General features: G+C 34.6%; 2 protein-coding genes and 1 pseudogene across 3 annotated transcripts; 2 read left to right on the top strand and 1 right to left on the bottom strand.

Annotated features, from left to right (window-relative positions):
- The first annotated feature begins 23,782 nt into the window (after window positions 1-23,782).
- Window positions 23,783-28,517, top strand: LOC147410502 (zinc transporter). Its single transcript, XM_086436159.1, has 4 exons — window positions 23,783-24,060; window positions 24,153-24,210; window positions 24,372-25,090; window positions 27,842-28,517. The coding sequence occupies exons 1-4, from the start codon at window positions 24,046-24,048 to the stop codon at window positions 28,295-28,297; spliced, it is 1,248 nt and encodes a 415-aa protein (XP_086292285.1). The 5' UTR covers window positions 23,783-24,045; the 3' UTR covers window positions 28,298-28,517.
- A 2,112-nt stretch (window positions 28,518-30,629) lies between these two features.
- On the bottom strand, window positions 30,630-47,630 carry LOC147410501 (protein ROOT HAIR DEFECTIVE 3-like; annotated as a pseudogene). Its single transcript, XR_015176815.1, has 23 exons — window positions 47,444-47,630; window positions 46,205-46,354; window positions 45,116-45,182; window positions 44,919-45,021; window positions 43,371-43,441; window positions 43,202-43,265; window positions 42,669-42,734; window positions 42,476-42,523; window positions 42,329-42,391; window positions 42,123-42,179; window positions 41,504-41,662; window positions 41,348-41,416; window positions 41,128-41,219; window positions 38,824-38,902; window positions 35,671-35,836; window positions 34,940-35,064; window positions 34,551-34,812; window positions 33,984-34,080; window positions 33,726-33,887; window positions 32,599-32,703; window positions 31,525-31,619; window positions 31,332-31,428; window positions 30,630-31,226 (listed from the first exon to the last, which is right to left on the bottom strand). The product of XR_015176815.1 is annotated as a protein ROOT HAIR DEFECTIVE 3-like (transcript).
- A 6,481-nt stretch (window positions 47,631-54,111) lies between these two features.
- On the top strand, window positions 54,112-66,121 carry LOC147410500 (uncharacterized). Its single transcript, XM_086436135.1, has 4 exons — window positions 54,112-54,264; window positions 54,356-54,462; window positions 65,779-65,857; window positions 65,930-66,121. Exons 1-4 carry the CDS (start codon window positions 54,262-54,264, stop codon window positions 65,975-65,977), a joined length of 237 nt encoding a protein of 78 aa, XP_086292261.1. The 5' UTR covers window positions 54,112-54,261; the 3' UTR covers window positions 65,978-66,121.
- Window positions 66,122-72,089: the final 5,968 nt, after the last annotated feature.

Below are 72,089 nucleotides of genomic sequence, written 5' to 3'. Positions count from 1 at the left end.
TCAGTTCAAAATAATTAGAGCAGATAGGATTTATCCTATTTGAGTAGATTATATTGACAAGCTTAAAGCAAATGCAATTGGTATCGATCTATATGATAAAATACAATTGTTAGACTCTATTATTATTTATTTATTTATAATTATTATTTATTTTATTGTGTGTGTGGGGGGGGGGGGGGGGGGGGGAGAGTGAGAAAACTGAAAATTTTGACAAGAAAATTCAACGGCCAAGACCCACAAATTTTATTAGCCGAATTTCGATGGCCCAAGGCGTTGAAATTGCTGATATTCCCCAAACTCAATGGCTCTAAGCTGTCGAATTTTTTCCATCCTCAATTAATTTGATGATTTCAGCCCATAAAAAAATAAAAAATCGACATTGAAAATGCCTTGATGATGCCTTAGACCGTTGAATATGTGTTGTGTTCCATCCAACTAAGATAAACAACCCATCCACCAACAATTCTTGTGTGACCCACCTTATTACTTTTTGAATTTTTATCTCTTAAATAACCTTTAAAAAAAATTAATAATACTCCCCAGATTTATTTATTTTTCCTTCTTACCCCTAAATCCCAAAGAGAATGCAAGAGTTGCAGGCATGTATGAACTCTACTCCAATTCTTAAATTTTAGTGGTGGAGAAAATGCTCAAATCTAGTGGTTAAGAGTCACCTATGGCTATTAGGCTAATCTTGGTTACTTATAAGTATCATCGACAATACTAGTCATTTTCCTCGCCTTTGGCTGGGCAAGAGTTCTCGATGCATTACATCATAGAAAGAAAAAGTGTTTTTGAGCTTTTCATCGATCAAGCACATCAAATTTGAACTAGGGAAAAGGATTTGTAGTCGTCCCCCAACCCCTATAATAACCCCTCATTAATTTTTTTTTTTTTAAGACATTTGATTGTATAATATACAAGTCCTACAAATTTTTTGATATTCATGAAATATTATACCATGTCTAGCTAACTCTCCGAAGCGATGAAATCCTTCAAAAGTAAGTCAAATATGAAGAGAATGTCATTTAATCAACCACATCATAAATTCCAATTCTAATAAAATAAAATAAAATTCTTCTATGTACCTCAAACCAATTACCATAACATAGAAAATTATCAAAACTCTAGACTTGCAAGAGTTCATCCAGATTAACTAAGGAGCATTCAAAGAAGAGTTGTGATTTTCTGACACCCCCTTAGATGCACGTCCCTTGACATGGCATGGGCTAGAACCACAATTTTTCCTCGGGAAACAAACTTACACATCCCCATAATTATTTGCAGTTGTTTATCCCGGCCACGTCAGGGGGTGTGGGTGGGTTAGAAAATCATTATTCTTCGAAGAATGGGTCATCAACTCATAAAAATAAAACAATTAAATGCATTAATTTTCCTTCTCATACCAAATTGGTTAATCTCAAAAGAACGGTACTAGGTTTATGTTATTTGCAAAAAAATATAAAATATCTAAATTTTTGGATGTATAGAAAGAGTTGTTGGAGTCTAAGAGCTTTAAACAAGTAAATGGAGAAGATCAAGTATTTGCAATATAACATGAATGGGAATGTTCACCTTCTAATTACTGTCCTCAAACCGGTTTGCTTATAAAAACTAAAAATATTAAGTTCACAATTTCAAATTTACTTATAATGTGAGCATGAAGTTTCACCCTTAAAACTATTATGATCCAAATCCACTATTATCAATATTTTGTTTTTCTTGAAAGAAAATTAGGTACTCACATGGTATATCCCCAACAATTAATAAAGGCATCAATGGTCTTGAGCAGGGACGGTTGCCCCCACAAGAATTTTCGAAGTTCATGAGTATACATGAGTTATTGTGACAGATAGTAAAGACGGATAAAAAAATCCACCGCTATTACCCCCACAAAAATATTTTTTGCTTTTGGTTGCCTCCACCAGAGCAAAATCATGGCTCTGCCCCTGATCTTGAGAATTGTTCCGCGAATGTCACACCCCCTCCCTCCCGTCTTTCATTCATCTTGAAAGGTACTCTTTAAAGGGGATGGTGATCACTTTGCAGTCTGATGGTCTATCTTAATTGGGATCGGCGTTCCTAAGGTCTACTGGAATTTGTAGTACTTTTTTTTCCTTTTTTGTTTTTGAATTTTTTTTTTTTTTTACTAATCAAGCACTATATTTTATAAAAGTAAAGATACAAGCAATATGTGAAAACTGCTAAATTCGATCGACAAAGGCCCACAAATTTTTTTTTTTTTTTTTTTTTTATGTTCCCCAGATTAGACGGCTCTTCTCCCATCCTCCATTAATTTGATGGTTTCGGTCCATTAAAAAAAAATCGACACTTTGATCCTTTGAATTTTAAGAAATTTAACAGCCCTCAGCCATCAACTGGGTTTTTTTCACACGTTGTGAATATTAGATTGAGTGAACATAGGAAAGATTCAACAAATCCCTACACATCGCTTTTCTCACACCAGGAAGTATCAAATTCTTTGGCTCGAGCGAACCTTACGTTTAATCTAGAGCTTGAAGCGTATTCTACCAATGCATCCTTTCTCTAAATACATGAGAAATATTCTAAGACGTATTGCAAATGTGATCAATACAAACTCTTACCCATTCGGTATCAGTTATCAGTTATGATAAGGTGCCTCAAGATGCACCAAATCATATTATTTAGGATAAGATCATGTAGATAGGTAGTTATGTAGCTATGCAGTTATGTAACTTATTTATTCTTCTATTGAATGTAATCCTACCGTATCTGGGCTTTACCCAGTCCATAGTCCATGGCCTTGTCCAAGACTAGTCTCGGGGGCACGTGCAACCCCACACATCACACGCACCGAGGTAAGTGAGGGTGTGCCCTCGCGGGTGGCTCCTAAGGATATAATGCTCATACTAGGTATCAAACTCACAACCTACATATATTAACCACTTATTCGTCCGAAATTGCCATTGAGCCAACCCCTCAGGGTTCAATCTCTTTATGCCAGATCGTGACCATAGTAATTTCCATTGTATTCTTCCTCATAACTTTCTTTATGCCATATCCAACATCCTTATATTCATCAATTTATTCCCAAACAAGGGGTTCATTTGAATCGACGCCCAATTCTTAAACGTACCTCATCCAAGTCATTATCCCTAACCTAAATCTCAAGACCAACTCAATCCAACAGTTAAAGCCCCAGTTTCCCTTATGTTTTTGCTTCCAATAGATTGTGAAATAACTTTAGTATTGGGCCCTCCTCAAGGCCCAACTTGGGCCTTCTCGAAATTTTAAATCAATGTTACACCAAAGCCCATAGTCTAAAGACTAGTGAACCTGATGTCTAATTTGTCCCTTCCTTTGTTTGTGTGAGAATACCCACACACAAAAAATGTGAGAAAAAATTTCGGCAACATTGCTTATGGGTTTAATTAAGCCCAAAGCCCATTATCTGTATATGAGTCCAATTTCCTGATATCAAGGCCCAAAAGAGGTCCTATTTGTCTCAAGCCTATTTGGTTATTTGGTTGAGACCAACTTGACCAATCCTTTTATTTGAGCATCTGAATCTTTTATGATAAAGCTCTACACACCCACAGAGGCCCATTTTCTTTTAAAGATCCATAGAGGCTCGCCAATGATCAAACCAATAAAAGAATCGACATTAAGCCCATTATAATTCATTGGAGACCATTTGATTATTAGAATATTTTCGGATTTTAATCTTGACTAAACCAATCATGGCCCCAAAGGAGCATGCTATTGAGGGAGGGTGTTAGAGTCTATTATGATGTAGTATATTAAGGTTCATCAAGATGCACCAAAACATATTATTTAGGATAAGATTGTTTAGATAGGTAGTTTATGTTGTTATATAACTTCTTGTAACTTATTTATTCTTCTATCTATAATAAGGAAAATGCTGAACATTGAAAATGACATCATTTCACACATTATTGACATGGATGTGTGTAATTAATCATAGATGCTCTTCAGCGAGATACAAGTGAGAAGCATTTGTGGTTTTGTGCAAATCAATGTGTGAAACGATGTCAATTTCAATGTTACTCTATAACGACTCTTAAAATAATCCTCTCAAAGAACAAAGTATTCAGGTTAATATAAAAAATCTAACAACATATAAGCACATCGAAAATCTACGATGTTTTCACATTTTTTAAGTCATTTTTTCACAGTTTTTAGCATAATAGGCCAACTGGATCTAGCCTCAGGAATTTCTTCGATGATTTGGCATTCCTGTTAATTAAACAAAATTAATTATCCGACATAATAATTTTTTGACTCGAAAATTTTCACTTGATCTATATTCAATTGACTTGGGAAAGGCATAGAATCATTGATCGTTTTCCTTGTGTATCCTGAAGAAAAAGATCTATGATTTTGTTCCCTTGCCACATCAGTCGCATACAAATCGTGTGAAAATTTTCGAATCAGAAAATAAGGACTCTTTTTTTTTTTTTTTGTCCATCACTTCTCTTTCAGTCTTCACTTGGTCAATACTCAGCTAACGTGGCACAGACACGGACCCTGAATAATAGATATTTCTTCGGGATACACAACTGCATATCTTTAATGGAGATGTGTAGTTTTGTATCTCGAGGAAAAGTTATATGATTCAATATCCATGCCACGTCAGTCAAGTATTAGAATATTAGCATTCTAAGATTTAATATGGTCCATATTTTTATATTTTTATAGATATAAATATCATTGGTGTGCATCCCACTTGGTGTTGCCTTTAGATGTACTAATCAATCAACTGAGGTGGCTAATGGCTTAGTCTGGTCCGTAAGTCAAATCATCCATATTGTAATTTATTGAACGAGTTGCCACTTTTTCAATGTCTGGTTGGCCATGATACTATACTAGCTATGGTTATTTAATATGATACTACCTAAACATCAATCACTAGATAATAGACTATCTAGGGCTGTCGATTAATCGTGTTGATTTGTATATCATATTAAGATCCAAATCTAATCTCATAAGATCCAATTTCATTTACAAAATATAACTAAGTTCAATCAACCTTTTTGAATGGATTGAGTTATAATTAGAATTATTCAGCAATTTCCTTTAAGATGACTTATAAAGGTTGATTTGATCTTTCTAAGTTCTTTCAATTCACTTTTTGCTTCAATTGTTTTATACTTCTTAGTTGCAAATCTTCTAGTTTATTTTAAAAATCTGTTTTGGTTTCAATTCAAAAGAAAAGTCAAATCATTATCGTCCCTGTGGAACAAATCTTACTCATCAAAGTTTCCTTTATCATTTGTTCAATTTTTATATCTGCAATCAATTATTAAATTCAATCAGCTTTGGTGAAAGAAAGTGATGATTGGCAAAAATAGGGTTCTGGATTTGGGAAAATTATCAAATTTTTACTGATTTTTTAGCAATTTAGGATATGTATTTAAGGAGTCGTAATTTTTTTTAGGTTTTTTTATGTTAGTGTGACATGAGTTAGGGTTTGGAAGAATGCATTTTGATTAATATATTTCTGTGAATAATTTTGCATTTTGAAATTTTTTCTTAGTCATTTGAGGATTTTAGAGAAAAGTTAATTATTATGTTGGTATAATTCTCTGATAATTGCTATTGTTAGATTTTGAGTTTTTTGACAACCCATGGAACTGAATTGAATCAAACTGAATTAAGGTCGGTTTGGATCTAGTCAATTCGGTTCGGTTCTGGTTCCCATTGGTTTTGATTTTGCTCTAAACCGAACCAAGTTGCACCCCTAGTAAAGATGCTCTGCAAAAGGCATACGATAACTTTTTTCCTTTCTCATTATTAGAATATTTCGTAGAAGCATATATTTTCATAAACTACTCTTCTTAGGCTTAATTGAAATTGGAAAAGAAAAATTATGAGAATAAAACAAAACTAAGAGATCAAACTTAATGAACCAAGTTAATTCTCTAAGTTAATACTCAATCCATAAAAGCATGATCAAACATAATCAAAAAGCAATAAACGATGCACAACTCAAGACTTAGAAGAAAATCAAGAATAGAAAATTCGAAAAACTTGCAAATTAATCCACAATAGCAGAGAATCACTCATAGCTTGGGTCACTTACCCATTACAAAACAAAATAATGAAATTGCATCAATCTTCATATTCCTTATGTAAAATGAATAAACATACATAACCCGCATTCACCTTCTAAAAATACTAGTATGTTTCCTCTACTTTAGTTGGGCAAGAATTCGATTAGTTACATCATATAAAAAAAATATGCTTTTGCACTTTTTATGATCAACCACACTTGGATTTAAACAAGGGAAAGGGATTTGTAGTCCCCACTCCCCTGAGATTTTTATCTACTGGACACATTGGATTTGAACTAGAGAAAAGGATTTGTATCTCTTTACCACTCTGCAGAGTTTACTTATTTAGATTGATTTTGCTATTCTTTTATGGGTGTAAATGATTTTATAATTTTACTTTTGTGATTAATATATAATAATATTTAATTGTGATTGAAACATCCATTAATTCACTATATATAATAAAAGTTATTTTCAAAAATATATACTTATGTTTTTCAAGTGTCGTCTAAATCAGTTCGAATTAATTTGAGAGGATAGGATTTATCCTATTTGAGTAGATTATATTGACAAGCTTAAAGTAAACGCAATTGGAACCAATCTATATAATAAAATGCAATTTTAAGACTCAAATTTTTTTTTTTTTTTTTTTTTTTTTGGGGGGGGGGGGGGGGGGGGGGGGAGAGTGAGAAAATTGAAATTTTTGACAAGAAAATTCAACGGCCAAGACCCACAAATTTTATTAGCCGAATTTCGACTGCCCAAAACGTTGAAATTGTTGATGTTCCTCAAATTCAGGGGCTCTAAGCCATTGAATTTTTCCCATCCTTAATTAATTTGATGATTTCAGCCCGTTAAAAAAAATCGATAGTGAAAAATTCGATGCCTTGATCTGTCAAATTTTATGAAATTTGACGATCTTGAACCATTGAATATGGGCTTTTTTGACGTTGTGTTCCATCCAGTTAACATAAACAACCCATCCACCAACAATTCTTGTGAGACCTACTTTATTAATTTTTTACCTTTTATCTCTTAAATAACCTTTAAAAAAATTTAATAATACTCCCCAAATTTATTTATTTTTCCTTCTTACCCCTTGATCCCAAAGAGAATGCAAGTGTTGCAAGCATGTGTGAACTCTAGTCCAATTCTTAAATTTTAGTGGTGGAGAAAATGCTCAAATCTAGTGGTTAAGAGTCACCTATGGCTGTTAGGCTAATCTTGATTACTTATAGGTATCATCGACACTACTAGTCATTTTTGTCGCCTTTGGCTGGGCAAGAGTTCTCAATGAGTTACATCATAGAAAGAAAAAGTGTGTTTGAGCTTTTCATCGATCAAGCACTTCAAATTTGAACTAGGGAAAAGGATTTGTAGTCGTCCTCCAAACCCTATAATAACCCCTTTTTTTTTCTTTTTTACTTTTTAAAAGACATTTGCTTATATAATATACAAGTCCTACAAATTTTTTGATATTCATGAAATATTATACCATGTCTAGATAACTCTCCGAAAGCAATAAAATAAAATAAAAATCTAATAAAATAAAATAAAAATCTTCTATTGACCTCAAACCAATTAACATAACATAGAAAATAATCAAAACTCTAGACTTGCAAGAGTTCATCCAGATTAACTAAGAAGCATTCAAAGAAGAGTTGTGATTTTCTGACACCCCCTTAGATGCATGTCCCTTGACGTGGCATGGGCTAGAACCATAGTTTTTTCCTTGGAATACAAACTTATACATCCCTATAATTATTTGCAGTTGTATATCCCAGCCACGTCAGAGGGCATGGATGGGTCAGAAAATCATTATTCTTCGAAGAATGGGTCACCAACTCATAGAAATAAAACAATTAAATGCATTAATTTACCTTCTCATACCAAATTGGTTAATCTCAAAAGAACGTACCAGGCATATGTTATTTGTATATATATATATATAGGACAGCGTTATTACGACCCCTATTACGACCCACATTGGGACACACCGTTTGTCTTATATGGGCAAAAATGTTTGGAATAGGCTGATTTTTTGTGAGGATGATCTCTGTGATGAGGGGATCATCCTGGCAAAAAAGCATCCAATTCCAAAACTTCTAACCCCATCAAAATTGATTTACAAAAATTGGACGGTCTAAAATTTTCAACTTATAAACATGGGGCTAGAGGTTTCATAGTGAGCTGATTTTTGGCAAGGATGATATCCTCACTATAGAGATTATCCTCACAAAAAATCAGCCCATTCCAAATATTTTTGCCCATATAAAACAAAACGGTGTGTCGCAATGTGAGTCATAATAGGGGCCGTAATAACGCTGTCCTATATATATATGGGAAATGTTCAGCAACAAACATTTTGGCAAAACATTTTTCAAAACATGGGTTAGAGGTTTTGGAATGGGCTGATTTTTGGTGAGGATGATCTTTACGGTGAGGAGATCATCATCACCAAAAATCAGCTCATTCCAAAACTTCTAACCCCATCAAAAATGGTTTACAAAAAATGGATGGTCCAAGATTTTTCAACTTGTAAACTGGGGCTAGAAGTTTTGGAATGGGCTGATTTTTTGTGAGGATGATCTCCTCACCGTAGAGATCATCCTCACCAAAAATCAGCCCATTCCAAAACCTCTAACTCATGTTTTGAAAAATGTTTTGCCAAAATGTTTGTCAAAATGTTTGTTGCTGAACGTGTGGCGCCCCGCTGAACACTAACACAAATCCCCATGTCAGATTTCAAGGTACGAGGTGGCACCTCGAAATTTCGGCATGGTCTCCTCTGTTTATGTTAGCATTCCAAGGCGATTCAACCTGCACCTGATAAACGACATACAATCATGCATATAACAAACAAAATATAATACTAGCGGAAGCCTATATACATCTAATAATGTTCGATAGATCAGAGTGCGGAAGAAGAAAAATTATATACAAGATTATACAAAATTCCTCACTCTAAAAGAATTCCTAACACTCAAGTTAAATCCATAAGACTACTTGGAGAAACTGACACCACTAGGGGGTATAGTCCTAGTACTTACCAGGTGACGGACTCTAGTTATCTATCTGACCAACCAGATGATCCTCATTCGTTTTCTACACTTGTTTCGCCAAGCTTCAGATCTGAAACTAAAAAAAATGGAGAAGGAAAGGGTGAGTAACAGTGGTTACCTAGTAAGGAAACAACAATTTCTGCCAATAACCTCTCCTAACATGAACGAATAAACATACTGAATCATTTTAAAATAAACAAAATTTTACAGAATAAACTACGATTAACTGGTACATATAGCCAGGGATGAGCAACTAAACATTTTAAAACTGACATCACATCAATCAGCATTACTCACTATAACATTCTCTTTTCATACAAATCTAATTGATCAAATGGAAACATTAAACATGCATTTCATTTTATATATCAAAATAAGTAATAGATACATAATACACAATGGTGGAGTATTGGAATTAGAGAGTTGGGATTCACGACTGGATCGCTCCCAGTCGGGACATGATGTTACAATTTCTCTCTGGTTTTTAGTTCCTGATTTTGTGGCTGGTCGCTGTTTACCACGTTTGGTTGACCATTTATCCGGTTCAGGCTGGCCGTTTGACGTGACCGTAAGCAATGGGTCTCTTTTCGATGTGTCAGAATGTTCGACTACTATAGATTGTTAGTGATCACTGACAAATCATCTTCGTCTATGCCTATCAGGCATACATGTGATTCCCAAATATACAAACCATTCGTATACGACCACCTTTACATTACAAGTTCACTGGTAAAGATAGAGAGGAATAAACCCGGATTCTAGTTGTGACTCCACTCTCATACGCGTCCCATACCACGTATGAACTTGGTGGTCCCTACCGTACATCCCAGGATAGTACACCACTCCGGATGATATGACGCACTATCCCTTCTGGCATTCACAAACTCTTTAGCAGCTCACAAAATAGCTACATATGTATATTATTTTCATTTGAAAATAAAAGATAAATTAACAATACAAGGTTGAGAATAGATATCCAGTTTCCTACCATGCAAGTGTGGCCACCTGGCCTAAAATAAATAACATAACGGAAACATAAACAGCGCCTCGCGCTAACAGAAATTTAAATAAACATGCAACCAACAATATTATCCCTGGATATCTGTTCACCAACCTGCACACAACACAACAACGTAAAATGCAGACATCACCCTTCGGGTGTGACTCTGACATTTTACCGTTTCATACCCTTTTTCCCTCTTTCCGATTTTTACAATTTTCAATCTCTTCAATAAAACATCAATTTTCTGATATTCATCAACTCAATATGAGTTCATTGAATATTAAATCACATTTTCCAATTAAAGAATTTATTTTTATCAATAATATTGAAAAAGAAAATAAATTTTATATCAAAACGGGGTCCGAACAGTGCACAAGACCTAATTTATGGAAATAACCCGTTAAAATACCTTACCCATTTGTTAAAAATACAATTAAACATATCAATCATGCAATTTTTGACGTGAATTTTTGAAATGACAAAAGAATTCTACATTTCGGAAATACATCCAATTTTTTTTCAATAAAATCCTAAATGCAATTTTCACAATCTACGATTACTAATAGAAATTGAGAGTTCCTTACAATGTCTAGGCGAAAGGATCAAAACGTGTGCGCGGAAATCGAGGCGATCGGTGCGGAAATCGAGATGGACCGAACTTCGAAGTGGCTGATTTTTGAAATTGACTTGGTGATTTCGAAGATCTCGATGTGCTCGTCTCTTCTCCCTTCTACGATGAAAGACGGTTTGACCCCGAAATCGATGAAAACCGAGGTTGAAGTTACGAAATTTTCGTATAAAAATACGGCTAATTTTTGACTATACGGGGTGAAAAAGATGAGAAAACGGAAGGAATTTGGTTGGGTTATCTAGAGAATGAGGCTGCGGACGTTTCTCCCTTCTGCGTCGGAAGACGGTTTGACCTCGAAACGGACGAAGTCCGAGGTCAAAGTTTCGAAATTTCCGTATCCAAATACGGCTGATTTTTGACGATATCGGGTGAAATAGAAAGTGAAACGAAGAAAGGTTGGGTGGGTTTTGTAGATGTTGAGACTGCGGATCTTTTTCTCTTCTACGACGATCGTCGAAAGTGGACCGTTTGCGAGAGATCTGAGGTGGAAGATCGGAAGAAAAACGAATTTTTTTTTTTTTCGTTTTATATAAGTCTCGGCTGTTTGGACGCGTTGGGGAAGATCAGAGAAAAAAAATTAAAAATATTATTTAAATAAAATGTGGGACGAATTCGGTATTTCGCCTATTGTTTTAACCGACGATAACTTGGCCATCTGGACTCCAAAACTGACAAATGAATACTCTATTTCGCCTAATTTTTCGTTCTGGATCTAATGGTGTAGTCAATTTCTACAAATTATGTCTCTATTAAAAAATTATATTTTTAGCCTGAGGTGACCCCTGAACTTGATGTCGTTTTCGTTTTTGACGATAATTCAATTTCTTGATCTCCAAAAATGACAAATAAATAGTCCATCTTGAATAATTTTTCGTTATGAACCCAATGGTATGATCGAATTTTACAAATTATTACTCTAATAAAAAGTCACTGTTTTAGCCTGGTCCAACCCGGTAATCGAGGATTTTGCAACTTTTATATTCGGACTAGCATTTGAGCGTGCTTACAGGCTAAACTATGTTTTTCGATCATTTTGAATCTAATGGTGAGGTTAGATTCTATTAAAAATGATCAAAATAAGGTCCCACAGTTTTACCCTAAGTCCCACTTTCAAGATTTTTTTAAAATTCCACTATTTATTTCCTCGAGATACGAATTAAAATTTTGGGGTGTTACAGAACGGGACCCTATATATATATATATATATATATATATATGGATGTATAGAAAGAGTTGTTGGAGTCTAACATGAATGGGAATGTTCACCTTCTAATTATTGTCCTCAAACCGGTTTGCTTATAAAAACTAAAAATACTAAGACATAGTTATTTAAGTTCACAACTTCAAATTTACTTATAATGTTAGCATGAAGTTTCACCCTTAAAACTATTATGATCCAAATCCACTATTATCAATATTTTGTTTTTCTTGAAAGAAAATTAGGTACTCACATGGTATATCCCCAACAATTAATAAAGGCACCAATGGTCTTGAGCAAAGACGGATTTTCATCGGAAGCACTTGCCCCCACAAGAATTTTCGAAGCCCATGAGTATACATGAGTTATTGTGACAGATAGCAATTACGGATAAAAAAATTCATCGCTATTACCCCCACAAAAATATTTTTGCTTTTGATTGCCCCCACGAGAGCAAAATCATGACTCCACCCCTGAGCTTGAGCATTGTTCCGCGAATGTCACACCCCCTCCCTCCCCCGTCTTTCATTCATCTTGAAGGGTACTCTTTAAAGGGGATGGCGATCACTTTGCAGTCTGATGGTCTATCTTAATTGGGATCGGTGATCCTAAGGTCTACTGGAATTTGTAGTAATTTTTTTCCTTTTTTGTTTTTGAATTTTATTTTTTTTAACTAATCAAGCACTATATTTTATAAAAGTAAAGATTACAAGCAATATGTGAAAACTGCTAAATTCGATCGACTAAGGCCCACAAATTTTAGAAACTGAATTTTGACAGCTCTTCTCCCATCCTCCATTAATTTGATGGTTTCAGTCCGTTAAAAAAAAAATCGACACTTTGATCCTTTGAATTTTAAAAAATTCAACAGCCCTCAACCATCAACTATGGGTTTTTTTTCACGTTGTGAAAATTAGAAAGGGGAATACCCCCCAAGGTTTAGATTGAGCGAACGTAGGAAAGATTCTACACATCGCTTTTCTCACACCCGGAAGTATCAAATTCTTTGGCTTGAGCGAACCATACGTTTAATCTAGAGCTTGAAGCGTATTCTACCAATGCATCAATCACCACATTCCTTTCTCTAAATACTTGAGAAATATTCTAAGACATATTGCAAATGTGATCAATACAAATTCTTACCCATTCGGTATCAGTTATCAGTTATGATAAGGTGCCTCAAGATGCACCAAATCATATTATTTAGGATAAGATCATGTAGATAGGTAGTTATGTAGCTATGCAGTTATGTAACTTATTTATTCTTCTATTTAATGCAATCCTACCGTATCTGGACTTTACCCAGTCCATAGTCCATGGTCTTGTCGAAGGACTAGTCTCAGGGGCACATGCCACGCCCAGACATCACACGCACGAGGTAAGTGAGGGTACATCCTCGCAGGTGGACCCTAAGGAAATAATGCTCATATTGGGTATCGAACTCACAACCTACATACATTAACCAATTATTCGTCCGAAATTGCCATTGAGCCAACCCCTCGGGGGTTCAAAATTTCATCTTTGATGCATTAGTTGACATACTAATCGTGCAACAAACATGTTTCTTAAACATCTCTTTATGCCAGATCGTGATCATCACTATTGTAATTTCCATTGTAGTCTTACTCATAGCTTTCTTTATGCCAGATCCAGCATCCTTATATTCATCAATTTATTCCCAAACAAGGAGGCTCATTTGAATCAGCACCCAATTCTGAAACGTACCTCATCCAAGTCATTATCCCTAACCTAAATCTCTAAGACCAACTCAATCCAACAGTTAAAGCCCCAGTTTCCCTTGTGTTTTTGCTTCCAATAGATTGTGAAATAACTTTAGTATTGGGACCTCCTTAAGGCCCAAGCTTGAGCCTTCTCAAGTTCACAGTCCAAAAAATTTAAATCAATGTTACACAAAGCCCATAGTCTAAAGACTAGTGAGCCTGATGTCTAATTTGTCCCTACCTTTATTTGTGTAAGAATACCCACACAAAAAAATGGGAGAAAAATTTTCGGCACCATTGCTTATGGGTACAATTAAGCCCAAAGCCCATTATCTGTATATGAGTCCAATCTCCTGATAGCAAGGCCCAAAAGAGGTCTTATTTGACTCAAGCTTATTTGACTCAAGCCTATTTGGTTATTTGGTTGAGACCAACTTGACCAATCTCTTTATTTGAGCATCTGAATCTCTTACGATAAAGCTCAAACCACCCACAGAGCCCCATTTTCTTTTAAGGTCCATAGAGGCTCGCCAATGATCGAACCCATAAAAGAATCGACATTGAGCCCATTATGATTCATTGGAGACCATTATTTTCGGATTTAAATCTTGACTAAACCAATCATGGCCCCAAAGGAACATGCTATCTATTATGATGTAGTATATTAAAGTTCATCAAGATGCACCAAATCATATTATTTAGGATAAGATTGTTTAGATAGGTAATTTATGATGTTATATAACTTCTTGTAACTTATTTATTCTTCTATTTATAATAGGAAAAATGCTGAAATAACATTGAAAATGACATCGTTTCACACATTGTTGACGTGGATATGTGTACATAATCATAGATGCTCTTCAGCGAGATACGAGTGAGAAGCATCTGTGGTTTTGTGCAAACCAATGTGTGAAACAATGTCAATTGCAATGTTACTCCAGAACAACTCTTAAAATAATCCTCCCACAGAACAAACTATTCAGGCTAATATAAAAAATCTAACAACATATAAGCACATCGAAAATCTACAATGTTTTCACATTTTTTAAGTCATTTTTTCACAGTTTTTAGCATAATAGGCCAACTGGATCTAACCTCAGGAATTTCTTCGATGATTTGGCATTCCTGTTAATTAAACAAAATTAATTATCTGACATAATAATTTTCTGACTCGAAAATTTTCACTTGATCTATATTCAACTGACTTGGGAAAGGCATAGAATCATTGATCATTTTCCTTGTGTATCCTGAAGAAAAAGATCTATGATTTTGTTCCCTTGCCACATCAGTCGCGTACAAATCGTGTGAAAATTTTCGAATCAAAAAATAAGGACTCTTTTTTTTTTTTGTCCATCACTTCTCTTTTAGTCTTCACTTGGTCAATACTCGGCTAACGTGGTACAAACACAGACACTGAATGATAGATATTTTCTTCGGGATACACAATTGCATATCTTTAATGGAGATGTGTAGTTTTGTAACTCGGGAAAAAGTTATATGACTCAGTGTCCATGCCACGTCAGTCGAGTATTAGAATATTAGCATTCTAAGATTTTATATGGTCCATATTTTTATATTTTTATAGATATAAATATCATTGGTGTGCAACCCACTTGGTGTTGCCTTTAGATGTACTAATCAATCAACTGAGATGGCTAATGGCTTAGTCTGGTCCGTAAGTCAAATCATCCATATTGTAATTTATTGAACGAGTTGCCACTTTTTCAATGTCTGGTTGGCCATGATACTATACTAGCTATGGTAATTTAATATGATACTACCTAAACATCAATCACTAGATAATAGACTATCTAGGGCTGTCGATTAATCGTATTGATTTGTATATCATATTAAGATCCAAATCTAATCTCATAAGATTCAATTTCATTTACAAAATATAATTAAAATTTATACATTTACACACCAAATTTTACATGTTGAACCCAAATCCTTAATCTACATCCAAATTAGGTCAACGATATCGATTTACATTTATTCATATATAAAGTTAGGTCCCATTACCACCAGTGTCTAATGGTTAAAAGTTGCCATCATTCAAGTTGGATTTTTTCTTTTCTTTTCTATGCTTAAGGGATGGGTTCATATTTCACTGTTATGTCGACATCATGTGATTTTAAAACTTAAACAAGTCTGATTTGACTCGGGAACCACTGAATTATAAGAACTTTGGAAGAAAAAAAGAGAGAAATCGAGAGAGTTAATTTTCACTGTTAAATTTTAATTTCAAATTTGCAAGTTTAGCAGCTATATATTTTCAACACCTTCAATCAAGTTTCAAAAAAGATTTTTTTTTTGAATTTTGAATTTTGAATATGAGTTTTTCTATGAAATCTAGAAGCATGTGGTGTTCGATTGCCAATTTGATAATCCATGTGAGTCTAACGACTCTGTGTAAGATTACAAATCTTTCTAAGTTAGTCATGCTAGCCTGATTCATAAGGTAATGTCTATTCAGTAACAAAGTAAGGGAGTTTTTGTAATAAAATTACAACATATAAGTCTACTCGAGAAATCTCTCTCATAAATTAATTTTCCATTTTGAATTTGTCGCCTCATTAACTCGTGCAAAGTTGAGTCTATGTATCGTATTTTTCAAAATAATTCAAAGGCTTTTCTTCTTGAAAACTCCGCGGAGTTGACTGATTTAGATTGATTTTGCTATTCTTTTATAGGTATAAATGATTTAATAATTTTACTTTTGTGATCGATATATATATATAATGATACTTAATTGTGATTGTAACAGTCATTAATTCACTATATATATAATAAAAGTTATTTTCAAAAATATATACTTATGTTTTTCAGGTGTTGTCTAAATCAGTTTGAATTGATTTGAGAGATTAGGATTTGACTCGTTTGAATATGACCATATCGACAAAGTTAAACTAAACATAATGAATACCAATAAATTTAATAAAACACAATTGTAAGGCCCATATTTGTTAGAGGACAAGTTTTCATCAACTAAGATAAACATTTAATCCAACAATAATTTTTGCAAAATCTACTTTATTGTCTTTCATTTTCACCCTTTTTAATTTTATTATATTTTACTTCTTTAACTCATTTTATTATTTTTCATCCTTATCCCTTAACTTCAAAAAAAAATTAAAAATACTCCCGAGCTTCATATGTGCAATAGGCACGAGTGAACTCTAGTCCAATAATAAAATCCAATTCTTAAATTTTAGTAGTGAGAAAATGTTCAAATCTAGTGGTTAAGAGTCACTAGTCAACAATACTAGTCATTTTCCTCTGCTTTAGTTGGGCAAGAATACGATTAGTTGCATCATATAAAGAAAATGTGCTTTTGAGCTTTTTATCGATTAAACACTCGGATTTAAACTAGGGAAAAGGATTTGTAGTCCCCACTCCCCCGAGCTTTTTATCTATCGGGCACATTGGATCTGAACTAGAGAAAAGGATTTGTATTTCTTTACCACTCCGCAGAGTTGACTAATTTAGATTGATTTTGCTATTCTTTTATGGGTATAAATGATTTTATAATTTTATTTTTGTGATTAATATATAATAATATTGAATTGTGATTGTAACATCCATTAATTTATTGAATTGTAATTGTAACATCCATTAATTCACTATATATAATAAAAGTTATTTTCAAAAATATATACTTATGCTTTTCAAGTGTCGTCTAAATCAGTTCGAATTGATTTGAGAGGATAGGATTTGTCTTGTTTGAATAGATCATATCGACAAGCTTAAAGTAAATGCAATTGGTACGAATCTATATAATAAAACGCACTTGTAAGACTCAATTATTATTATTATTATTATTATTTGAGGGGGAGGGGGGGAAGAGAGAGACAGAGAGAACTGAAAATTTTACAAGAAAATTCAACAGACCAAGACCCACAAATTTTTATTAATCGAATTTCGACGGCCCAGAGCCATTGAAATTGTTGATATTCCCCAAATTCGACAACTTAGAGCCATTGAATTTCTCTCATCCTCAATTAATTTGACGATTTTGACCTGTCAAAAAAAAAATCAACGATGAAAATTTTGATGCCTTAATTCATCAAATTTTATGAAATTTGACAGTCTTAGATCGTTGAATATGGGCTTTTTGGACGTTATGTTCCATCCAGCTAAGATAAACATCTCATCCACCAACAATTCTTGTGAGACCCACTTTATTCGTTTTCATCTTTTATCTCTTAACCTCAAAAAATAATTAATTAATTAATTAATAATACTCCCCAAATTTATTTATTTTTCCTTCTTACCCCTTAATCCCAAAGAGAATGCAAGTGTTGTAGGCATGTGTGAACTCTAGTACAATAATAAAATCAAATTCTAAAATTTTAGTGGTGGAGAAAATGCTCAAATCTAGTGGTTAAGAGTCACCTATGGCTATTAGGCTAATATTGAATACCTACTTCCATTAATAGGGGAAATTATAAGTATCTTCAACAATACTAGTCATTTTCCTCTGCTTTGGCTGGGCAAGAATTCTCGATGAGTTACATCATAGAAAGAAAAAGTGTTTTGGAACTTTTTATTGATCAAGCACATCGAATTTAAACTAAGGAAAAGGATTTGTAGTCCCCAGACCCCTACGTTACCACTAGCCCTTACTGGTCGTCAAAAGACAATATAAAATAATGAGTGGCATTCACAAGCCCTAAAGCCAAACATGATGCCAAACATTTTTTCAATGTATGAGTTAAAAATTTTAGAATAGGCTAATTTTTGGTGAGGATGATCTTTATGGTGAAGCGATCATCCTCACCAAAAATCAGCTCATTCCAAAACTTCTAACCCCCATCAAAAGTGATTTACAAAAATTGGACGGTCCACAATTATTCAACTTGTAAACTAGGATTAAAAGTTTTGGAATGAGATGATTTTTGGTGAGGATGATCTCTTCACCATAGATATCATCCTCACAAAAAATCAGTCCATTCCAAAACTTCTAACCCCTATTTTGAAAAATGTTTGGCTTTCTTTAGGGCCTTTGAACGCTTCTCTAAAATAATTGGACATTATTCCCATTTTTATATGAATTATGTTTAATCCCTTTTTTTTATTATATTTGTATCTTGAATTCCGTTAACTTGAAAGAAGATATATATATATATATATATATAGGGTCCCGTTCAGCAACAAACATTTTGGCAAAACATTTTTCAAAACATGGGTTAGAGGTTTTGGAATGGGCTGATTTTTGGTGAGGATGATCTCTACGGTGAGGAGATCATCCTCACCAAAAATCAGCCCATTCCAAAACCTCTAACCCATGTTTTGAAAAATGTTTTGCCAAAATGTTTGTCAAAATGTTTGTCAAAATGTTTGTTGCTGAACATTTCCCATATATATATACTAGTCTATTTTATTAAACCCCCTTTAATCTTGAAAAAAAAAAAAAGACATTTTCTTATATACACGCAAGTCCTACAAATTTTTTAATCTTCATGAAATATTATACCATGTCTAGCCAGGGCGGAGCCAGGATTTTCTTGTAGTGGGGGCAAACTATGGTTAGTTGTATAGTTGAAAAACTTAAAGATGAATGATTTAAGAAGAAATTGAGAGGTTTTTGGTTAGAAGTTCAAGAAAATGATATTTAGATCATTTTCAATTAGTACATAGGAAGACCCAATCGTTGCCATCAACAACAAAAATTGAAGAGGGAGGAGGGGGAGGGAGCAAATGGGATAGAGGTGAGGGAGTGGGGACAAATGGAACATGTAATTAGTTGAAAATTCCCAACTTTATGTAGGGGCAATTGCCCCCCCCCCCCCCGTTTACTAACTCTGCTTGTATCTTGCTAACTCTCTCAAGCCATGAAATCTTTCAAAAAGTAAATCAAATATGATGAGAATGTCATTTAAACAACCACATCATAAATTCTAATTATAATAATATAAAATAAAAATCTTTTATCTACCTCAAACCAATTACCATAACATAGAAATTCATCAAAACTCAAGACTTGCAAGAGTTCGTCCAGATTAACCAAGGAGCATTCAAAGAAGAATCGTAATTTTCTGACACTCCATTAGACATGCATCCCTTGACATGGCATGGGCTAGAACCATAGTTTTTTCCCTCGGGATACAAACTTGCACATCCCCATAATTATTTGCAATTGTGTATCCCGGCCACGTCAAGAGGGCGTAGGCGGATCAAAAAATCATTATTCTTCGAAGAATGGATCACCAACTCATAAAAATAAAACAATTAAATGCATTAATTTACCTTTTCATATCAAATTGGTTAATATCAAGGAAGCGTTTATACTTGTTTGTTCAATTATAGATGAAATAAATGACAGTGCATATTTGAAAGAACATACTAGGTATATGTTATTTGCAAAAAAGATATCTTGATTTTAGATGTATGGAAAGAGTTGTTAGAGTCTAAGAGCTTTGAACAAGTAAACAGAGAAGATCGAGAATTTGTAATGTAAATTAAGTATTGAGAAACATGAATGGGAATGTTCAATAAATATTTGATAATTTGAAAATATCCCAAAATTAGTATGTGATCCATCAATAATATACATCATTGTCGAACCACATAAATCTTGGTGTTCTTTGGTTTGCTTCTTAATTTTTTTTGTTATTTTCTTTGTAGTCATATTGAACAAAGATCTCCAAATTCACAACAACAATAACATGGTTTAAGATAGTGAAAATAAATGTGGTCGCACTTTTAATAACAGAAAATATGGCTTTAGACAAATTGCATGGAGGAACAGGATTCATTTAAGTCTGTCACAAACCTTAAGAAGAAAGCTTCAATGGTGGTGATGACCACGGCAATGCCTAAGGCTATGTTTGGATTGAAAGAAGTAGAGAGAAGAGAAACTCATTAAGAGAAGAGAAGGGAAAGGAAGATGAGAGAAATTCAATTTCTCCCCACCATGTTTTGATTGATAGGAGAGAACTGGGGACAACTTTGAAATTTTAAATATCTTAAAACAAATCTAGGGCAGAGTTGAAATTGTAAAATATTTTAAAAGGGTTTCTCTCTGTTTCTCTACTCTTCTCTCCACTTTTGAAGAGAAAAAAAATTAACATTTGTTTCTCTCTTCTTCTCTCCCCACCTAACAATCTAAACAAGAGAAATGGAGAGAAACTCATTTATTCTCTTCTCTTCTCTTCTCTTCTCTCCATTTCTCTTCATCCGAACATAGCATAAATGAATCTCATCAAGGCCGGGGCCAGGGAATTAATGAGACAGGTAAATACTTTTGTCAATGTATTAATAAGATTGACTTGTGGGCCCAATATCACAATAGAAATTCAGGCCCATGGGCTGGGCCATGATAAGTTGATGATATAATAGCAGTGGTCAGTTAATATGAGACCACCTCAATGTCAACCACTCGATCATGGATCTTGTGGTTACTATTGTCGTCAGTGATATTGCATTAACTTACATCCGGAGTATGAAATAATTGTGTCTTGTTGGCTATCAGGTTTTATCATTCGGTGGGTTGTGTTGCTGTTTGCTATACAATTGATGTTTAGTGCACGCATCATCTTGCTTGACCTTCAATCTTTGTCTTTTATGTTGACAGGACATTTGGCTATGAAATTGAAATCTGCCCAAGACAACAGTCCTAGAGCTAAGCAATGGGCACTTTCACACCATAAGTTTCATGATCAAGCCCACAAAACCCTAATAATGAAAAAAAAAAAAAAGCTTAAATCACCTATCAAACTCATTTATGTATTGGCACCTAAGAGTGTGACATGTTTCAATATTTAGCTTCAAAAATGAAAACTCGGTTGAGAGAAGTTGGAATTTATCCATTAAATTTAATGTCTTTTTTTAGGGTAAAAAGTTGGGATGCCATCGATTCCCCGTAAAAAGCTTTCTTAGAATCAAACCACTCTTAAGCACGTAAAAAAAGTGAACATCTTGCTTGCCCTAGCTTCTAACAAGGTCATAGGGGACAAAGATGGCACTGGGAAGAATCGAGAGATGAGAGAAGCATTGTGTGGTCTGGCAACTAGTGTGGGAACATTACAAGGGTGAGCAGTGTCATGGTAGCAAGTGAGGGGGTGAGATGGTCAAAGCGTGGGCGACAGAGAAAATGGACAAATATGACGTCGAGATGGGATGATGCTTGGCATTGTGACAATTTGGCCAACATGGCACAATAGGTCATGAGCACTTTGCATGACATAACCCACCCATATGGACACCACGGGTTAATTGCATAGTTTATGACTTTCAACGTAAAACTAATACATATAAGTTGCTATGAATAACATTTTTGGATTTGGGTAGGCTAGGTGGCATCAACTAGGAAGTATTGGTATCGTGGGTCATGGATCCAAGGGAATTATATGAATTTTGAGATACTTGTTCAATACGATTACAAAGAAAATATTAGAGAAAGTATAGAAATAAATATAAAAAAAACCAAGATTTACATGATTAGACAGTAATACATACGTCTACAGACATATCCAATCTTCTACACTATGAAAAAAAAAATGAATAATATAAGAAAAATACTTAAGTTGAATCCTAAACCCAAGTCTTGAAACTATTATACAACTTCTCCTATCTCTCTCAAAACCTAGAAGAAGAAAAATATAATCTCCGGTAAAAAAAAATGTCTCGTCATTGTTATTTATGTGATTACAGAAAAAAAAAATTATCGTAATTATTAAGTTAAAACCCATCTAATAATTAGAATAAAGGCCACAAATAAATAACAAGGAACATATTGTGTGAACCCATAATGAATTTGATTAGTGAGTTCTAACCGTTGGATTCAAGTACCAAATCAAGTGGACAAACATCTCGAGTTGTGACGAGTGATCTCAAAATTGTACTTCAGATTGCACATCGGCATGTATCCCGATGAAAAGCATTTATGTATTCCTTACGCTCTCACGTCAAGACGTGCGATATGATGTACCATTTTGAGTCACATCATTGTCATTCAATATCATATTGATAAAATTTACTTTGTGTTGCGGGGTCCACTAAGAAGTTAACCCCAAATCTTCATAGGTGAGTGGTTCCAAGGAAATGTGCGTGATGTGAGACATTTTGAGATGTTTGGTTCAAATAAGTCATGCAACATGCCATTTAATTAGTGAGGAATGCTACCACCACTCTCTTGTTAAGGATGTGGTGGTTACTTCCCACTCCTAATAACACGTGTCCCTCACCCGTTTCACCACACTATCTCCAGCTCTTGTAAGTATTTCAAAACACCTTCTCTGGCTTAGAAATTAATGGTATGACTTCGTTGACCTTGGTCTTTCCTAATAAACTAACCAAAAAAAAAAATTGATTTCAAAATCATCATCATGTCATCATTAATGACATTGTTGCCCTCATCATCACCAACCATTTTAAAATGATCATAATGCCCTCATCATCGTCATCATCATCACAACACCCTCTAAGAATGATCTCAATGCTCATATTTTCAAATATATACTAGAGAAAAATAACCTAAAAATCTTAATTTATCTCTTAAAATATCAATTATTTGTAACATTTCGTATAAGATAACGATGACGAAGATAATGATGATAATAAAAAAATTGTGATCATTTTTCAATTTTGATGATGATGAGAGCACTATTATCATTTTTCTAATAGTGATGACCTAGTTGACAATGTTATTATTATGATAATGAGGATGGTATTAAGATCACTTTTCATTAGTTTATAACAAAAGACCAAGGTCAAGGGATCAGGTCATTAATTTCAAAACATAAAGAGAACAGTGTTGGGGGGTGCCATAGGATTTACTGTGATTCTCACAATTCTGACGTGGACATGCATGCTAACCGTAGAAGATTTTTATTCGTATCGCGAGAAAACATATCTATGATTATGTGCAATTCTCACGTCAACTCGTGAGAATTGTAGTAAATACTTTGTGTCATTTCAACATTTTTCTTTCAAATATTTACAAAAATTTGAGATGCATGCTTTTTAACATAAAAAAAAATATGAGCGACACGTAACCACCAAATGTGGTGCTAGCATTCCTCTCTCTCTCATTATTATTATTATTATTAAAAAAAAATTAAAATAATAATTAAAAAGGGAGGAAAATAAAGAATGTCGACACTCTGTAGTTCATTCTCCAAAAAAAAGTCGTAACTGTAAATCGAAATCGAGAACGAAACCCATTGATTTGTCAAAAAATGACGACATCTATGACACCATTCCATAACTTCAAACTCCCACGATCACGCTTACTTGAACCCCCCACAATTCTTCTGTACTCCTCTGTGCGTAGGATCACAATCTCTGCACCGCCATCGCTGCAATCCATCTCGAAATCTTCGTCGTCTTCTTCGAGATCTGTGAAACAGAAACCCAACCTAGATTCTCTCCATGTTCTTCATTGAGGTCAGTCAGGGTCTCGAGAATTGTTTTCTTTTGTTCTTGAAAATTGGTGCTGTAATTTTGGAATATTGTAATTGAAATTCAATTTCTTTTAGGATCTTGAGCCGCTAATCTACCTCAAACATTTCAGAGGGAAAGCTCAGGTTTTTTCAGGTAAAGAACATGAAATAATCCAAATTTTCGATTTTTAGTTTCTGTGTTCTGTTAATTTAGGTTTTTTGAAAGATTGGATTTTCGGGTAAAATAACCCAAATTTTCGATTTTTAATTTCTGGGTATTGTTAATTTAGGGTTTTGAGATTTTTTTTTTTGCAGAAAACCTTTGGCAGGTAGTTTCAGATTCCATGGCAACAACGAGTTGCGGACGAGTTGAATCCGATTGCAGAGACGATTCAGGCGCAATTCAGCTAAAAATGATCGCAATTGCAGCAATTCTAATATCTGGAGTGGCGGGAGTCGCAATTCCCCTCCTTGGAAAGAAACGCAGTTTCTTACGCACAGACGGAAATGTCTTCTTCGCCGCAAAAGCATTCGCCGCCGGTGTAATTCTGGCTACCGGCTTCGTCCACATGCTGCCGGACGGCAACTCTGCACTAACCGACCCTTGCTTGCCTCGATCACCCTGGTCGAAGTTTCCGTTCTCTGGTTTCGTAGCGATGATCGCTTCGCTTCTAACCCTAGTTGCCGATTTTGTTGGAACTCAGTTCTACGAGCGAAAACAGGAGAAGAGACGAACGAGTGAGAGACTCGGTCAAGATGGGTTATTGGAATCGGAATCGGAAATCGGAATCGTTCCAGCAGAGAGAATTGTAGGGAAAGATACTAATGGGAAAGTGTTTGGGGAAGAAGAAGGAGGAGGGATGCATATAGTGGGGATTCATGCGCACGCGGCGCACCATAGACATAACCATCCGCATGGGAAGGACGCGTGTGAAGGGCACGTGTCTGAACATTCGCACGGTCACTCGCACGGTTTAGGAGGTCTTGGAGATGGTGATGAAGATGGAGGTGTGAGGCATGTCGTTGTCTCGCAGGTAAAATAAATCTTCATTTTTAATTTAATTAATATTATTGTTTATTATTTATTATTTGTGCATTTTTTTTTATAATAAATTATTTATTAAGAGTCCAACTACCCTTACTATGATAGTGAGGAAAAAAAAAAACTTAACAAACCTCATCCACCATCAAAAAGATCTCAAGATGCGCAAAACAACTCCTCGAGGTCTCTTTTTACGCTTCTTAAGGTCTTTTTGATGATGGATGGGACTTAATAAAACATTTTTCCTCACTAGCATGTTAAGGAAAGGGTTTCTCATTTCTTTATTGCGTCCCATGTGCATTTTAACGGGTACGAAATGTCAAAACTCAATGAGTCACCTCAAAACTTGTCCAAGTTGAGTCCATTTGATGAAAATCATGTATGTTAGAGTGACTTGTCTTTCTCACTCGTGTTCTTGATGTAAGTCAAGAAAGCAAGGAAATTTGCTTGGGGTCGTGATTTTAAATCTTGTCCAAGACTTGGTGTCATCCATGAATAAGATAGACACACGACGTCTCAACTATGTCAAATCTCACGAGATAAATGAAATTTCTCATATGATATTTTGAAAATCTCTTTCGAGTCAATAAAATTCGGCCAAAACAAGGATTTTGTATATTTTGATTAAAATAATTACTTTTTTGGGATTTAAATATTTGTTATATAAATAAAAATAATTTTATAACTAAACATCTTGTAATCTATCTTATAAAAAAATATTTATAATTATTTTCATATATATATAAAAGGTAGCATTCAGTAGACAATCTTAGGGGATAACGTTAGGAGGCCAAATTTGTTATGGCTTAAAAGTTTCGGATTGTACTGGTTTTTTGTAAAGAATAATCTCTATGGTGAGGAGATCATTCTCACAAAAAATCAGCCCAATCTGAAATTTCTAACCCCATCAAAAGTGAGTTACAACCTAACGATAAAAATCGACGGTCCATAATTTTTCAACTTTATAAATCACTTTTGATGGGGTTAGAAGTTTCAAATTGGGTTGATTTTTTTTTTAGAATGATATCCTCGCCATAGAGATCATCCTCAGAAAAAATCTGCTCAATCCGAAACTTTTAAGCCATATAGGACAAATTTTGTCTCCCAACGTTGTCCCCTTAAGATTGTCTCCCGAACTCTCCCCATATGTGTGTATATATATATATATGGGTCCCGTTCGGCACCCTACGTGTTTTGTCTTACATGGGTTAGAAGTTTTGGAATAGGTTGATTTTTGGTGAGGATGATCTCTATGGTGAGGAGATCATCCTCACCAAAAATCAGCCCATTCCAAAACTTCTAACCCCATCAAAAATGGTTTACAAAAAATGGACGGTCCACAATTTTTCAACTTGTAAACATGGGGCTAGAAATTTCGGAATGGGCTGATTTTTGGTGAAAAGGATCTTCTAACCGTAGAAATCATCCTCACCAAAATCAGCCCATTCCAAAACTTCTAACCCATGTAGGACAAAACACGTAGGGTAAAGTGTAGGGTAAAGCATAGGGTGCCGAACATTTCCCTATATATATATATATGAACAAATCATTCTAGACCGAGTTAAATGGTTTATCTCGCCAGAGACGAGTTGATTCGTCCAAGACAACTAGATCTCATCCGTGGACGAGACATCAAAACGAGTTTTGAAACCATGCTTGGGATACTCTGTTATTGAATCCATATGCTTCAGCTGTTTTAGATTCTATCTTGTCAAGTAATCTACCTATTATTGCCTTGCTTGGTCGAGTTATTAATCCTTTGAAAATTCTGGTGTGTGCTTCCAAATGATCCAATTCCAAATCCTGGTCAACCTCCCCAATCCCTCGCCTTTAGAATGTCAATAGTAGCTCATGATGTCACTGTTCACATCAACACACTATTATTGTCTAGTCATTAGCTTATCAATCGTTTCTTTTCCACTATGCTCTCCCCCATTGCATCAATCCTGGCTTCCAATGTGGTATCCCTATTTGGCTTGTGAGTTTTGGACTTCTGGCGATGTCTCTCATACCCAAACTTAGAATCTTGGATCACTTATCTTAAGTGCAACTCTAATGTCAACTCCATATGACGTTTTGCTACCAAATCCCCATGAAATTGGCCTTCCTCTAAATCAAGCTCCTATGAACCTTTACCATAATACTTCTTATCACTGACATAATCTCTTTTTGTAGTTCATTTAAGCCTCCCCCACAAAGTTTTTGGAATTCCCTTAGCTTCCTAAAACACCGATCCACTTAGAGCCCATTTGGATACACACAAAAAATGAATTTTTTAACATTTGACAGTTAAAATGTTAGTTTTGATTCATTTTAGAAAACTATTTTAAAAAGAAAAAAATCTTAACATTTTAAAAGGCAAAATGAAATTACTTTCTACTTTTTAAAATTTATTTTCTCGTGAAGCTACTTTTTTCCTAACTACTTTCTATCCTAACGGGCTCTTAAAAGAATACAGAAAGATAGAGAAATGATTTGGAAATAAGACTTGTATTGGTTACTCTATTCTCTTTGAGCTTGGTTACAAAGTAAGGACCTTCCCATGTGGACTTGGAGAGGAACTCTATGGAAAACTCTCCTAATCTGTACTGCAGTACCGGCTTTGGAACACTGTGGTGTGTGGTCTTGTGCACTTTAGCTACACCTTATTGGGGACCATTAATTAACAGATTGGTTGTGGTGGGTCCTGTTTGATGCATGCATGTATGATGGCTTTTTGATGTTATTATTGGGTGGTTTGCAGATCTTGGAACTCGGGATCGTATCACATTCAGTGATCATTGGACTGTCACTTGGGGTGTCCCACAGCCCATGCACCATAAGGCCCTTAATTGCTGCGCTGTCCTTCCATCAATTTTTTGAAGGATTCGCATTGGGAGGGTGCATCTCACAGGCCCAATTCAAGAAACTCTCGACAATACTGATGGCATGCTTCTTTGCAATCACAACCCCCGCTGGGATAGGCATCGGCACAGGCCTTGCATCATTATACAACAATAACAGTCCGAGAGCATTGGTGGTGGAGGGTATCTTGGATTCAATCTCGGCAGGCATTCTTGTATACATGGCTTTGGTTGATCTTATAGCTGCAGATTTCCTCAGCAAGAGGATGAGCTGCAATGTGCGACTTCAAGTTGTGTCCTATTTAGCTCTCTTTTTAGGGGCGTGTTTGATGTCGTCACTCGCTATCTGGGCTTGATGCACTCGATCTATGTGATGCATCTTTCTGTTTTATTTATTTTTTTTAAGAAGTGAAAGTAAAAGGGTATACATTGAACATGAACCAATGCAATGCATAATTCATCATTCTTTTGACCCTAGTGGTTGTATTTGCTACTTGATTGGATTTGCTAGTTGGTTGTATTTGTTAGTTTTTCATCCTTAATTTTAAATACACAAAGCTCTTTTTTAAAGGAAAAGGCTTTGCATTTTTATTTATAATTTTTCTCCTTTGATTTGTTTGGTTAATCTTTTACTAGGGTTTGTTCTTGTTTTGACTTCAAATAAAGAAATAGAAATCTTATAGAAATATGGTGTCAAATCAAGATGAATAAATTGTAAAGAAAGATAAGATTTGAAAATAAAATAAATAATAGATCATCGAATAGGTTGGATCATCAAATTTTGTTCCTCTATTCAATTCTGTTATCTCAATCCACATTCTTTGAGGCTCAACTTCTTACTTTAACGCCTATTGAGATTGTAGCTATGTGATTTTCGAATTTAAAATATCAACACTACACGATTTGGAGTTACCATCATTCATTTTTAATAAATAGGTTGTAGTGAATCTTGTACGGATAAAGAAAACAATCTAGCTAAAGTCTAGATAGGATTTGATTAGAGATTAGAGAAGGTGTTAAGCATCGCATTCTCTCCATCAAAAGGTAGTAACATTTTTTAGAAAAAAAAAAAAAGAATGATTTGTGTCCTCTAAACAAAAAGGGACATTGATGTTGGTCTAGATTATAAGTATCCTCTCATTGAGAGGAAGGACCCTAACCATGACTTTGCCTTAAAGTTCCACAATTTTGAAAAGTTTAGGTTTGATGGTCATGAGCTCATTTTTACGAAAGAATAGCCCAAATATCTTTAGCCTAAAAACAAGTTTGTTGTGGTAAGTGCAAAGAGTGTATGTGACTTAAAAAAATAAATTTTTGAAAATGACTTCAACCCTTACACTTTCAATCAATCCAAAGTCCGATCTACCGAGAGTAGGGGAGGGTATTTATTGCATCCTAAGACCTTCTAAACTGAAATTAAAGAAGAGGGAGAGATAGAAAAGGGAGATGGGGAGGAGAGAGGAGGGAATTACTGCATTATTTCCTACTCTAACCGACCTTGAAGCTTAAGTTTCTCTTCTTTTTGTTCTTCTTCTTATGTTGTTAATAAAGTGGGAGAGGGGGTGGGGGTGAGAGAATGGAGTTAAAGTGGGGAGAGACTTGAAGATAAGGGATTTTAAAAATGGAATTTTGTTAGACTTTTAAGTTGAAGAGGGGGATTGATAGTGATTTGGGATAGATTTTAGGGTTAAAATGGTCTAAGATGAAAAGTGAGGGGAAAATGGCATGAGTTTTAAAATAAAATGTTTGGAATTTGATATTAGAAAAGGGTAGACGTGGTAAAGAGAGTAAATATGTTGTTTTTGACCAATAACTATAAATAAGATTCAAATGGGTAGGTTAGACAACCCATAATCTAAATTGAGTGGTGGTTAAGTTAAAAGGTGTGACTGTTTAGTTGAGATGATGATTAATATAAAAGGTAAGATACTTAGGTTTTGGAAGAGTGAGTGTGGCGTTAACATTTAATAAAAACAAAAAAGTATAGGAACGTCTGGGTTAGGTGAGTTGATTAAGGGAATGGGGAATGAGGAATGCATGAGAGTACCTTATGATGAAGTTTTGGATGAGAATGATAGGATTAAATTACATGTGATGTGGTGCGGGGTGAGGGATGGGTTGTGTAACCTTTGAGAGTGATGATGACTTTTGATGCTTTTTAACCTTGATCTAGATAAATGGACCTTCTTGCATGGAATGAATTTGGATAATATTAGATTTGGACTTTAACTAAGAGTGGGCTTGGACATGATTTAGAGTAGGTCAACGGATAAATTGGTTTAGGATTTTTAAAGGGGTTGGGTGAATGAATGGGCTTTTGTAGGTTGGGCTTAGATTTTTGGTTGTGGGTTTAGAAATTGGCTATGGAATGATAGGTCTGAAATAATAGTGTCTACGGTTAGCAAGAAACACCCACACCATTTGTTTATGGAGAACTCGCCCTTGGAAGGATTGTGAAGCTTTCAATGTCATGTTTTGCAAACCCAATTCTTGTAAACTCTTTGTAGCATAACCAAGGCATTCTTTTTTCCAAGTTGTCGAACTGAATAAAGTTATTTTGATCTGAGTCGAGCTCCTCGAGTTTCTATTTTGTTGAATCTCAAGTTATCAAACAATGTCTGAGATATCCCCGTTACGTGCAAACTATCTCAGGAAGACATCGAGACCAGTATAATGTGAGGCAGCATGTTAAACAGAAACCAAAAATTATGATTATGCAATCTTACAATGTGTAATAAATGTGACTAAGAACGTGTTCGGCATCCACATACAGCAAACCTGTTAAACATCTGCAAAAAGGATGAAAACTATTTCTAAGGGGGCCTTTGGCCATCAAAACACAGCCCCTCGTATGAAGTCTCTAAATGAACATGGACGACTTCAAAACTTCTCTCTTCGAATGTCAAATCACAACTACATCCAACATTACTAAAGCAATATATGGATACAATCCCTACAACATCCCGCCACGAAGTAATCAAAACAATGGCATCTAAGAGAAGGACGATCATGCATGACGTTTGCCAACTGCGATCACTGATGAGATGTAAAGCAAGTTTAATTATTTTCAACTTGTACTTGCCTTATTGGGCTCGAGTATTCAACCCCATTCTCTGCTGTAACATTAGATGATGTACTCGATGTTGAATCGCCCAAATTCGATTCTAAAGTAGGGTTTCTTTGAGCTGCAGAAGTTGTAGGTGCTTGCCCCTGCTCTGCTAGTTTTCTAAGGAGGTTCATCACAGTCGGAAGGAACTTTGTAGACAAAGAAAGTAGCCCTGGAAGCTGCAATTGGTCACGGCTCAAGAATCAAACCGTCCGTAATTAAAAACAGAAACATTTTTAGCTTAATAAAGAAGCAGCACGAACGTTCAATAATTTAATACTCACAGCGCCATTGCGGAATTCACCCGAGATGTCTAACTGGACCCATAGAGCCTTGACAAGTAGAAAGACAACAAAGATAACACCGAGATATAAAGGGTTCCTGTTCAGCAGGTCACAAAGTAGGATCAATGTGTGAGGCAATTGAAGGCTTCGATGCCATTAGTCTCAATTCCATAAGAAAATACTGATTAAGTACCTTAAGAGTGTCATAAATTCGTTGAATCCGAGTACAACCAAAGCAACAATTGCCCATGGAGGTGGTAACCAGTTGTTGCTACGCTTATTGGCTTCCTGAAAAGTTCACAGAAAAACAAGGAGTGGGTGACTTAATCAGGCATCGTTGGCAGTAACGGTTTTACAAATATTTACCACTGAAGATAAATATGATCAAGTTACTATTATTACAAAGCACAATAAACATTTTTTCTAGAGTAACACCCACCCACACACACACAAAGCACATACTTTTTTTCAGAGTAACGCAACACACACACACACACTTTAAAAAAGGTTATTTCTCACCGTTAATTTTAAATTTGGGAGTTCAGTAACCATCCATTTTCACCACCTGGGATCAAGCACAATTTTTTTTTTTTTTTTTTTTTGTGTGGTGTGGGATCTGAGTTTTTCCATGAAATTTAGAGGGCTGGGTTGTTGAATTGCCAATTTGGTAATCCATTTGAGCTCAACGACACTTATTCTTACTAAGTTAGTAAGGAAAGTGTTTTTATTTTTTATTTTTTTCTTCTTTTTTTATGCAACAGGGTGTCCCAAGGGGAAGTGGGACCAATCCCTGTGAATATGCCCTACCGCCACAAACAGGTGTATCTGTTAAAGTCAGACTCAATCACATAATCACGGGGGGAAAGCACAATATACATGAAGAGAAGAAAGCGAAACTTGTTCATGATGCAATTTAACTTTCAAAATTAACAATCGAAAATGCTCATTCAACTTCTCATTTCCGCAATGGGAAAATTCAGTAGCATCTTGAACTGCAATAGGAACTTTAAATAGAATAGTTCTATAAGAAACACCATACCACATGAAGGGGTGGTCCTCATTGAAACCAAAAAATTTAGGACAACTTTGTGTAAATTAACAACAACAACAAAAAAAAAGATTTAATTTATCCTCCATGAGTATTATATCAATTGAAAAAATAATATATAATAATACCGCAAGAGAAACCAATATCCTTCCCATGTTGGCATGCATAATTATATGAAACAAACTAAAACAGGAAACAATCATGTTTGAGAGCTTCTACCTGAGCAGCAATGGCCTGAGTTACACTATACTCTGTCTCTACTTTGAATTGCCTCCACAACGATTTACATTGGACGGGTGTAATCAAAGTTTTCGTTGGGGGAACCTAAGAGAATAATATCAAGCATAAATATAAATGAGTGCATAACGATAATCGAGAATAACCTATTGGCAGAACACCTTAGAAAGAAAATAACATTTGTTTTTCTTAATTATTTAGGGAAGTAAATAAGTCATAAACAAGGGGCAAGCCCTTTATTGGCAGAGTTTGGTTGAAATGTAGGTATCTTAATATAGGGAGATTCCCATTTGATAGCATTCAGATAAAAGAAGAAAAATTAAACCACATATCGTTTTCTCATGTACATTTACACAATTCAAACATGCAAAGATTCTTACGTGGTTTCCCTGATTATAAATTAACGGGAGTAAACATGTTAATAAAAATGACTTGGCAAAACAAAAGTAACTCGAAAAGTTTTAGCTGGTCTATCAGACCACGTAGACTAAAGATATGCCAAAAACTGTTTGAAAATTGTAGAGAAAACTTCACCCTACCAAAGGCGATATGGCCATATCATCATCCAAGCCTTATCCCAAGGATTTGGGATTGGCTAAACAAATCCAGTAGGGAAGTCAGAGGTCGGCCTGCATATGTAATGCTCTCTAATCAAATTAGAGCGCACAAAACCATTAATTGTCCTTGTGAACTCCAGTGGTGTAACTTCCAGATAAATTAACATGATCATCAACATAGTGGGTTCCAATGAGACGGACATAACGACCGATGGCACGTAAAACCCCTAATCAATATTCATGACCGAACTGATATAAGCCATCACAGAAGGTAAAGAATCTATAAAAAGTGCTAGAGGAAAGGCCACATTAACTTTTTTCTATTTTACCCAGACAACTATATTACTCTGACTAGACAGAAATCTGCTAGACTTTGTGTCGGATGCTAAGGATTATTCTTACATCTTAGGTGTATGGTAAAGATCTTGATATCAGATTTCTACTCTACACCTTTGTAGTGAACGATACAAGGCGGACCATTTGAAGGATATAAGCAAACAATCAGACTTGAAAGCACATCAAGAACGAGTTTCAGCAGCTACAAATGGTCACCTCTTCCCAAGTACTTGAAGCGAGTGGGTCAAATGATGTCATGCTCTTGTTTGCACTGCCAGTATTGGTGGTATCCACTAGTGCAACCGAGAGAATATTCTCGATGTTATCAGCATCATCATCTAACCGAATCACAGCCATAACAGAAAGCAATTTCAAGGACTGTAAAGAAAAATATTAAGATCGTCAGGGTTCCACGTGCAATTTAAAAAAAAAAACCGAAGATTCAACCATTTATGAAATTAAGTTGTGACATACTGCAGAGCGAGCAGCTTTTGTAATTGCTCTGATGTCTTCCTTCCCAGTCCAAACCCTTGGCATTGAATCAGAATCACGGCTAAATAATGTAGAAAACCTGTAATTGATTTTATATAGTTAATCACATCAGATAATTCAGAAACAGCTCAGCAATTAAATAGTGAGAGCTTCTATTGGCACCCCAACTTTTACTTACACCCCAGTTAAAAATAAGGAAAATAAATTAATAGTTGAGAATAAGTAAAAGTTTTTTTTGGCTAGATTTATATTTTTTGGGTTTAGGATTTATATGTACCTAATCGTAATTGTAAACAACTACTTTAAATTGTTTGAACAAGTGTTACAATGTTACTGCATGAATCGTCGTTATAAATTTTCCCATTTTCGTCAGTCAAATGTATTGTCATGCTGAGATAATTATTGGAACCAAACCTGTGTAACATAATGTTTGAATAGTGTGTTTTAATCTCAAATTGGGGTGAGATAAATAATTTAAGAAATTGGTTTGTAATAAGTAAAAGTTGGGGGTGCCATAGCAGCTCTCTAAATATTTGCAGGACTCACTACCTGTCCTTCATACGTATCAGAACCCTTCCGGCTTCTTCTCTTGCCTTTGTTTCAACCACACTTCTTGCATAGTTCTCAAGGTTTGCGATCATTTCCTCCGTGGTTTTTTTATCAATGTCAAAGCCAGAGAGTGAACTAGAGAACCCAGAGACAGCTGTCTTCGTCTCACGCCAAGAAGGTTTCTTATAGCTGGCCAGGTGTCATTGCTAGCAGCATCTAGAAGAGCCTCCACAGGTTCTGATAGTGCCTTGTTCAGTTTTCCCTGCAAATATATAACGAGTTTTGTTTTTTTTTTTGGGCAAGTTACAACCATAAATATCTAAGCCTTAACACCCCTATCGTGCGAAAAAGTCGAACAGCCCAGGAGAAGGAACCACATGTTTCCATACCTCATATAGAGCAGTAAGTTCAGACAGTTTGGCAGCACGGACTGAAGCAATATGTGCGTCAATATCACGCCGAAGCTTATCTCGAACTTTGGATGGGTCCCACTTAGCTTGTTTAACAGCCGCATCTGACATTAATGAGATTAGTATACTAAACAACACGTCTCTAGCTTGTATGGGTCCCAGCCAGCTCGTTTAATAGCCCCACAAGTAACCTTAATTTTGATATATTTGTAACCTTGTATCAAAATTATATTTCGATGACAGGCTATCTATATCTCTTCATTTCTTTTCCCACAATCTCGATTTAAGTGTACTTTTTATTAAAATTAACCTTAGTGAACTTTCATCCCATGGGCTCGCTAATTTTTCTACTACTAAAAACAAATAAAATCAATAAGTTGTTGGGTTATCCATGACCATTTGAACCTATTGGGCCCATGGTTTATTTCTTGTTGAATTCCACTAGTTCGGAGTAAGGACTATATAATACTAACTTAGGTTGAGCTTTATAGTTATATTTTGAATGAATAATATTTAAGTCTGAAGTGCAAAACACGAAAGGGTAGTATTTGTAGGAATTTTTTAAGCTTTTTCAGTAATTTTACATGATAGCTTATGAGTAAGTACTTTGTTTTTCGGTCTCTATTACTAGTTGGGATATCAATTCTTACACATGAAGTAGATGCAGAACTATGTTTGATGATAGGAGAGATTTGGAATTTCTCATATACCTGCACATCCTGCATCAAATACCAACATGCAAGATTGAGTGCAATCACGAGCAGCCACAGCAAATCCTTTCCCTCCATTCAGAGCCTTAGCAAATTCCTCCTTGAAATTATCTAAAGTTTTGGACCGTAGATGTCCCAGCATTAATTGGTAGGCAGGTTGGACTAGCTGAAAATTCAGAGTAACACATACAATTAGTTGGGAAAAAAAAGAGAGCAATTTTTCTTAACAACTGTCCTCATAAATTGAAAGAGAATCCAATGTTTATAAAGTCATACATTTAGTTATAGTTTGAATTCGGATCTGTTAATGAAGAAAATCACTAATTGAAAGTTTGGGTAAATCAGGGTTCAGAATTGAAACCCAAAGCCAGCCAAATTGGGTCAACCTGGCAGAATTCTGACTAGAGATTTTAACAGATAAATACATTTCAACAACCTAAAGACTATTAGGAAATGATGCATTTTTCTTACATTCTACCATAGACCAAATTGCCTCCATTAATTAGAATGTTAAAAGATTATATATATATATAGGGGACAGTTCGAGGGACATTTGAAAAACCCCATTGGAAACCGATGTTGTAAAGTCGTTGGATTTGGACGATCAAACGGTTTGGATTGCATTTGTCAAACAGTTGGAAACCGAACACTCTTTTTTGAAAGAGTTTATATATTTCCAAAAAACTCTCTCCATTTTCTAACTTATTAAAATGCAATCCAGCTCTCAATATTAGCGTGTTCTCCCTACAAAAATAACACACACAAGAGACGTTCGAACCCTTCAAACCCTTCGAACACCTTCGAACCCTCTCTCTCATGAATCTCTCAACAGGGACGTCTCTATCTCTCTCTCGACCTCTCTCTATCTCTCTCTCGACCTCTCTCGATCGACTCTCTTCTCTCACTCTTCGCTGAAAACAGAACTCACTTTTAAAATGTTTCTCTGCCATTGTTCAGTTGGTTTGTTTGCTTCCCCTTTTCATCTTCTTAGATCTCCAAAAGAGAGAGTGAGAGATTGGATAATAGTCCAATGATTCGGTGCTCAAATCGAAGCCAATTGTGGACATTAGCACCAATTTCTTTATTCTATGGTTCAGTGTTTATTTTCGTCATCATATTTCACCATTAATGGACGTTAAGGTTGAGAGAGAGACAGAGAGAGAGGTGGGGAGGAGGAGGTTGAAGACAATGGGTTTGGGAGGAGGAGGTTGAAGACGATGAGCTTGCCCACAATCGTGGGTTGTGAGTTCGTGGGTTTCGTTCTACTATGTCTGTGTTTTCAGTAGAGAGAGAGAAGAGAATGAATCAGTTTCGTTGGATGAAAGAGAGAGAGAGAGACAGAAAGACAGAGAGAGAGGAGGGGAAGAGGAGGTTGAAGACAAAGGGTTTGGGAGGAGGAGGTTGAAGACGATGAGCTTGCCCACAATCATAGGTTGTGAGTTCGTGGGTTTCGTTCTACTCTATTTGTGTTTTCAGTAGAGAGAGAGAGAAGAAAATGAATCGGTTTCGTTGGATTACAGTGAGAGAGGATAAGAGTTTATTTAAATTTAAAAGAAAAAAAAAGGAAGGAGGTATTTGGAAATACCTCAAATATTTTGTTTCATCCAGCTGTCTCGCAATTGACTTGAATACGCAATCCAAGCCGTTTAACCGTCCAAATCCACCGACTTTACAACATCGGTTTCTAATGGGGTTGTTCAAACGTCCCTCGAACCGTCCCCATATATATATAATGATCTTGTCAAGAATTTCATGGTGTGACCGAAGGAAAAATCTCTAGGAATTTTGCTTTTAGAAGAAATTTCAATGACTGGGACCTAATCAATCCTTTGAATGAGAATGTTTGGGTGTAGTCAAAGGATCGAAAAGGAATTTGTTGATAAAATAATTTTGTCAATCTTTTTTATTCTCATGCAAGTCCTCCTTTCTTGTCTCCAGTATCTGGTGCTCAAAAGTTCCCTCTACGGTGGATTTTTTTTCCATTTGGACAGCTACCTTAATCATGATTCCAACTGTAACTCATTGGGAAAGTTTTACCATTGTGAAACTCCCTTCGGAAAGCCAATGGAAAATCTGCTAATCATATTCTTATTCATTGTAGTTTATCCAGAGCCGTTTAGCCTAATTCCTGTTGCCTCATTTGCATTGATTGGGTATTCGCTAAATCCGTTTCCTTGTTATTCCAAAGTTGAGTTTATTTGCCTTCAGATTGCGTAGAACAATTCTATAGTCTCTTCCCAATTGCAATTTTCTGGGAAATTTGGAATGAAAGGAATAGGTGTGTATTCAAAGGAAATGAGCTTAAAGTTAATGAAGGCATCATCAATATTTTGGGTTTGTTATTTTTTTTTTTTTTGTTCAAGTTTCTTAATGAGTTTAGGAGTATCTTTTGTGAAGACTTTTTGTTTAGGTGTGACTCTGTGTGTACCATGGAGTCAGTGTGTTGGTGGTTCTTGGTTTTGTTCTAGGCTTTTTTCTTTCGTAGTTATTTTTTAGTGCAATTATTTAACTTCCTTTTTAGAGGATTTCTTTTTTTGGGTGACTCTGTGAGTAGTGTGGAGTCAATGTGTTGGTTGTTATTGGCTATCATTGTAGGCTTTTTTTCTCTCTGTGTTCTTCAGATGGTCTTCTTGACCACCCGTTATATATATATATCCCCATGTCTGATCAGGCATGGAGACCTGACACAATTAATCAGAAAAATCTCAATTCTTGATGATTCCAATAAGGACCTTAATAAATTTATGACAACCATCTTGACACCATTTGCCTTATTAATAAATTTATTTTACTTACTAAAAAAAAAATTTTGATTCCAGTGTACGGACTTTCATAAATTTTGTTCAAGAGATGATGTTTATGGGTGTTCAATCCATGCATTGCTCACATTGAGAAGTACCAATATAAAATTTTCAATTGTAAATTTTATCATCTTTAATTCTATTTAAATCTTGCAATTGCATATGGGAAATAATTTATCTTAATCATTTTACATTTAAAATTCTTGGACTACTTTGCAAAGACGAAGGAAACACTGTTTTTTTATAGGTTGGTGTGGTATAATCAACAAAGGAAATACTATTGTTATTCATCAAGTGCAAAATGGAACAAAATTCATAAGTTCCGAAATCGAAGAAGGTTCATAGTCCATACATGCAACACGTTAGACTCCAATTGGTGCCACTTTGCAGTCCTAACAGCTTCATCGAAAAACATAGCTTCCATATCATACCTACAAGGAAAAGAACAAAATCAACAAATCAAAATTTTACAGAGAGATTTCAATATCCACAACTAGAGAGAAAATTAAATATAAAATTACAAGATAGATACAAATATAAATCAGCCAAGAAAAAGTTCTTTTGATAAAATTTTGAAAGATGTGCTCTACAATCACTAGATGATATAAATTAAGACAATGTCATTCATCCCGTGAAGTGAGTGATGGGGGCATCAAATCTTGAAGAGTGGATTTAGTTTTTATTTAGATTTATGTTTTAGGACTTTAATTTTATACCTTTGGGATTTATTTTAATGTTTAATTGGCCCATGGTCTTAGTATAATATTTAGGGGAAATTTAGTAACTTTAATTTGTCTTATATTTAAGTTTATTAGGGTTTAAAAAATTAAGAGAGAGAAAATTACAAAAATTAGGTTTATTTATTTGGTATTTTAGCTTGATTCTTGAAACCTACAAACTCCAACCCTTAATCCTTTCTCCATAACCGTAACCTTTAATCATTTCATTACCCTATAAACACAAACATTTAACAATTTTCATTTGGATTGTGGTCATACCTATAATCATTATTTTCATTTACCTTTTGGGTTTACCCAATACTAAACCAAATTCCCTAAATCCCCATATTTTCTTATCTCCATCATCGTCCTGCATCAGATTTTGTACCAGAGACAGGTTCGGGCAACACAAATTAGCAAATCGCATTGAAGAGTGATGGGCTCAACAGAGATCTTCTCAGAGGAGCTGAAAAATATGTTGTCAGAACTACATCAAACATGTTACTCTTGGGCATATTTTTGCATTGTTCGTGATTGTATTATAAAGGAAAGCGAAAAGCACAGGCAATTAAGTGATCCATGGTATGAGTTCATACAATAAAACTTGTGTTCCAAGTACAATCATTTTGAAAATTTTAAACCAAAGTGCTCGAACTGGGATAATGAAGCTTATGAGGTCAAAATCCATACGTCTAGACTCAAGGCAAGTAATGAAGAAATCGACGAACCTGATTTAAGTGGGATTGAGATCGACGAATGTGAGACATTATTATTGGATCTTGAAGAAGAATCAATGTCTAAAAAATTTGAACAATTGGAAAACAAAATTGTTCAGTCGCTACATCATTTACCACTTACACAGGTTTTGTCCCACAGAAAAGAAACAATAGATGACATTTGGGATAAACTAATAAGTTACATTACACATGGAGCATTTCAGATTGCCAGCTTCAGTTCTTGCCAGAAAATAAGAATTCAACAAATTTTTACTTGGTTTGATGATATATATTGGAGAGTAAAGAGTGCATTGATTGAGAAGCAAGCCAAAATCATATTGCACATAGACTACAAAGACTTCATTTGCTAAGGAATTACCACAATTTTATTTCGCCAATGGCAAAATCTTCCCAACTGAGGAGAATTGATGGGGATATCAAATCTTGAATAGTAGATTTTAGTTTTTATTTAGATTTATGTTTTAGGACTTTCATTTTATGTTTTTTGGGCTTAGTTTAATGTTTCATTGGCACATGGTCTTAATATAATAGTTAGGGGCAATTTAGTAACTTAAATTTGTCTTATATTTAAGTTTATTAGGATTTGAAAATTAGGAGAAAAAAAGTTACGAAAATTATGTTTATTTATTTGGTACTTAGTTTGATTCTTGATTCTTGATTCTTGATTCTTGAAACCTACAAACCTCAACCCTTAATCTTTTCTCCACAACCTTAACCTTTAATCATTTTCTTACCCTAGAAACACAAACCTTTAACCATTTTCATCGAGATTGTTGTCATACCTACAATCATTGTTTTCATTTTACCTTTTGGATTTACCCAATCCTAAACCAAATTCCCTCAACCCCCATATTTTCTTATCTACCCTCATCGTCCTGCATCAGTTAGCCATTAGAAAGGTCTAACTAGTGTAAATTATAGAACATCAACAAATAAGGGACACCGAAAAAAAGCCCTTAAACATGGGACCACCAGATTAATGAAGCTATATATAAAAAGAGATCAAAATTTAAACACTCTTGACTGGGCAACAGTGTTAACTAATTTGGAAAATAAACATGGCTGCAAGTGAAGGGTCTTGTTTACCCAAAGAAAAAAATATAAGTTTTGGTCAACCATTAGTAATTTAGAGAATAAATCATGTATAAGTTAACCACGATAAATATATTTCCATTATTACATTAAAAGAGAAGTACTCACTCTGACAAACATTTCTCAATTATTAAGCTCAACTTCTTTCCAAAACCAGAAACTGGACCAGATTGTACAGCCTCTTCCAATTGGCACCATTCCTGTGATAGTTTCATAGGAAATTCACAGATCGAGTAATCAATGTTTTTTTAAGATCAAGTAATCGATGTTTACACTAGGGACAAAAAACAGTGAAAATGAGAAGCCACAGATGTGGAAAACCAAGTACCTCATTCCCAGTAAAACCAGCAAACTTTTCATTGGCAATTTCTTCACAACGTACGGTGGCAACCATAACCTACAAACAAAAGGATGACAATAAACATTAAAGTCAAGTCTGCATCTTTTATTGGTGTTTCCCAACTGAGTTTATTCACATCATTACCTTGTGGGCAGGAAGATCAAGATCCTTGTTCTCCTTAATAATTTTCCAGATTTGTTGTGCACTAAAAGAAAATCCAGATGCAGGAACTACACCCTGTCGATCCCCAGCAAGTCCACCAGGAGTGATAGAATGTTGGAATCGCTGCCTTAAACTAGCAACCTTCATTTATAACAAAAAAAAAATTTAATTAAATTAAATTAACAATGGAAAGTTCATTTCGAACAGGTCATTTAGCTAAGGATGTCGATGGGTGCCCGACGCCAATTAGTAGGTTTTGGGTCTACCATTATGGACCCGATCATTTTCGGGTCCAATTCTTAGTAGCTATCTTAAAGACCCGATAAGAATCAGATCTCCTTCAGGTACCCGAGTAGTAAATTTATTTTATTTATAACATTTGTAACAAAATAAGTAGCCTAATTAAACACTAACAAAGAAATATCTTTCAAGTAACTGTACTTGAACTAAATTAAATAAAGAGAATGTGAATTCTCTAATTTTTTACTTCTCAACGTGAATGTTCATTCATTTTACACATTTTTATACAATCTCAATAACAAATAAATTGTATCGAACATGGTTCTGATAGAATGACTTCAAAAGCTCAAATCTTGAATACCTGTTCTTTGAATTGCGCTTCCTTTTCCTCATAACTTGGAAGAGCCGTAACTTGTACCTGCGCATTTAAATAGCAATAACCCATGAAATGGTTGCTGCTCAAGCAATTTTTATTAATGAAAGAAAAGAAACATCTTAAAATATATTGGGGTGACGTCACCTAGCAAAAAAATAATAATAATTTGTGGTGACATCATAACTCCTTACATTAAAAAATTCACGCAGTGGAGTTTCTTTGTGGGCTTGTGGTTTTGGAACAGTATCCCAAATCTGCATAAAAATATTAGATAAAGACACAAGATCATCATGATTGATAATTTTACAGAATGCAGAAGGAAGAACAAGGTCCAATACCTTCTGAATATCTTCCCTCAGAACAGGTTCCAAAATTTCCAGAGGTGTCTGCATATATAAGATGAAAAGGTACAGATAAAGAACATGCAACTAATAGTCAGAAAGGTTGGGTCAGGTGGTTAGGGTGGGTGTGTGAGTGTGTGTGGAGAGGGGGGAGAAATTCTCAAACTACAGCTTTAAAACTCATACGCACCTTTGTTTTATCACGTATGACAAACAACAAAGTTGTTTTGCGTGGACTGAATAACCGCATCATGACCTGTCTCAGAAACACCACCAGAGTATGAACAATAGAAACTTTAAATCCAAAATAATTGCTTGGATCTATGTTACCTAGTTCGTTGGTTCGCTCGGTTAGAATTCAAGTTCCTGGTTCACCACTCTTGAATGAACCCGGTTCTTAGAGGATATTTTGGTCATTTATGTTAATCTTGTACAAGAAGACTAAGGTCAAGGGGGCATATCATTATTTTGAAAACAATGGGGTATCTTAAATATTGACCAAATCTTGGGATTTCCAATACAAGGATTATTTCTAGTATAAACCAAACCGTGGGGGCATCTCTAAAATTCACCAAAACAAAGGGTTTCGTCAGGTTTGCTGTTTTTGACAAACCCACTATGAACCAAACCTTGAACTGGTTCGGTTTGTACCGGTTTGCAGTTTGGCACTGTACCAGTGATCTGGAAACACAGGCTTGGACAATGCATATACACAGAAAATACCTGGAATACAGTCTTTAGAAGAGGCTTATTTGCAGCCTGCTCGCGGCCAATGTCATGACACCACCTAAAATGAAAACCGTTTCTGAGATTCTATCCTTGAAAACAATATCATAACTATTTGACTGCAGAATATGATGAAGCCTTGCTTATGGTGAACCAATGAGCTTACATATTTATGAGGACTATATCTGATACAGCGAGTGCGAAAAGAGCACTTTGCTTCTCAAATGCAGTATCATCCTGGAAATGATAAAGAAATATTATGTAAGGAACAAAGATCACGAATACATTTATTCGAATTTCAATCCAGTAGTGCAACATATCAATAAAATAAAATCAGTAGTGTAACATGAACCCAAACCGGAAGATAAAACATGTGTTGTTTTATCAGAAAAACAATCACTGTAAGAAACTGATCGATGGCCTAATCCTCAGGAATCATAAATAGTAAATAAGCTATTACCATACCACCAATGTAAAGGGCCTTGCACTACACAGCCATACCATACCAACAATGTAAAAGGTCTTGTTCTATAGTAACAACTAATAAGTACAAGAAAAAACACAGAAACTATAAATCATGTATTACTCAGATCTCATAGCCATACGGACAAAACAAGATTGGATTAGCTATTGGAACCTTGACACCATGTAGGCATTTTGGAGTGACATAAATCCTTACCCAAGAATTGGGGAAAAGGAAAGAAAATTCCAGCAGCTTATGAAGTACAAATAGAATGTTTATTATTCATGAACGCATAAGCATGGGCAAAACAAGATAGTATTAGCTACTGTATGAAATAACATCAAAGACAGACGAAATTAAAACACATTTGTTTGGCCTTGACTCAGTGGTGTGCAATCGGGAAGTTGAGGATGTGAGAGTGTGGATGCTCAACTAGAAGGGTTGCTTTTCAGTTCGGTCTTTTTATCATGCTCAGACCTCCTCTTCAGAGTGCTTTCTAGCAACGGGTGTGTGGGGTCCATCAGTGCCTCCCAAGATTGCTTTCTTTGCCTGGGCGGGAGTTAGAGGTAAAATCCTAACCTTGGACAATGTGATGAGGCAGGGTATCATCTCATTCAACTTCTGCAGCTTGTGTAAGGCAGATGGAGAGTCTGAGAACCATGTCCTCCTTCCTTGTGCGGTGGCGTCTAAACGTTGGACTCTTGGCTGGTTCGGTATGATGGGGTGTCTCCCAAGGACGTTTTGGGATGTTTTTGAGAGTTAGTCTCAGTTGGGGGTAGGTTTTTTACTTTTCAAGAGGAAGTTATGGAGCCTGGTCCCCTTTGTTGTTTGCTGGGGGATGCGGAAGAAAAGGAATGCTAGAGTTTTGTAGGCAAAGGAAGAGAAGTTCATGAGATCATGGTGGATGTTTTAGGTCTCCTCTTCTATTGGAATTTGACTTTCTAGAGGGCTATTTTCTGGGGATTTTATAGGTAGATGGGATTGGGTTTGTAATCGTTCGGGAAGCTCTTAGCTTTTTTTCTTTCCTTTTGTACTCTCTTTTGAACGGTCTCCTCGACCATTTCCTCGTTAATAAATTCTTTTAGTCATCAAAATATAAACACATAAAGTCTTAAGCAATGCATAAAGATAATCCACCAACAAGACACAACAATGAAATGATGAAAAACAAATAGGGAAGTGACTTGTGTGCAATAAAATCAAAGACAGATGAAATTAAAACATATGAAGTCTTTTTTATAAGTGTAATACCTCTCCTCGTTCCCTTCCATCAGTACCCTCCAAATCCATGACAAGTGTACAAGGTTCGATATCAGCACATTTTGCCAACCAAATACCTTTAGTAGTTTGAGACCTGTTAGATGAAATCTCTCATTACAAATATTAAAGCATTACAGAATATGGTGAAAATGACAAAAATCAAAAAGTGACAATATGAGAGAACATACCTTCCCCTAAAAGCGTCCATTTCTCTAAACTTAGTACCAAAGAGATGGTTTAAAAGTGTGCTCTTCCCTGCCCAAATCATAGAAGATGGGATTTAAATCCTTTGGACATATTTCACTTTTAATGATGTACACAATAGTATAATATATATATATGAAACTGAAAGCATTCATGAAAAAAACAAATATCCTCAATAGGAGATAATCTAACGAGAAATCAATCGAGATGGCTTGGTCATGTGCAACAAAACCAATAACAGCTTTAGATTGAATTGAAGGCTCAAAAAAGAGTTCGTTCAACTGACCCCAAATTTTGGTGGGATAAGGGTTTTGATGATCATGTGATAATGTAAGAAGACAGGAATAATTTAGTTTATCAGTAACAAGAATTTTATCAGAAATGAAAACCAAGGGCTCCAAGTAAAGGAGAAGCCCCTCGAAGAGATTACATCCACAACAGTATCCCAATTAGACAATGATATTGAAATTGACTAAATCACGTGACATGAGAGCATTCCCATTACATATAAAATTTTCTAATCTAGCTCATGTGATTTGGAAAAAATTGAGACCTGATAGAGAAATCCAATGGGCTTGCACCAATCAGTTAGAACCTCAAACAACATTCAAAGGTTATGCTATTGCATTCTTCCCAAGTTCCCAACATAATGCAGAAGGGTCAAACATCATCATCGAAACCTTATCTAAATGGGCCACTCAATCATAACCCAAAAATGCCTACTATGTGGCGGCACCCACGTGATGCAAAACAAAGATTTTTTTTATAAAAGAACTCCAATGATAAAATGATATAAAGACTCCAATTACACATGACTTGCTACTTGAACTCATTAAGCATAATAATTCCAAAAGCGCCAATTAATACCTAAGTTTTGTAATGGCCATGATAAAGCATTTTGATGAAAAGAAAAATATAAAACAAATGAAAATCTTCAAACCAAAAATGCAGGGACTAGGGAACACATTAAAGTGCCTAATTATTAACTCGAGGAAAAAATCCAATGACATGGCAAACAAAATAGTATGTAGCAACCGAAATGCCATCAAATATAAAGAAACGATAACACATACCACTACTTTGTGGGCCCATGATGGAAACCACAGCATAGGAAAGTCCACATTCTCCCAGCTTCACTGCCTTCGAAAAATTTTCAAGGCCCCTAACGTTAAATACACCATCTCCATCTATGAGCTGAATAGAGCAGCATTCATCTGCCATTTCTGCAAGAAAATTAAAAAATTATATTACTAAAGACATTCATTCCATAATTTCTAAAATTTAGAGGATATAAGCTAAAGGTAGATCAACAATTTTCCTAGTACATAAGAACCTCGAAATTTAATGGGATTGGGCTTGAAAGAAAAATGTCATTATGCCATCCCAAGAGAGAAAAAAACAGAACGTGGGGAATAAGCTTTCATGTTAACCTTGTTTCAAGGATCCAATTCTCCATATGTCGGATCATGGTTTAAATTATCATATTGATTGAATGTTTTGGTTAATGAACAAACCGATACGGTATCAGACGATACATTCGATACAAACCCAGTACAATCCCAAAATATTCAATGTTTTGTATAGGTCGATACATTCCGATATTTTAAACCATATGTCGGATTCCACGGGAACTTTTTTTTTTTTATAACCAAATTCCACGTTTACTATTCTTACTTCATTAATTCATATATAATGTTGCCCAACCATTGATCTATCCCCCACTATTCCAAGGCTTATCAGAAACCAATCCAAGTAACCCTCAATCAATTATTCCATAATTGCACCAAATTTCTACTTCGTCTAAGAAAAAACTATATGCAGTGACATTATCCCTTCTGGCATGTCTTCTCCACAACATTATATAAAGCTGAGATTTGAAGTCCACAATAAAGAGTTCACATTCACCAATTTACAACCTCATAACCAAATAAAAATTGCAAAAAAGGGTGGTCACTCTTTGATCAAAAAGGGCAAATCAATCATGCATAAGATTTTCAAATTACCAACAAAAATTCTCATATGGGTATCTCATAAAATATAAAAATTAAACCTTTAGATGCAAATTAATTCTAAAAATCCAAAACCCATATTGTACTGCAATTAAAGAATCTCTATAGACACCCCCAAATTAAAAATAAACTACAGAGTAAATAAAACCCTCGGTAAGATGAAACCCAGATCATAAAATCACCTAAAAGAGTAAACCCACATATAAAAAGGGAAGCTTGAGCATGATCAAACATCACAAATCAAACAAATTTTGAGAGAGAGAAAAAAAAATGGGATCGAAAAAGGACAAATTACAAACATACCCATTTAATAAAATCGATTATTGGGTAGACCAGATGAAGAAGAAGAAGAGGTTAAAAGCTCAGATGAGCCTCAGAAATCTTCTTTGAAAGAGAGATCGATTTGCTAGAGAGAACAGAGACGATCTAACATAGTCTTCTCTACATTTTAAAAGTAAAAGTTGAGGCTGCTCTGTAAATAAGAAAAAAAATTAACAATTAAGAAATAATTATAATTTGGAGTCGTATGTAGAGATGAGAATAATATACGTATCTTGGTATAAATCTACGGCTTTGGTGAAGATGATAAGCTTAGAGAGATGTGCCCTTATTGACACCGACTTCATGTGGGACCCACCAACCGTCCACCTTTACTTTCTGTGCCATCCATCATCTTCATTTTTTCATTATTCGTCTTCCTTTGATCTTTGAAAAAGTTTAGGGTGATTTAGAGATGACCCCATGATTTGGTGAATATTAAAGATACCCCTTGTATTTTGAAATTGATCCATGGCTCCCTTGACCTCAATCTTTTTAATAGACAAAGAAAAAGACCAAAATGCCCTCTATTTGTAATAGACTCAATGTGATCACCTCTCTATTGTAGATAAAGTGCTACACGAAACTACAGGAAAAGCTCACTACATATAATCCACTCCCTTCAACCCAACATAAACCCTTTGTAGAAAATCTTAGAGTTTTCTACTTATAGTTTCATGATTAACTACTTTCTCGAAAACATACTTTATTTTTTTTTCTCAAAATCAAATCTTCAAGAATTAAATTAATCCATTTAACCTTTTCTTAAATCCATCATTTTCTACTATGCCTAACCCCTTGTAAAAAATAGAAAGATAATAATAATAATAATTAAATCATTTTATATTTATGTAAAAGTCCTATCTTGCCCTGAGTTTCTAAGGTTGAAGAAGAAAAAACTTTAAGGTTACAATGATAATTAAAAAATTTATCCAAAAAGGTCAAATATGACTGATTTTGAGAAGAAAAACCAAAGTTTATGGTTAGAATTTGAAGATAGTGACATTTTAATTGTTTTTCATTGGTCTATTAAGAAGACTAAGGTCAAACAAGTGTCAGTTTCAAAATAAGGGATTATATCTAATTTTCGTCAAAATGGGGGAAGCATGTCTAAATCAACCAAACTTTATGAAGTAGGTTTTACTCTGATTTGGCACAACAGAATTCTAACCCTGAACATGCATAGTTTTCACTACAAAGAACTGAGGTGGTAGATTCAGAGACAGTTTCAAAATACAAGGATTATATCTAATTTTCATCAAAAAAAAAATTGGGGAAAGCATGTCTAAATCAACCAAACTTTATGATGTAGGTTTTACTCTGATTTGGCACAACAGAATTCTATCCCTGAACATGCATAGTTTTCACTACAAGGAACTGAGGTGGCAGATTCAGAGAAGGTAAAAGTCAGCTTAGTCAACCTCCATGTACCTCAATGTTGGTGGGTTTGAGAAAGATGTCTAGATCATGAGTTTGATAAAAGATACATCGTATATTTTGGGACCAATGAAAACCTACGCACACAAAACATGTTAAAAAAGCAAATTGCTAAGTCCATCCAATGACTAGAAATCATCAACAAATAGCAATAATTGAACCCAACATTGATAAGACCGATGGGCTCCACATGGCAACCTCGGATTGGATTTCTTTATTAGAAGTTTTGATAAATATGTTTGTATATACTTTTTTCAAGTGTACCCCTCTTTTCTCTTTGTCGTAATTTTTATTTAACATTTTTTACTTCTTAATTTATTTTTATTTTCTAAGAAATCTGTTATTAGCACCTCAACTTTTACTTATTACATCCTAATAAAATAAAATAAAATAAGTAAATGACATTAAGGAAGTTGGGGTGCCAATATAATTGTAAACTACTACTAAAGTTGTTTGAAGTTCTGCTACGTTGAGATATTAACTTGAGTCAAATCTTTGTCATATCTAAATGGTGTGTTTTAAATTTTAATTGGAGTGTGATAAATAATCTTAAAAATTTGATCATTTCATACAATAAATCATTAATATATTTATAAAAAAATCATTCATTTATCTATAAAAAATCATTAATCTATGTCCAAACTCTTAAAATAATTCATAAGAATTATTATATACATATATATTTATTTATTGCATAAGAGTTTGGTTCTATACAAGTTTGATTCGAGAACCGAACCAAATTAATCGATTTTCCATTTTTGTAACCCGGAACCAAACCACAACCTATTCCAAACCGAATCAAATCACCCCAAAGCTATTGATTTGGTACAGTTCTCGATTTTAACCAGATCAAGTTGCACTCCTAGGTATGCTCACTTTGGTATATATGAAAGTAAGATGCTTACCTTGATATATATAAAAGTAAGATGCAAAAGTATTTTTGTAACTTTAGAATATTATCTAATGTAAACTTTGAGAAACAATACCCACCTTTCTCTTATTATAATTATAGTAGTAAAAAAGTGTGATCAAGGAGTATAAGTCTTGACTCCAAAGTGACACTACTATTGAATTGTCATTCATAGATGTAGTAGGTATAAGGATGATGAATATTGTTTATCCACTTAGAAAAATTCAATCAACGGAATTCTAATCCACCATATTAGTCTCCCACTTAACAAGAAAATGTCCTTCATATCAAGGATTGAGACCCACAATAAGAGTGCAAATCCTCTTTTGTTCAATATTTTTATTTTTATTTTTATTTTTATCGGTAAGCCTATTTTTAATGAGTTCAATAACTCAATGTTAACGGGATTTGAAACCAAGTCTCTGGTATCATCACCCCAAGACTTTATCAAACTAAGTTAGTTGGCACATCTTCTTTTGTTCAACCGCTCGATTGTATGTAGTTCTAATCTCAGTTCAGTCTATTATTGTTTTTTCCCTCTTTGTGTGTGTGTGTGTGTGCGCGCATGTTTTTTTGCTCGAGTGTCAAACACTACTCTTTAGTGTAGGAGGTGTGTTTGATATGTTTGACGATCAAAACATATTTCAGCTAAAGTTTAAACTATGTTAGTTCCAAAAAAAACTTAAAATTTGAAAGTTTCAAGTTTAAAATAATTTTGTTTAGAAATTGCATAACTCCACAATTGGTCCTATTGATCTTCATTATTGATTTTGCCCACCCATTAATGGACCTGCACATAGAGGCAAACATTACATATATAGAGGTTGATAGGAGCATCCATAAGTCAAATCCAATGGTCACAAGTCACCCATTAGAAATACTTGAAATCCATAATAGATAGGATGACATTCTATGTGAAGACATGGTCGACCACAACTTCCTCCAATTGTGAGTCTAGAAGCCTATATCTCCCATATGTATCATGCCCTAATTTTTTTATTGGTAGTCACCTTTGTAGGTGAGAAGCATATATCTCCATTTATGTCAAGCCCTAATTTATTTATTGACTGTCACCTTTGTTGGTGAGAATTTTAATGACCCCACTTCTTATGTAGTATATGAAAATACCTAAAAATTGGCTTAAACTTTAAACTAAGGGTGTGTTTGATTTCAAAGAAAATATTAGTTGGCAAATTCTTTTTTATTGTTTGGGCACAACATGGAAAATTATTTTTGTTGTTTGAATTGCATAAAATAAAATTAAAAATTAAAAAAAATTATTTTAATTTGACTTTTGTGATAATTACATAAAAATAATGATAAAATCAAATTTTTTTGGAAAGTTTTGAATTATTACACCCCAATTTCTTAAATTATTAGAGAATGACTATTGGTACCCCCAATTTTTTAGAGAACTACTATTGGGACCTTACGTTTTAATTATTCCACCCCAATTTCTTAAATTGTTTATCACACCCCAATTAAAGATTAAAATATATTGTTCAAACACTACAAAGGTTTAGCTCAAATTATTATCTCAACATTATAACACTCGTTCAAACAAATTTAGTAGTTGTTTACAATTATGATTAGGCTCGTATAAAATCTTTAAAAAAAAAAAAAAAGATCAAATCTAACAAATAATGAGATAGTTTTTTTTTTTATTATTTTTATTTTTTGCACCCCAACTTTTACTTATTATTTTCTTTTTTTTTATTGGGGTGTAATCAATAAAATTTGGAGTGCCAATAGTAATTCTCTAACTTGATTTATAACATATATTGATATAATTTAAAATTAATTATTCAATCAAAAATTTACAACAAAAAAAAAAAAAAAAAAGATTGATTTAGATTATTTAAAAAAAAAAAAAGTATGATTTTGTTTGATTTCATTTTTGTGTGTGCTTTTTGATTTTGTTTGATTTGTCATGTGCTAACAAATCATTTTCCAATTTGGGGGGGGAGGGGTAAGAAAATGATTTGTCATTAATGAAGAAAAATCATGGGTGTTGGCAAATCGTTTTCCATACAAATCTAGAGTTCTTGACATATCTAACACGGAAAAATTGTCATTTTCTACGGAACTTCAATTTCCCCCTAATTTTCCGAGCAATTAAACATATCCCAAGAGGATTTCTATTGACACACCAACTTTTACTCATAACACAATAACTATTAAATTAGGATTTTTCCCAAAACATGCGCAACTTATGTCCAAATTCTAGTTTCGGTACACTGTTCGTTTTAATTCCCAAAACATATATTTTCGAGTTAATTCATCATTTTTATAATCAATAAATTCATTGAAATATTTACGAATTCGTAGATATTAAAAGCGACGAACTCTTGAGTTTGTGGGTTATAAAAATGAAGAATGTAAGTTTTGGGAATTAAAATGAACAATGTACCAAACTTAGAATTTTGTCATATTCAAATAACGAAATGAAGATTCACCTTATTAAATTTCAAAAGGACTAATATGTTTTAAGTAATACTTGATGTGCCAATAGAATCTCTCTATACTATTTCATTAGAAAAAGCCGTACATTTAAATTTGGGTTTGGCTCCATTGTCTCTTGAGAAACCACGATGGTGAATAGATCCATCAAAACTTGCCACGTGGCATTTTGGAGATATTGGTCTCAAAATTTTCATACAGACAACATTATCTAAATTCCAAATCCCCTCCCACCTCATATCACCAACTAGATTAGGATGGAAACATTTAATTTCATAAAGCTTGGTAGTATGGAATAAAGTGTGTCTAAAGAGTAAAAATTCTCGACGTACACACAGATTCTCAATACACACACCCATTGAACTACCCAATGAAATAAAAGTTATTCTCTATGCACCCACCTATTGAACATTTACCTATACCCTAAATGAAAATTGGCATCCCCATCGCTTAGTCGTAGATCGCTTATCAGACTCTTCATCCCCCCTACTTTTTGGAGTCTTTATAGCTTCCATCCCTTTCACAACCGTACCAAATTCTAGGGTTCTTACATTTTTAATGATCCAACCTTGAAACAATTAAGACAGATCCAAATGTCCTCCCGTTGTTTCTAACCCATCTAGATAGGTTGTCATAATCATTTAATATCACATTGGTTTCAAAATAAAAGCATATGATCTACCATTGTACATATCTCAAAACCAGGGGGTTGCATTGACATTATTAAAAAGGGAAAATTTAATCAATAAATAGGTCTAAGTAGTTGGAACTATAATTTTTAAAAATAAATTGTCCTCTTCGGTAGGTATACACCGAAGTTTTCACTACATGTTTGGTAGGTAAGTTTTGAATATGCACAAATAGCTTCGATTTTGTCCTACAAAACCCTTTTTGACAAGTATTTTCCCCTACCGAGTGTTGTTAAAGAATTTCAATATGTACATACTGATCAATTCTAACAAGTTTTTGAATTTCTGGTTGGTAGCCTTGCACCAAAATCTTGAAATCATATTCAGTGTGTATACCGAATCTATATGATGCTTTTTATTTGATCGATACGAGACTACCAAATCTAATATTGAGAATTCGGTTTGCACCTATCGAATGACGTCGAAAAAATCTAAAAAATTGAAAAGTCATTTCTATTTCAAAAAATTCAATTTTGTACTCTCTTGTATTCATCTATTGTTCGTCTTTGGTTAATAAATACGTAAGACAATCATTAAAAACTCATATAGATTTTCGAAAACCTTAAAAATATCCTAAAATACTAATATTCCTTGATTGAACAATGCCTTTGTCTGGGAAAAAGGTGAATTTTAAGTGAAATAATAAAAGATTTTCCCCATTCAAAACTTGATTTCTACTTTTCGGTAGAAATTTGAAAATTGGTTGAATCTCCATTTCGTGCGCACGAATATAATGAAATTCTGAGTTCAGTAACATATTTTTTTAAGTAAATTCATCACTTTTATAATCTAAGAATTCATGAATTTGTCACTTTTTTTTTTCAACGAATTCGTGGATAAAAATACCATAAATTTGTCATATCAATAATCTCGTTTGTAATTTGTCAACAAATTCATTAATCGTAAAAGTGATGTTTTCTCTGGGAAAACTTGTTTTGGGAATTAAAATGTTCAGTATACCAAAACACATAAGTTGCACACATTTTGGAAAAAATCTCTTAAAGATTTCATTTGGTACAACGAAGACGTGTGATTTCGATTGATAGATAGAAGGAGAAGACGAGATTCAATGGAGGGTACTTTTTCCCTCTTTGATTCGGTATGTTTAGATTTGTATGTTGAGAATTTCATTGAAAAGGGTAAAATAGTAAATGTGAGTTTTTTCATTGTAACGTCGGGTGTGTACGTACAGTATTTTTGGTGCGTGCAAATAGACGCTACCTATGAAATCGATTTAGTACTTTGGCAGAGAGAAAGAGAGTGAAAGAGGAAGACAGAGAGAGAAACAGAGATTTCATCTCCAAAAGATGGTAAGTCTGTTTTTCTACAGAAACCTAATTGAGATGATCCTCTAAGATTTCTAGGGTTTGGTCTGAAACGCGATTTTTTTTGTTTTTGAAGGCTTCGGCAGCGAAACCCATCACGAGTCCCGTACCAATCACTTGGTTTCCATCCTTAGCTGTTCTCATGCTCGCGATCGGCCTTGTCGTCACTGCTTCGTTCTTCATGTAAGCGATCCGATCCGATCCGATTTAATCCAATTCAATCCGATCTAACTATGTTTCTTCTTAATGGAATCCATCGATTGAATATATGACTTATTCTTCGTTAGATTATTGACTTATTAATACCCAATTTTTTTCAAATATGCTATAAAATTTTAGAATTTATGGAAAGTTTTTTGATGTAAAAAGATGTTTCTTTGGGTAAAAAAATGTCGAATTAAACATACATCAATGTTTAGTTAAAAAAATTGAGAATTATATTAGTTGATTTCATGTGTACGTGTAATTAAAGACAAATTTTCTCTTTTTTATGCAATAGGAGCAATCTTATGAATTAAGAGACCCTCATTTGGAAAAAAAACACAAGGATAGATGGTGAATTAAGGCACTCCAATAAAATTTTGTTGTTTGTGAATTTTAAATTAAGGAATACAATGGTGGGTAGCTCATGAAATCGACCAATTCCCATTGTTTGATAGACTCGGTCACGGATTCAATATCTTTTTATAGGTAGAAAATTCTGTCAAAAAAATATTGAAACTGGCCGTTACTTCTTTGGCCAGTAGTTCATTGACTTGAACATAAAACTTAAATAAAACAAGAATATAAATATGAGCAAGTAAACAAAAAATAGAATAACCCTTAGGCCGAGCACATAACAATAGAGCTTAGTAATCTTTAGATGCATATATAGTTTCTTAAATGTGGGTTATGATCCACTTTGCTTCCGTTATCTTAGTTTACTATTTATCATCTTCTTCGTTTGTCCATATGAAGGTCTTTATTAAAACTGAAGTCCTCCTCATTTTAGGGTTGTCTAATTTTAAAGAAGGATTCATCTTAGATTACTTGATCATCCCTTCTGATTTATCCCCAAAGAACCTACAACCTAATGCACCCTTGCTAATGGCAAAACGGTTACTGGATAATATTGTCCAGGGAACTGACCCTTTCATCTCACTATGGCCTGTCCTTAAACTTTGTCCAGATCTGAGGAATGTCCTTGTCATTTTAATAGTACCATTTTAGATGTCCAAATAGGAAGAAGGGTGCTTGAGTTTCATGAGTTAATTTCTTTTAAAAGCTTTTAGATCTCTGGATCTATTGTATTAGATTATCATATTTAAGATTCTTGAAAAATCAAAATTATAAAACTAGGAGGCTATGACGGACTACCATATAGATAGTTGACAGAAAGCCAGCTTCGTTCAATGAGGTAGTGGGTACCTGTGTTTATGTGTTTTAAGAAGACAAGGTTTTGTATCATAACACTTAAGGTAGAACATAGAAAGATCATCTTTACTCTTAACTTTTAAAGCTAAAAAAATCATTACGGACTAAATTTAGAACTTCATATCATATATTATACATATATATTTACAGAAAGATTACATAAAATTTTACTATTACGGCGTCACCTCAAGGCTATTCTCTGGATTTAGCCTGCCATACTTTGTCTTTGCAAGTCTCTGAGCTTGGGAGGTTCTAGTCTCCTTACAGAAAAAAAAACTTAAAATTTAAGAGAGAGAGAAAGATGTGAGAATTTCTTGAAGGGGGAATTCTCTGTATCTAGAGAGGTAGATGGAGTGTCCTTATATAGAGTTCGGACTCTAAATACATTACAAATTGGTCTAATTCGAGAGTGTTTTCGAATCTAGACAGGTGTCAAAAGAAGATACTGAATACCCGGGGCCACCAGAATTGTTTATGAATAGTGTTTTGTCGGGTACTATTCACAAATAGTAATTTTGACTACTTTTTTCTAAATAGTACTGTGAATAGTACTAAGCGCAATAATTGCTCTAAATTGTCTCACTTAGTCTTTGTTTCTTGTTCTGACTCGTGTGAGGTCTTTCTCTTCGTCTTTTTTGTCTTCTTCTCCATGATTGCTACGGAAGGAACTAATGGAGATCTTGTCTTCGATTAGCTAGCCGAGAGCATTTAAGTCTTCGAATAATAACATTTTGATTGCATCAGCCGTTGGTCTTCTATCTGTAAGGCAGATTGTTGCGATTAAAGGGATCGTGACCGAAACTTTGATCTCTTCTAACTTGTCTTCATGTCTGTATTTTTCTACAGTAACTGCTTTGTCATAGATTTCTAATGTCTAGATGATGCATGTCTGCGAATGGTGCACCGTCCACCAATTGTCTCCAGAGTTGACTATCGAGTCAACTAAATCGTTGACTAGCCCAGCATGATGGACATGGAAACCTACTGCATCCTCAGAGAAATCAACTAACTGTTCAATTCCAAACACTTGTAATGTTTCATACTGAGCCACAGACAGGATTGTTACAAGCAATTCCTACGGGAAAACTTGGACAACAATTGATAGCCAGAAGTATGAATCCAAGTGGGATTCCTGACTATACTTTTGCATACAACAATGCAATAGACAGGTTTAGTCAAGAAATGCATTAGTGGCATTTTCCTGACAAAACATCTAAAGTCATGCATACTACTCAGATAACATATATGCATCAAGACAAAGAAGGAGTGACATTTGGATTTTGGAAAGGAGAATCCATAAGTCAGTCTCAAAACCAGAATGAACAATTCGTCCCTGGAAGACAGAGTACCTCGTTGCTCAAGTGTGGTGAAGGGTCGGGAGTAAACAAGGGTAAAAACATAGAACTAAACCCTAAACCCTATACCCTAAAAAATCATATTAACCTACCTAGAACATGTAGTTTACGAATAGACGAGTCAGACAAAGGGAAAGGTAAGAAATTATGGAAATCCCTAGTGAGACATTTGATATCATAGACCCAGAGTTCACTCATAGACTAGCTGAGTGTAAGACCTTAGAAGAAATGAGAAAACTCCAAGACAAAATGGTACTAACCAGTATCCAGGAAAAGACTAAAGAGTCATCAGAGAATAGAGTCCAAAAGGGATATATGCCAAGATTTAGAAGATGGGCAGAAATCCATATGGTAGGAAATGATGAAAATCGTCATAGACCAAATTGGAAGAAAGAAACTATTCCAATATACGATATGAGGATAGAAATTATTCCCAATAGAAACCTTTCCAGTCATTTAGAAGAATTTAGAAATAAGACTAAAATTACTATTCTTGAATAGTACCCGACAAAACATTATTCATGAACAGTTCGGTGGTCCTGGGTGTTCAATACATTCTTTTGACACCTGTCCCAATTCGAGAACACTATCGAATTAGACTAGTTTGTAATGTATTTGAGGTCCGAACTCTATATAAGGACACTCCATCTACCCCTCTAAACACAAAGAATTCCCCATTCAAGAAATTCTTACATCTCTCTCTCTCTTTCTCAAGTTTTTCTGTAAGTAGACCAGAGCCTCCCAAGCTCAGAGACAAGGTATGACAAGTTAAACGTAGGGAATAGCCCTGAGGTGATGTCGTAATACTAAAGTTTTATATAATCTTTCTGTAAATATAGATGCATAATATATGATATGAAGTTCTAAATTTGGTCACCGGTGTTTTCTTTAGTTTTAAAAGTTAAGAGTAAAGATGATCTTTCTCTGTTCTAACTTAAGTGTTATGATAGAAGACCTTGTCTTGTCAAAACACATGAACACAAGTACTTATTGAACGAAGTTGGCTTTCTGCCGACTATCTATATGGTAGTCCGTCATAGCCTCCTAGTTTCATAGTTTTGATTTTTCAAGAATCTTATAAGAGATCTACATCTACCTTTAAGAGATCTTCATACAGGTTTATCATGTTCCTTTGAAAATATGAAAATAGTTCATATTTGATTTCTTTAAAAGAGATTTTAAAGAGAGAGAAAGATGAATACTCACCCAATCGTCGAAATCACAATCATCAAATCGTCGTAGAAAAAGATGAACTTACCGCTGAAATATGTTTTTTTGTTTTTGTTTGCTTGTGTAGTAAGAAAGAAGAAAAGAAGGAAAACAGAACAGTCAAAAGGTAAAAAACGTGGTGAACATTACCACTAAAGTCCAAAGTCATCTTGAAATTACTAAATCCTAAAGGGAATAAATACCGGGTTTGGGCAAATTAGGCAACCCGATGCTTATGCCCCGAACCCAACCTGATTTTTTTGGTCAATTTTTTTTTTTTTTTTTGTGTGCCAGAACTTGACCTGTATGCACCCAAACTTGACCCAATGTCGGGTTGAACCCATCGGGTTTGGGTTTGGCCCGTCCAAGTTGCAACCCTAGTAGGGAATAGAATTGGGATAGAGATCTAGAGGTTACAAGAACTTTGGATTCTAGTAGTTGTTTGATACTTTTATTTTCTTGATTTATAGATTCCAATTGTTGTTCCAAACTTATATTTTTTGACTTCCAACCTCAACTTCTCATCAATTAATTATTCAGGAGGTAGATAATAATTATATTGAATGAAAAGATGAGGGTAATCGTAGTCTTCTAGCATGCAAAAGAAAACAAAGAACAAAGAATTCTGCGAGGAAAAAAAAGAAGAGAAGAACTGTTTATCTGGAACTAAAAGCAAATGAAAATAACTTGTTAGATTGAGATTCATTTGGGTTAAATTTATAAATAGAAATTTTTAAAATTCAAGATGCAATTGGAGTATAATTAGTATTCGTTAAGAACTCTGTTTTCTTTCTCAATCGATTTTTTTTTTATCTCTATCCACAACTGTAATAATTTGGGAGATTGAACTCTGGATCTTTATCCAGATAGGTGATTGAAAAATTCTAGTCATACAAGAACGATGGATAGCTATAATAATTTGTGAGATTGAACTCCACCAATTCTCAAATAGGTGGTTAAAAAATTCATGTGGATGGTGAGTAAAGTGGTTACCCACTCCCTAGTGTACAAATCCATACTCATTAATTGATCGGGTGATGGTCAAACAATTAGTAAGGTAAATTAGTTTTTTTGGAAGGTAGGTGGGTATGCAAATATGCTTCATTCCAAGGAGGTAAGTTGTGAAAACTTGTATTACTTTCCACCTCATTAGCATTCAATTACAAATGAGACGTGTAGCTAGAAATATAGGAGTCTAAAAACTTAGATTGATCTATTTAAGGATAACCTTAGACCTAAACCTTGACTGCATTATACATACAAATGTTGTTTCTAAGCAATTCTCTATTGGAATTGAGATAGCCAATTTCGTGTTCAAACTTTGCATGCCTTGGTTTACATGGTGCTGATCAAGTGTGCTTTTTCTACACAGGGAAAGACTCCCTAGATGGCTAGGTCAGTTATGGCACCTAACTACCAATTAGGGTTTTTGACTATCCATGAGTAAAGTCAGGCCCCACGTGACAATATTGAGCAAAGTTTAGAATTTCATTTTGGGGTAATGTTTCAATGAAGGTAAGAAATTGAAACACATCGAAATTAAATGAAAGATGTGAATTTTCAAAACATTCATAAAAATCTGCATTTTTTGTGATAAATATTGTAATAAACAAAGAGCTTGTTTTAGGTTGAACGGACTGCTACAACTATTTTCTCCAATTAATAACATTTTTTCATGACTCTAAGCATCTATATAATCTTTTATTTTAATCCTAAAAATCCCTCATTTTTCTTCCCAAATCCTATCTTATTCTCAAGGTTTGAATGTTGAAGGAGATAGAATCTCAAGGTTAAAAATGATGGCAAGAATTTTACCCTAGAGGTTGCATATGACGAGTTTTGGTGAAAAGAATTAATTGTTTTTTTTTTCAAGAAGTAGAAGACAATGACATTTTGATTGGTCTCTTATAGAAAACTGAGGTCAATGGTTATGTCATCAACTTGACATAAAGGTTAACTCAAATATATTGATCAAAAGTGGAGGGAAAACATTGCAGGGTTTTCCTAGAAATTTTCAATTGTTTCTACCTTGGCCTATTTTTTCGATTTCGTTTCATTATGTTCCAGTTTCTCTTGGCATGTTTTAGCAAAACATTCCAAAACAAACTAGAACATATCGAAGTAATTTGAAACAATTGAACATAGACTGAAACCTTCATCTTAAACATCTATCTAAAAAAAATCTTAATATTAATAATGCGGAACGCAAATCAAGTCAACGGTCAAGGGTCCCGACGAAAAAGTATCTCTTTTCCAAATCTACCCTATACTCTATACCCAAATCCTTATTAATACCCAAATCCTTAATCCAATCCTAAATCTAATTCCCTAATTCCCCAAATTTTCTCTTCTTCCCTCACTGTCCTACATCAATAAACTTCAATTTTGGACATGTATCGTATCATAATGTTCAAATGATGTTGTATCGGTCAATACATTCTAAAAAGATGCTATACTCAATCATGATGTTGAGAACACAATTGACAATAGGTACAAATGACATGAAACCAGAAGTATGTTATCTAAAATAGTTTCTAGGAGCAATGGCAGCTCTTACACATGCAGCAAAGGATCCCTTGCCACCAATGGTTTCAAATCTACTTCGATTGTGGTAGAGTGGGTGCAATGCAGGGACTGAACCCTAATGGAGAAGTTTTACTTGTAATGTTGTTTAAAGAGTTTGTGGAGAGCATGAATGTTGGAGACAATGCAATGCATGGCCTAATGGAGTAGTTTCACCTATGATGTAGTTTAAAGAGTTTGTGGAGAGCATGAATGTTAGAGACAGGGATGTTGCAAGGGTCTCAAATGTTGCCATCACCACCACCACCACCTCCACAATGAATCTAGGCCATGGTCATTTAGTGATATTTTGAGGTCGATCATGATATTTTCATATTAAGGTCTCTTAAGGATCCACTAGCCTTACAATGGTTCTCTGTTTTTTGGGGTTGATCATGATATTCTCATATTAGGGTCTCTTGGATCATCTCCACTGGTAATGCTATATTTGTCTATCTTAATTTCATTTTTTGAGACAATAAAGTGCGAAAATGCCATATTTGGCATGTGCCTGTACAATGCTTCATCTAAAAAACAATGCCATCGGTATGCTTTGGATGACAATTTGGTAAAAAATCCTTAAGGTAATTTTTTATTATTTGTTTGGATGGCTATTTAGTAAAAAAAAATTCAAAAGACACTCTTTATAACTTAAAAGACACTTTAGCAAATTTTGAGATATGCTAAAACTAATGCCACATATAGCATCGATTTTAGCATATGCTATATTTGAGAGTCCATTTGAGACGTGTGTTGGAGTGTATTTCCAGGAGGTCATTTCAAAATTGGAATTGCATCCCAATTTGAGATGTTGTTGGAGATGCTCTAAGAGCATTTCCAATGTTGTCTCATAAATGGGTAGTAATTTCAAAAAAATGGAATAAACTCCAATGAATGCACCCAATGCTCGTGTTAAATGGGTTCTCAAATTTGGAATATTCTAAAATTGACTCCATATTTGAAATTGATCTTAACATATCTCAAAATTTGCAAAAGTGGATGATGTGGGGGTTTTTATTTACCAAAATGTCATCCAACATCCTAAAATTTGAAAAGGTTAAACTTTTTTGAATTTTAATTTACTAAAATGCATCCAACTGCTCTAAAATGAATATTTAATTGCATAAATGTTATCGAATGACTCATTTTTTTAAAAAAACTTATTTTTGACTATTTTGCCTAGCAACAACTATAAAACGTATTTTTAATGAATTTTTACAAATTTTCCCTCCAAGAACATTTCAATGAAAATATTTATTAAAATACTAAGTGTCACATTAAGATCATTTTAATTCAAAGTACAATAGCATGTGTGCGGAGGAAAAGAAGGGACCGATTTACAGTTGAAAGCTTTGATAATCCGACCTACAATTTATTTCTCAATTGGCATTGAAAAAAACGGTGTGTATTAGCAATTCTATTGTACTTTAAATTAAAATGTTCTAAATGTGATGTTTGGTTTTTTAATTGTTGAATTTAGTTCCACATCGGACATTCATTGCCTTGTCTCTCTACTTATAAGCTCTTGGGCTTCTCCACTCATTGCCGATTGGTTTTGAGTTGGACCCCCAAATTTATCATGATATCAAAGTAGGCATTTTTCTTCTCCACGTCACCCAGCTCATGTCTCCACGTGTTTTGGCCTAATCCGGCCCACATGTGCAGGGGCGTGCCGAGTTTAGTCCCACATCAGACACGCATTGCCTTATTTCTCTCCTTATAAGCCCCAAGGCCTCTCCACTCATTGCCAATTGGTTTTGAGTTGGATACTCAAATTTATTAAGCAACCAACTACTCCAAAAGACTGATCTATTGGATGGGGGGAGAATTCTGAATATAAGAGGGTCACGGGACTTAGTTGGGGTATGACTCACCTGAGAGTGAGAGGAAAATATACACTCAGCACACCCCTTCACCCATAAGGGTGGAAAGATTCGAACCCATGACCTATAACGAACTAGCACTCTGATACAATGTTAACCAATCAAGGACTCCAACGAGGTTTGATGATACTTTTGTGTTTTGTTGAGCAATAATCAGGTATGATTTTTATTATGATATTTAAGTATCATTTGTATCTTATATATGATTATCATGTTATGGGTTAAATATCATGCCTTTGGATTCAACTTGAGAATCATGGGGTTTTGGGTTGAGTTCTTGGGGCGTGACAAGGTGAATCTCTGCCCCCTATATAGACTTGAGGTGGACATTCTAGAAAGCTCAACCAGTACTCCGTACTTACATGTTTCAGAATCTTCCTAAGATAAATATGGAATTACCGTAGAACCGTTGTATGGTTTACAAGGTTAATTAAAATTCCTGTCGTACATTATAAAATATCCTAGATTTCTTTTGATAATTTCAATCTCTAAACTATTTTATATTTCTTTACCACCTTCTTCAGCTTTGTGGTCCCTTCCAGAACTATCTAGCTTTCCCATGATTTGTTTTAGGGGAAAAACCCTAGGTGGTAAAATGAGATTCTGACATTAAGGACTTGGACCCATAGCTCAGTCGGGTTGACACATTGCAAAACAACTTTGAGGTCGTGGATTCAAGTCCAGTTTGAGCTTACCCATCAAGAAATGAAAAGAGATTGTGACACTAAGCACACTTGAGCAGGGACACCTGGAAGTTCTAACCTGAATCTTTTCCATCATAATCAATCTCCTTAAACCTCTGATCTTTCTAACTCTCAGATTCTGGCTTGCCTCTTTCAACACCTAACCATGTCCAAGTCTAGACAAAGTGTTTGGGAATTTTACACTTCCAGTCCCACAGGGCCATGTTTTTTGGCAATCCTCTCTGTAGACCTATACCAAAGATCACGCCAGTTGATGTTTTCTAGACATCAGATTCAATCATCTCTCTTCAGCAGCTTGTAAACCATTCTAGACTCATTCATCAAGCCAATGATGAAAAAATGCTGAAATCTGACAGGTAGAAATAATCAACTATGAAGCTGATTTTTGTGTAGGCCTCTACTTAGGGGTGGGGGAACATTCATATAATAGAACGGTGAGCAAAGTGGCTTTCCCATCTCTCAGGTGTGCAAGATCCCCACCCCCCTCTGATGGTACGGGTGGGAGGTCAAACAATCAGTGAGGCAAGTCAATTTTTAAATGGGGACATGTCAAATGTGCCTCATTATCCAGATAGACAAGTCGAGGAAAGTCACATTTTATGTCACCCCATTTAGCATGAAATTACAAGAGATGCTCCTATAGCTAGAGATACAGGAGTGTAAAATTTTAGAAAAATCTAGTATGGTTGACTTAAAACTTTGATACCAATATATGTCTAACAATTCTATTTAGTGGGCAATGTTCGGCCACAAAAATTGGGAGTCAAAATTTTGTCCTATATGGGTTAGAAGTTTCAGAATAGGCAGATTTTTTGTGAGGAGATCGCCAATTACAAGTCGAAGAATCGTGGAACATTAATTTGTAAACCACTTTTGACGGGGTTAGAAGTTTCAGAATTGGCTGTCAAGCGGGACTCATATTTAATTGGTAAGACGTGTGGATTGTTATTTCGACATCCTAGATTCAAACCCCCTTGAACCCAACATCACCTTGCTAACGGCTAACACACACACACACACACACACTCACATAGCCTTATTGCAAAAAATTGGGGTTGGCTGAATGAATTTTATTTTTCCATTCAATTCTGTCAATAGCCATATCTTCTATTAATTTACTTGTATTCATGTCTGCTCTCACTAACTCAATTCACATTCCTTTTGGTCTTCCTCTCCTCTATAGAACCTTCGATTTGCATTTTTAATTTTTTTCCCTCTCCTTGTTGAGCCTCTTTTACTCTGATTATTTTTCACTTACTCTGATTTTTTCCCCTCCTTTTCTTGCTCACTCATATTAGCAGAAAGTCTTAGCATAGTAGCTTTATCTAGAATGGGATGCAGAGTGAAACATTTTTTACAAACAAGCATGGTTCCGAACATGTGAATTATAGTCCTTAGCCTACGTGTTCTCTACTTTTCTGTCCCAATCCATTATCTCAACTTGTTGGATAAATCCATGCTGAGATTTGATATTCATCATTTTTTCACTTGGAATAACTCTTAGTTGATTCTTGTTGTTAGTCGATTTTAAGTAAAAATAACCTGCTTAAAGGGTATTACAACATGATCAAATCTAGATTGGCAAAAACATATTGAAAACACGTGATAATCATCCAGTAACACCATATTCTTGAAGTTTTTTCTGAAATAAATTATGAGGAAATTGGATAATCTCATATTGATATTTTACAAATCATGGGCCAGTGATAGAACTAATCTCCCTTGGGTGCTCGTCTTCATAGATAAGTTGATTTTTTTTTATCTCTAGGCCTTTTGTGCATTAAATGGAGGAAGAAGATTCACAATTTAGAATTAATTCTATGGATCCCTGAGATTGGTGGATTATTTCATTTTTACATTATATCTTGTAGTTTCGAACCATGGAATCAAACTAAGGATCCCCATGCCTTCTACCCGTCCTGTATATTGTCTTTTTTTTTTGGAACCAAGGTATCCGGGCCTCTTAGAAGACCCGACTAATTCTCGGGGCACATGCAGTCTTATCCCCCCCCCCCCCCAATTGGGGATTCAAACTCAAGACCTCCATTTCGTGAGGAATATTGTCCTTGTTGTTCCGTGTTGTTATAGGAACTTATTATTCTCCAAAATCATACAAAAATGGATCTTTATTGGAGAAAACAAATAATTCTTTCCTTATGAGAATTTGTAAACAATTTGGGTAAAGACATCTCTTTATATTTATAATTGAATATTGACCCCAAATTTTTGGGATAAGGCTTCAATGATCATCCAAAGGATGTGATCTCATTATACGGAAAACTTTGGATGTAATTTGCTGTCTCATTCTTCATTCATTTCCTTATCTTCTTCTATATAACGAGATAACTATAAAAAATTTGTTATTAATTGCAGCTATGAAGCTACCTCGACCAGACGAAACCGTAGCATAGGGAAAGAGCTCATAACAGGGGCAGTAGCATCTATTTTCCTGGTATGTTGTTCTTTTCTCTTTTTGTTTTTGTTGTTGCAGATAAGTGTCTGAAAGATAGACTTTCTATTGCAGGGTTTTGGATCTTTGTTCTTGTTACTTGCTACTGGCATTTATGTTTGAGTTCAACAGAATCTAGGCGAGAGAAATTTTGTCAAACGGAATCTATATTTCTTACATAAAACGTATTATTGTGTTAGGTTAATGAAATTATGGTCACCCTTTATCATCCTTGATGGTTAATATATATAATGTTGCTCTGCACAAGTTTAGCTTTGTAAGGAAACAATCCCTTGGGCCATATTTTAGGGGTGTCAATGGTTTATTCACCAAAAATAATCTGACAAGTATATTTCTAGGAAAACTTGGCATTCTTATAACCATATTTTTTGTGGGTTCTTGTTCTATTAGTTCTGTTTGGGGTTTTATACTGCACTGGTGCACTTCAAGAAGTAAAATGCAAAACAACACCAACTTTCGAGAATTGGGATTCTCAATCTACTCCGATTCAACACTCATCCCATTAATGGGTTGTAGTATGAGAGAAGAACATGTTAGTAATTTATGATTTATTATCTATAAAGGAGAATTTCATCATTTTCTAATTCTACCCCTCCTCCCATAGGTGGGGGATTATGGTTTTTTGCTTATAGTGCTTTTATGGATCAACGAATGACATGAGCCCGCGTGTATTGAATGACATTGCCAATTTACAAAATTATCCTCACTAGGTTTGCCGTGGCACACAGTGGTAGGTGGGGGTACTTTTCCGTCTTTCCCATTAACATCTCTCATTCTTCGTATCTTGCATCAAATCTCCCTCTTTCCCTTCAACACACAAAAACAAGCCCCAAATGGCAATCTTCTTGCTTTAGATGGGATGTTGGATCTACTTCTTCCTATTCTTTCAATTTCATTACCTAAGACTTTATCTACATCATCCCGAAGTGTCTAATCGTCCATGTCCCAACTAGGGGTGTCAATGGCTATCCAATTACCTGATGTACTTGGAACCGATTAAGTGGTTTTGGGTCCGCTATGAGATACCTGATTAATTTTCAGGTCAGTTATGGGTAGTCATTATAAGGACCCCATTATGAACCGGGTCGCTATTGGGTACTTATTGGGTAAACTGGTAAATATGATTTTTTTAAATTATTAAAGAAGATATTTATATTTATTATTTAGTAGTATAATTAATTAATAGTAATCATTAATTATGGAGAGATTTTAATATTCAATATCTTCTCAAACAAGTAACTTAATTCTAAGTCTCAACCCTTCCTATATTTTCTAAAAGTCTGTCCATATTCCCTTCTCTCCTTCTCAAATGTGAACTTCAAAGAAGAACAAAACTGCACCTACGGGCTTATAAGTTAGATTTTACTCATATTTAATCGTTTGAAAGATTAAAACATGCTATTCAAAGTTCAAACGGTACAAACAAATAAAAGAGTTTTAGTAGTCTTAAAAAAAATTTGAATGAGTTTTTGGATGAAATTTAGAGTGCTGTGGTATTGGATTGTTAATGTGTTACCATTTGAACAAAACAACCCTTAGTAATTTAGTCAAATTAAAATCAATCTTAACAGGTACCCAATGGGTTTCAAGTATTTGTTGGGCCACTTCCGGTTCCAAGGGTTGCGTACCCGGAATTGAAATTGATGTTCAAGTTCGGATCCGGTTCTGGGTATACATGGAACGAGCCAAACCTGACCCATTGACACCCCTAGTCTCAACTGAATCAGTAGGATTCCTCAGCTCGTTTACAACATTAAGGAGGTTTTACTGAGTTTCAGATGACTTTGGAGACTTAACAATGAAAATTGTAGTGCTTAAAATGGGTTGGGTTCAGGGTGGATCCATATCCGAATATGAATCCGACTCATATCCTACTAACTAAAACCATTTTGCTTTTTTTTTTTTTTAATACTAAAACTGAATACGGATCTGACCCGACCAAATTATTTGATTCGGGTTGGTCAATTGGATAATTTTGGACCGTTTAACTTTCTTTTGCTATTTTTCTCTTCTAATTGCTATTCTATTCTATTATATTTTATTATTATAATTCTATTATTTTATAAGAATTCATAATATATTTAAGTGTAGAAAAAAGATATTTTGAAAAACATTAAAAATATAATTTTCAAAGTAATATATCATTCGGATCTAGGTGGATATAAGGTTATATTTGACCTAGATCTAGCTCGGGTCAAAAGACATCAACCCATATTTGACCCATTTTTCATTTAGGTCTACTCTATGGGTCCAAACCCACTAAATTCGTATTCCGATTTTGGATAAAATCCAACCCATTTATGCCCTAGAAAATAGACAAGTCCCAACTAACAAAGCATTCTCTCATTGTATTGAATGATGCAATCTTACCTCGATGTTTTTGTCGTTGGCCAACTCCTTATGGAATGTATCAATGGCAATATTATTCATTTCATCGATCGAAAGACACGAGCTTGTTTTGCATGCCAATTTCCTAAGCATTTTATCATTTTATGAAATTTTTATATGCATCCCCTATAATATCACACCAAGGATCCAATAGGAAAAATCATGCTTCAATTTCAATCGAGTGTAGAGAAATGATGTAAATTTATATAATAAAACAAGACAGTTGTGCCACCCCCTTTGCCTCGATTTTTATCCCTCCCAAAAAGAGGGGATGGTATTTAATCTCAACATGAAAATTTCAATTTTATTGTCTTTTTTTTTCTTCCCTTTCCAAGAATATCCCTTCAACTTTTTATGTTGTCTTTCCTCTCTGCCCCCGACCCCTCTTTTAGTAATTTTCCTTCAATTTTATTATCTTTCATTTACCCCCTTAACCCCAAAGAGATAAAGTGATCCAATCCTTCTATTAGGGATGTCACTCCTACTCTCAAACCTTGCTCTAGTGGTTTGGAAATGAATCCTTCTCCAATCCTTGCTCAAGATCAACCGCCCGCATAAAGAATCCCATTCCATCTATTGCACTAAGTATTTTTTATTTCTTAAATAGAGACAACAATAGTATAATGATTTAAAATTGAGTGCTGATTTTATAACTCAACCTGACTGGGTAACTAAAAAAACTCACCAACTGGCATGGGACTAGTGTATCCCGAGGGAAAGAATCTACGATTCTTTGCTCATGCCACATCGGTGAGTTTTTGAGTTATCCTGTCAGGTTGAATTACAAAATCATTAGTCTTTAAAATTTTAATATATTACTATAATTGTAGAATTAACTTCAAAGCTTCAAAGTAGGAGAAGCTTCAATCATTGAAACATATATTTATTATTTAATTGCTAATAATAATATTAATCAAGTATTGTCTTGTTGTAACTAGTTGTAGGTGGTGAGTAGTAAGTAAGGGTATCAATGGTCCATTAAGCATCCAAATCGTATGCACCCAAGGTGGAGCATTGAAACCCTCCTCCCACACCTCAACACATGCCATGTAAGCCACAATTCAACGAATGAAATTCTAAAATGTTTTTATTTTTTTTATTTTTAAATTTCCTTGAATCGTGGCTTACGTGGCATGTATTGAGCTGTGGGAGGAGGGTTTCAAATTTAAATCCCCCACCCTCGATGCATATGATCAGAACTCATCAACCTCATTTCCCGTATGATATTTTTTGGAGTACCCATACTACCCATTTCTCATTTTCTTTGTATAAGGTTTTTTAATGATGACTGAAATCATTTTTGACGATTTTTTATGGTAAATGGCTAATGGAGAATGATATATACTCCTAATTTTCGACATTTAAATGCATTTTTTTTTTTTGTCTATTTCAATGATTTGTAACAAACAATGACGAACGAAGTTGCAATGCTAAATTTTTTGAAGATTTCGTTGTAATGCTTGATTCGAGTGTTTGTTTCGTGACAATAACATATGCATTTTGGGTATTCTGAGAGGATCTATCCAATGTCCAGGTTGAAGAAACGGAAAAAATTTAAAACACATTTGCAACTTTGAGTTTAATACCTTTTATTGTTGAGTTCAACATTTTTATTGTTAAGATCAACAATTTTAGTATCAAGTTCAATACTTTTATTGTCGAGATCAACAATTTGAGTGTCAAGTTCAACATTTTTTTTTTCAGTGTCGAGTTCAACATTTTATTGTCGAGATTAACAATTTTAATTCAAGTTCAACATTTTTTATTGTCGAGACTCGAGATCAACATTTTAAAAATATTGATCTCTACAATAAAAATGTTGATCTCAACAATAAATTTGTTGATATCAATAGCGAAAATGTTGAACTCAATTATAAAAAAGGTTGATCTCGACCGTAAAAAAATTGCCCAATGCTTCCTTATTCTTGATGGAAAAAAATTATTAATTTAAGCAAACGCTAGAGTTAGGGTATTTTCAGTCAAGTCTTTCTATGATTCCATCGGCAATATACCAAGTCATTAGACTTTTCTTGTGGCTACATTTGGAGCCAAAAAAAAAAAAAAAAAGCTTCTAAATCTCTTTATTCATGAGGCTTGTAGCAACAAATAAGATCTTGACTATTGAAAATTTTATGAAATGTAGTGTTCCATTGGTTAATTATATATTTTACTCCATCAGGATGTAGCATACTTTATTTAGTATTTTGGGATCTTTGGAAAGAACGAAACAAACGAGTTCTGAAGACAATGGTCAATCGACACGAGGGATTATTATTACAGGATTTTTTTTTTCTCTTTTTGTGTCGAGGAGTGTGAAGGGATTTTCTTTTAAGACTTAGTCATTTAAGTAGGATTCATGCTCAAGATCCGTTGACTCATGAAAAAAAAACACATCATCTCAACCCTTTAAATGCAAAATCCAACGGTTAAGATTTATCCTCTGGATAAGTATCTCCGAGATTTGTGTTATCAAGATACTCATAAATCTCGATGATTGGATTTTGTGTTTAAAGGGCTTGGATCATGTGTTTTTCTCATGAGTCATTCTTAGGGTTGGCTCAGATTTGATCAATAAGGTACTTAACATTGGAACCATTATATTTTTTCGGTTCCAATTCCAGTTCTAAAGTATGTGGAATTGGAACTAGAATCAAGACCACCAAGAATTCTCAAGTATCGAATGAGAAAAAATAAATTGAATTATTGTAAATAAAAAATCGGCTACCCCCAAGTAACATATTACCTGTAATATATTATTGATTTTCCTCCATGAATTGAAGCAAATGTTCCCTAAATCACAACATAACAAGTGAAAGACGAAATAAGATTAAGAAATTAAAAATATATAACCAAAACACTTGACATGCACCACCCCCCCCCCCCCCCCAATCGACCTCTTCAAAGAGATCTTGGATTATTTCTTCACGACGATATTATGCGGACACCAAAGCTTTATACTTCGTTATCTTCGGCTAATCCGTACAAGCCAAAACCTGTGATATAACAAAACAATAATAAACAAATTGCTCGATTGCTCTAAGTTAAGAGAAATGGAGCAGTGCAACTTACAATGCCAACGATAGATTTGTTTGGCTGACACCAAATGTAATGGTTCTATCCTCTAACACGAAAGGAATTAGCCCTTTTATTGCATAGATAGGACTGTATTTTTTTTCACTAACCTAAAACAAAGAAGGCAACTATCAATACCCAAAGAATTCATTTAAAAAAATAAGGAAACAAAAATTGAGAAAAAGACTAACCTTCACATTGAACTTGAAGGCAAAGACTTGCGGGTTTAATTCTTCACTTTCAATACAGGATCAGACATAGAGGCACTATGGAACTATTCCTAACTCAGTTTCACAAATCTGTTTAATCGTTTCTATAATAAAGCAGATAAACACATGAGGGAAAAAAACTAAGTTCAACTTTATCAATTGAGAGTCTTAGTTTTTGACTCACCAGACATACATATTGTTGTAAGATGTCTAGTATTCTTATTGGGCTTGGACTTAAAGAGGCAAGTCATTCTCAAAAGAGACCTTTCTCAATGCATAGTGGGCTCGGCCCAAAGGGATTCCTTAAGTGTTTTTTTTTTTTGTTGCTCTGTGACATTCCTTGTGACTACGGACCGAGAGTCTGTAATCTTTATCGTTGATAGTGAATTTTTCTCCCTCTCTTCTGTGGACATAAGCAATTTGCCGAACCACATAAATCCTGTGTGTTCGTTTTGTATTTTCTTTAATCTTGTCACGTGTCCACACAACACCTATCATGGTCATTATCAACAAACCCAGGAGGAAGAAAAAAAAACTCAGTAATG

Source organism: Akebia trifoliata, chromosome 1 (genome assembly GCF_017979445.1).
Source record: "Akebia trifoliata isolate Shusen 1 chromosome 1, ASM1797944v1, whole genome shotgun sequence".
Taxonomy (NCBI): Eukaryota; Viridiplantae; Streptophyta; class Magnoliopsida; order Ranunculales; family Lardizabalaceae; genus Akebia; species Akebia trifoliata.
This window is presented reverse-complemented; position numbering and strand designations above follow the sequence as displayed.

Bases quoted from the DNA above. Each gene is read 5' to 3' on its own strand.
- LOC147410502 (XM_086436159.1), top strand. The intron at 24,211-24,371 runs GTAAAGAACATG...TTTTTTTTGCAG, and splicing joins GAAAGCTCAGGTTTTTTCAG to AAAACCTTTGGCAGGTAGTT. The intron at 25,091-27,841 runs GTAAAATAAATC...GGTGGTTTGCAG, and splicing joins GGCATGTCGTTGTCTCGCAG to ATCTTGGAACTCGGGATCGT.
- LOC147410500 (XM_086436135.1), top strand. The intron at 54,463-65,778 runs GTAAGCGATCCG...TATTAATTGCAG, and splicing joins GTCACTGCTTCGTTCTTCAT to CTATGAAGCTACCTCGACCA. The intron at 65,858-65,929 runs GTATGTTGTTCT...TTTCTATTGCAG, and splicing joins CAGTAGCATCTATTTTCCTG to GGTTTTGGATCTTTGTTCTT.